General features: G+C 56.5%; 2 protein-coding genes across 6 annotated transcripts; both read left to right on the top strand.

Annotated features, from left to right (window-relative positions):
- Positions 1–8,352: 8,352 nt before the first annotated feature.
- LOC141975002 (uncharacterized) lies at positions 8,353–13,936 on the top strand. Of its 5 annotated transcripts, none has more exons than XM_074935123.1 (3): positions 8,353–8,514; positions 11,519–11,620; positions 12,064–13,936. In XM_074935123.1, exons 1-3 carry the CDS (start codon positions 8,370–8,372, stop codon positions 13,461–13,463), a joined length of 1,647 nt encoding a protein of 548 aa, XP_074791224.1. In that variant the 5' UTR covers positions 8,353–8,369; the 3' UTR covers positions 13,464–13,936. The 5 variants fall into 5 exon arrangements, with proteins under 5 accessions (XP_074791224.1, XP_074791226.1, XP_074791227.1 ...); XM_074935125.1 differs by having other exon boundaries at positions 8,486–8,578; positions 11,419–11,620; XM_074935126.1 differs by having other exon boundaries at positions 8,501–8,514; positions 11,419–11,620.
- Positions 13,937–20,720: 6,784 nt separating this feature from the next.
- On the top strand, positions 20,721–36,116 carry MCOLN1 (mucolipin TRP cation channel 1). Its single transcript, XM_074935562.1, has 9 exons — positions 20,721–20,916; positions 21,740–21,839; positions 22,450–22,544; positions 23,224–23,373; positions 24,991–25,092; positions 27,086–27,292; positions 33,697–33,792; positions 34,778–34,845; positions 36,041–36,116. The coding sequence occupies exons 1-9, from the start codon at positions 20,761–20,763 to the stop codon at positions 36,114–36,116; spliced, it is 1,050 nt and encodes a 349-aa protein (XP_074791663.1). The 5' UTR covers positions 20,721–20,760.
- Positions 36,117–69,398: the final 33,282 nt, after the last annotated feature.

The raw sequence follows: 69,398 nt of genomic DNA on the forward strand, positions 1-69,398 counted from the left end.
GCTGGGTTTGAGGGTACAGCCCTGGTTGGTTGTGCCTCAGTTTCCCCACCTTGGGACAGAGGCTCTGGCCCAGCACTGTCAAGCCCTACCCTCATGCTACGGTGTGTCCCCCGACCCCAGCATAGCCCTATCGACTGCGGCCCCCTGGACCCGCGGTGCCCCCTCTCTCTGGGCTTCCGCCCAGTTGACACACCGCGGGTTCTGCTTGACTGCCATTTCCTCCATCTTCAGGCACTGAGCCACCTTGTGTCCTTTTTGGCCACAGTAATTACATTTCAGGTCCCTCAAGTCCCATGGGGGGTCGGCCTGCGCCGGCCTTCAGGGGCACCTGTGAGTTGGGCTTCCTGGAGTCCCACCCTGGAGAGATCTCTGTGTGACTCGCCTTCTGAGTCCCTGATGTAGGTCTCCCTCCTGCCCCCTATCTGCTGTTCACAAACCATCCACTAGTGCCCCTGCACTGCCCAGAGCTTTAGGCTTCTGGTCCACTAACCACATCTTAAGGTCTGGAGGGCAGATGTCATACAGCTGCCCCAACCCCACCAGGTTACACACCTCCTCTGCGGTAGTGGCCCCTGTGCCCTTCCCACACCTACAGGGATATTCCCCCAGCAGATTGGTGACCTCCTTGTAAGTGACACCTGGGGTCTTGCGTACACCCCAGAATTGTTTCCTGTATGCCTTGGGGGTCAGTTCAAACTTCAGCAGCAAAGCCTGTTTGAACAGGTCATAGTCCCCCATCTCAATACCATCTGTTTGGCTGAATGGCTCTATGGCCTTGGGACCCAGCAGGGGGGTCAGACAGCAAAGCCTGTCTGCAGGGTCAATCTGGTTCAGATCACAAGCCTTCTCAAAGGCTGTGAGATAGGCATCAATATCCCCCCGCTCCTTAAACTGGGGCAGCAGTTTGGTGTCTAGATTCCCCACAACACTGGCGCCTCGGGGCCCTTCCCCACTTACCCCCCGGCAGGCCCTCTTGGCCCACTGCTCCTCCAACTCCAACTCGTGCTTCTGCTGTTCTGCACAGTCCACCAGCCTCCGCTCCTCCAGCTCCAGTCTCCACAGCTCCTCCAGGGAGAAACCTGACTGGGGTCCCCCTGTGCTGACTGCGGAGTTGGGTCTGATGGACTCTCGGCTGCTACACGGACTGCTCCCACGACTACTCCCTGGCTCTCCGGGCACCCCGGGAGCTGCCCTGGGGTCTGGAGCCGGTTCCTCAGACTGGTTATTCTCTACAAGCTGAGCCATCAGCTGCTCCTTAGAGAGCCTCCCCACGCTCAGCCCTCTCTCCCTGCACAGACGTGCCAGGTCTTTCTTACGGAGCTGGGTATAGGCCATTCCTGCGCTGGTTCATTCAATTCCCTCGTTTTATCGCTGGCAGCCACTCCCTGCAAAGTGTCTGCGCTCGCAGCCAGCCGTCTACAGTGTACATCCGCCAACCATCCTCTGCTACCACGTTGTCATGGACTCACAGGTCGTGCCCACTCTTGGCCCTGTGCGGTCCCTGGGGGTTAAGCCCCTCTGCCTCCTGGAACCGCACCTCTCTGAGCCTTAGCAGGCCTGTCTCTTGCCCTGGGCCCGCTCAGGTAGTCCACTCGCTCTGGACCCCTGGGGCCTCCACTCCCAGAGGAAATAATGCAACCCTGTTCTCTAGACTGGAGTGACTCTCAGCCAGCATAAAACAGGAGGGTTTATTGAGCATCTGAACACAACATAGGAAACTCTCAGGGCCCTCAGGCCTGGCCTCCCTCAGCACAGCAAATCTAAGTCTCCCCCGCATCCAGGTGTGCTCTGCCTGCTCTCTCTCTCTCCAGTCCCGAGCCCCCCTGCTTCCCAGCTGGGCATCTGATATCACCTCCCCCAAGCCCCGCCTCTGTCCATTGTCTTCTGTCCAGGTAAACAGGGTCGCCTGGGCCTCCTCTCCTCTCTTTGTTCCCCTCTGGTTGGAACCAGCTGGTCACGTCACCAGGGTCCTCTCTCCACAGCCCATTGTCCTCCCACTGGAAGAACCGGCTGTGACTCCCGAGCTGGGCCTCCCAGTCACCAGGTCACCAGTTGCTGGGGTATGCATTCTCCAGGCCATAGGCTGGGGTCTCAGGTTCTGTCACTGGTCCTTTGTAACAACGAACTCCCTCTCCCATCACCTCATTAAACCAGTAACACCCAAGGAAACAGTCCCACCCTCTCTGCATGCAAACCATTGAAAAAACCAAGAAAAACCCCATTTCATCACACTCCCTCTCTATGAAGTTACTAAAATGTGTTTGAACCAGACAAGGCTGGGATGTGGGTAAACAGAGTAATTTGCATTGAGGAACGCACCAGCAGGAAGGAAACAGCATGAATCTTCATCATCAGACTCCCTGGAACCTCTCCTCACCACAGTGCACTGAACTTTGAGAATGCATTTCAAAAGTTCACTGGGCTATAAAAGAGGGGGGCAACGTTTCCCCCTCCATGTGGAAGTTGAATGCAGTGTTTGGTTGTCTGAGGATTACAGACCAGAAAAGCTCTTTATGCAGAGGCAGAGAATACCAAATGATGCTGAAATTCACGAAGAACCTTTCCTTTTGTGCAAAACGGGGGCTTATCGTACAAATCCTCTCTAACGCTTAAATATAGGGGTTACCGCTGGTCAGCACTAACAGCAACAGCAAGAATTGCTCATTTATTTCAAATATTTTGAAAATAGCAATTTCTTGAGTCAAAGTGAACAAGTTTACTAGATTATGTCAAGAATGTGCACATCATTACATTACTGGTGAGCCATGCAAGTCACTTGTTACACTTGCAGTTAAGTCTGATCGCAGAAAGATTGAAGTCTTTGGCCCCTAACTATTTCCATTGGAGAATTCTGTGTATGATGGCAAGTAAATTGAAAGAAAACAAGATGTGTCTTGGTTAATACATCTCAAAGTAGTGACCTGCCTCTTTTCAAATACCATTCACTGGCCATGCAGACAAAAATGAAATGCCCCTACCCCACAAAAATGCTTCATGTGACCTCTCTGGAGCATTTTTCATGTAACCTGAATATGGCATTCATATTTACAAATAACGGTTTCAAATAACGATTAGTGCCACGTTCTGGAGTGCGTTTCAGCTCAGTGAGATGTTGTGTCACTGCTGGTATTATAACCCTACGTGCCCCAAAATGCTTCTGCTACTGTGTCTGCCTGCCTGGGGGTACACAGTCTTCAACCAGCCTGCACTGTGTTCTGTGTACTGTACATGAGAACATACAAACATATGAACAGCCATATTGGGTCAGACCAAAAGTCCATCTGGCCCAGTATCCTGTCTTCTGAGAGTGGCCAATGCCAGGTGCCCCAGACAGCTTCTGGCAAACAGAGGCTAGGGACACCATCCCTGCCCATCCTGGCTAATAGCAATTGATGGACCTATCCTCCATGAACTTATCTAGTTCTTTTTAAAATGCTGTTATAGTCTTGGCCTTCACAACATCCTCTGGCAAGGAGTTCCACAGGTCGACTGTGCATTGTGTGAAAAAATACTTCTTTTTGTTTGTTTTAAATCTGCTGCCTATTAATTTCATTTGGTGACCCCTAGTTCTTGTGTTATGAGAAGGAGTAAATAACACTTCCTTGTTTACTTTCTCCACACTAGTTATGATTTTATAGACCTCTGTCATATCCCCCCCCTTAGTCCTCTCTTTTCCAAGCTGAAAATTCCCAATCTTATTAATCACTCCTCATATGGCAGCCATTCTATACCCCTAATCATTTCTGTTGCCCTTTTCTGAACCTTTTCCAATTCCAATATATCTTTTTTGAGATGGGGCAACCACATCTGCATGCAGTATTCAAGATGTGGGCATACCATGGATTTATATAGAAGCAATATGATATTTTCTGTCTTATTATCTGTCCCTTTCTTAACAATTCCCAACATTCTGTTCACTTTTTTGATTGCCACTGCACATTGAGTGGATGTTTTCAGAGAACTATCCACAATGACTCCAAGATCTGAGTGGTAACAGCTAATTTAGACCCCATCATTTTATATGTATAGTTGGGATTATGTTTTCCAGTGTGTATTACTTTGCATTTATAAACATTAAATTTGATCTGCCATTTTGTTGCCCAGTCACCCAGTTTTGAGAGATCCTTTTGTAGCTCTTTGCAGTCTGCCTGGGACTAAACTGTCTTGAGTAGTTTTGTATCATCTGCAAATTTTGCCACTTCACTGTGTACCCCTTTTTCCAGATCATTTATGAATATGTCAAATAGGACTGGGCCCAGTAGAGAACCTTGGGGGGGGGGGCACCACTATTTACCTCTCTCATTCATGTACAGCTCTGATTCAGCCATTTTGTATCCAACAGCCTGCCACCACTTTTCACAGACATACTCTTGGCTACCTGACTTGGCTGATGTTAGCAGGTGACCCCAGCACACCTCCCATCTCAAACCTATGTGCTCTGCGATGTCCAGCCCTCTCCTGCAGCATTCAGAGGAATAATAAGGTCTGTTTCCTCCTCTAAAGAGACAAAATGCACAGCTTGCCACATTCAGTGGAGTTAGCTACACTTTTATTCAAACACAGCACTGTTGGTTTAGCTCAAAGGTAAAACAGGTTTAGTAACAAAAGAAGATAGGATTTGATGTGAGTTCAGGTATAAGAGATAAAGGCAGAAGTGGTTTCAAACAGATAAAAGTAAAACGCTTTCCAGTGACTAAAACTGAACCTAGCAAGATACAGTCTTTGTTCAAGATGGCTTTTCTCACCCAAAGTCTTCCAGCAGGATGGCAGCTGTCCCTTCCACCCTCGGTCAGAATCTCTAGAAGCCAAAGTGCTGGCTCCTTTGTCTTCTTAGGTGAAAGAGATCATTTGGGGGTCTTTGCCCCTCTCCTTTATAGTCCAGGGAACCTTTGCAATGGTTCCTTCTGAAGGTTACATCTCAACATTTAGTCAAGCTGTGAGAAAGGTGATGCTGAGTCTGGTGGCGAAGGAAGGGCCATGGATCATTGGTGTGCGGCTGCTTCTGCTTCCACAGCCCATCAGTGTGCTTCTTCTTGCTGCTGCTTTTCTGCCTCCCGCTCCTGGGCTCCTGCTTCCCAATTTTGGTGTTCACACTCTTTGGCTTCCTGCTCAGCTAAACAGTTCTGGCGTTCGTGCTTCTGTCTTGATTTGTCACTCTCCAATTTGGCCAGCTCTAGCTTTGCAGTTGCTCTGCTGATGCTCCTGCTTTTGCTTTACTTTTGTTCTGTTTCCTTTACCCAAAATAAACAAACAGAAAATAAGAAAATTGTAACCTTTCCTTTGGCTGTTCTCAGTTCCTACACTTGAGAATCACATAAGTGGTTCTCACCCAGGGGTACATGTACACGGGAGGTACGCAGAGGTGTTCCCAGGGTATATCAACTCATCTAGATATTTGCCTAGTTTTACAACAGGCTACATAAAAAGCACTAGTGAAGTCAGTACAAACTAAAATTTCATACAATGGCTTGTTTAGACTGCTCTATATGTCGTACACTGACAAGTAAGTACAATATTTCTATTCCAGTTGATTTATTTTATAATTATATGGCAAAAATTAGACAGTCAGCAATTTTTCAGTAATAGTGTGGCTATGACACTTTTGTATTTTTATGTCTGATTTTGTAAGCAAGTAGTTTTTAAGTGAGGTGAAACTTGGGGTGCACAAGACAAATCAGACTCCTGTAAGGAGTCCATTAGTCTGGAAAGGTTGAGAGCCACTGACTTAAACTGTTACCCCAGTGCTTGAGCTGTAAATCTCAATTAAAATAGCAAGCAGTATGTAAGTCCTGCATGACTACACCACTGTCCCACAAAATTCTTCGTCTGCCCTCTCTGTAGCACTTTTCCATGTAACTTGAATGTAGCATTAATATTTAAAATAATGTTTCAACTATTGATCAGTTCAATAGAAATCATCAAAATTATTTGCATAAACAGTAGCATGTATTAAAGCAAAGGTGTCATGATAGCTTCAAAGCTGTCGGGATAACATACGACAGTGAGAACCACTTTGTACATATATTTGTATATTTCCACAAACATGGTCAAAGGGAGAGCTGGAGTATTTGTGGCACCTTAGAAACTAACAAATTTATTTGAGCATAAGCTTTCGTGAGCTCACTTCATCGGATGAAGCTGTAGCTCATGAAAGCTTATGCTCAAATTTGTTAGTCTCTAAGGTGCCACAAGTCCTCCTTTTCTTTTTGCGAATACGGACTAACACGGCTGCTACTCTGAAAACTGAGAGCTGGCATTTCTATGATGGAGTTTGGGGAATGTAAAAGGAAAGGAGGTGTAGGTATTCTAGCCATATGGTAGAGTTTTCCAAACTCTATTAACCCATACCAAGCCACATTGCTGCTGTACGAGTCTCCCGAAAACACTAAGGATGCTAGCGGGTTTAACTTAGTGTAGTATCTAGGACTGGGATAGTATTTCTTTAAGTAGTTTGCGCGCACTCTACTGCTTCGAGACAGATTCGAAGTTGAAGAAGGACTCAGAGATCTGACCCCATAGTGATGGGATTAGGGCTAGAAGACAAAGAGTTTGTGAGAACTGTAGTGTTATTCACTGTTGTCTATATTTTAGAAGCCATCAGAAATCACTCACAACTTCAGGATAGGTTAAGCTAGACCTTGGATGTTTGCACATAGTTAATAAACATGGCAGGTTTCAGAGTAACAGCCGTGTTAGTCTGTATTCGCAAAAAGAAAAGGAGGACTTGTGGCACCTTAGAGACTAACCAATTTATTTGAGCATGAGCTTTCGTGAGCTACAGCTCACTTCATCGGATGCATCCGGTGAAGTGAGCTGTAGCTCACAAAAGCTCATGCTCAAATAAATTGGTTAGTCTCTAAGGTGCCACAAGTCCTCCTTTTCTTTTTAATAAACATGGTTATTTGAGAGCCAGCTATGCCCGAGCAGTGTCTTCATATGAATTTTGCTGTGTAACATGCAAAACACACAACTTTAATAATGTGTTTTATTATTTTTATTAACACAATGAAGCAAATTTAGATAAATGTTGCCATTTTCCTGTTCTTAATTCACGAAACAACAAACTCCTTCTTTTGTAACGAGTGTATAATGTCCCCAGAAGGGGTGTACCAGACCCTCTGCTGGAGGTCTTGTGCCTTGCCACTCCCTGCCCTAGAAAAGGGCAGTGGAGAGGGTCCTCCAAATTGCCTAGAGTGGCTGCTTGGGACACAGCCAATCAGAAAGGGGCTGAAGGGAGCAGCCAATCAGGCCCCAGCAGCTTAGTATAAGAAGAGATGCGGGGCCATTATGAAATCAGTTCCTTACTAGAGTTTGAGGATGTGGTGTGGTGAGGGAGCAATTGGACCTCAGACAGAGCAGTGCTGGTAGAAAGAAGGAGCTCTGGGCTGATTGCTGCTGACGAAGGTGTGGGGATACTGGGAAGTGGCCCTGGGAATTAGAGCGGTGGTGTAGATAAAGAGGCATGATGGACAACTGCTATCTGCAGGGGTAGCGAGTGGACCAGGGTCTGCCTCACCTGCCATTAGCCACTGAGGGAAGTGGCCTGGATTTTGAGGTACCCCAGAAGGGGAACTTGAATTCTTTAGTGACCCAGTAGGAGAGATGGGGCCTGAAACACCCTCTGAGGACATGGCCTTAGGGGGAAGCCCTGGAGTAAGGCCTGCTGTCAGAGCTGAAACCACTACTAGACTATTTTCAGAGTAACAGCCATGTTAGTCTGTATTCGCAAAAAGAAAAGGAGGACTTGTGGCACCTTAGAGACTAACCAATTTATTTGAGCATGAGCTTTTGTGAGCTACAGCTCACTTTGTCGGAGTGAGCTGTAGCTCACGAAAGCTTATGCTCAAATAAATTGGTTCATCTCTAAGGTGCCACAAGTCCTCCTTTTCTGTTTTCACTACTAGACTATGGGACTGATTAGGGATAAGGACCTAAGCCCAAGAAGGGCTTTAGGGAGAGGCACTCAACCACGAGGGGCTGGTGAGAGATGAGCGCACTCCTCTACAGCAAGTGAAAAAATTATTGCTGGATTTGAAACCCACGGACTATTGCTTGTTGTTGATTTGTATGTGGGTATTGGGTGTGAAGGGACAAAGTAAACCCAAAATAAAAATGGGGTAAGGCATCTGTCAGGCCAGAAACCCCTCTGTGGGCTCTGGGAGGGGCGCAGCCGCCTCTCTCCATAGCACAAGAAGGGTCAGGTGTGTGTGTGTGTGTGGGGGGGCAGCGTGTCACATCCCGGCCGGCTGCTCCGTGGGCCAGTGTGGCATTCACGGGCAGTTGGTGAGTCACAGGCCGGCCCGGGACGCTGGTGGCCTTGCGGGACACGGGCTCTTGCCCTGAGCTAGTTGTAACGAGCGGTGATTTCCATGGGAGCTGGGCCTGGACGTCGGGGGGGTTTGTCAGGAGCGGGGCAGCCCCGCGGTGGCAGGCAGGGAGCCCTTCCCCGGCATTGCTTCGTGCGGCCGCTCGGCGTCCCCGCGCTGCACGGAGCCCCGGCGGGCCAGGCCCCTGGTAAACAGCCGAGGCCAGGCTGGAGTCGAGCGGGGTGGAGGGCGCGGGCTGCGGCCGGAGCTCGGTAAAGCCGGGTCCTTCGGCGGCGGGGCGGGCATTGGAAGTGCTTGCGCTGGGGCGGGAGGGGGCGGAAGCGGGGCGGGGCTGCTCCCGGGCAGCTCCGGGCACGCTGCGGGCAGCCCGGTCCGCTCCCCCGCCCGCAGCTGGCTCAGCGCGTGGGGCGGGCAGCAGCCCTGCGCCAGCCAGGCCGCTCCGCGGTGGGGTGCACAGCTGCAGCCCGCGGATCTGCCCCGCCGCCCAGCCGGCTCCGGGACAGCTGGTAGGGTGTGCGGTGGGGGAGGGGTGACCCCTGTCTGTGCAGGGCTGGGGCGGGGGCGGGGGTTGGCTGCTCTTTGTGCAGGACTCTGTGTGTGTGGGTGTGATCTGTGTCTGTGCAGGGGTGTGTATGGGGGTGGGGGTTGGCTGCTCTTTGTGCAGGACTCTGTGTGTGTGTGTGTGTGTGTGTGGGGGGGGGGTGATCTGTGTCTGTGCAGGAGTGTGTATGGGGGGGTTGGCTGCTCTCTGTGCAGGGCTCTGTGTGTGCAGGGGGTGTGTGTGTGATTGATGTCTGTGCAGGGTGTGTGTGTGTGTGTGGGGGGGTGATCTGTGTCTGTGCAGGAGTGTGTATGGGGGGTTGGCTGCTCTCTGTGCAGGGCTCTGTGTGTGCAGGGGGTGTGTGTGTGATTGATGTCTGTGCAGGGTGTGTGTGTGTGTGGGGGGTGATCTGTGTCTGTGCAGGAGTGTGTATGGGGGGGTTGGCTGCTCTCTGTGCAGGGCTCTGTGTGTGCAGGGTGTGTGTGTGTGATTGATGTCTGTGCAGGGTGTGTGTGTGTGTGTTGGGGGGGGTGATCTGTGTCTGTGCAGGACTGTGTATGGGGGGGTTGGCTGCTCTCTGTGCAGGGCTCTGTGTGTGTAGGGGGGGTGTGTGTGATTGATGTCTGTGCAGGGTGTGTGTGTGTGGGGGGGTGACCGATGTCTGTGTGGGGGCGGGGGTTGGCTGCTCTCTGTGCAGAGCTCTGTGTGTACGTGTGAGGGGTGTGTGTGACTGCTGTCTGTGCAGGGGTATGGGGGTGGTGTGACCAGTGTCTGTGCGTTTGGGGGGTGGGGAGGATCAGTTCTGGGTTAGGGTTAGAGTTCTGTCTGGTTCTGTTCAATATCTTCAGTGACTTAGATGATGGCGCAGAGAGTGCACTAATAATGTTTGTGGACGATACCAAGCAGAGAGGGGTTGCAAGTGCTTTGGAAAGTAGGATTAACATTCAAAATGATCTGGAGAAATGGTCTAAAGTAAATACGATGAAATTCAATACGAACAAATGCAAAGTACTCCCCTTAGGAAGGAACAATCAGTTGCGCACATACAAACTGGGAAATGACTGCCTAGGAAAGAATACTGCGGAAAGGGATTTGGGGGTCAGAGTGGATCACAAGCTAAATATGAATCAACAATGTAACACTGTTGCAAAAAAAAGCGAACATCGTTCCGGGATGTATTCGCAGGAGTGTTGTAAGCAAGACTCAAGAAGTAATTCTTACGCTCTACTCCACATTGATATGCCCTCAGCTGAGTATTGTGTCCAGTTCTGAGCACCACGTTTCGGGAAAGATGTGGACAAATTGGAGAAAAGCAACAAAAATGATTAAAGGTCTAAAAACCATGATCTATGAGGGAAGATTGAAAAAACTGGGTTCGTTTAGTCTGGAGAAGAAAAGACTGAGGGGGGACATGCTCCCCATTTTCGAGTACATAAAAGGCTGTTACCAGGAGGAGGGAGGTAAATTGTTTTCCTTAAGACTGAGGATAAAGCAGCAATGGGCTTAAATCGCAGCAAGGGCGGTTTAGGTTGGACATTAGGAAAACCTTCCTACCTGTCAGGGTAATTAAGCACTGGAATAAATTGCCTAGGGAGGCTGTGGAATCTCCATCACTGGAGATTTTTAGGAGCAGGTTAGACAAACCCCTGTCAGGGATAATGCTCACTCCTGCCATGAGTGCAGGGGACTGGACTAGATGACCTCCCGAGGTCCCTTCCAGTTCTATGATTGGGGGAATCGGGAGAGGTGCTGCTTTGCAATGGCAGCACCAGTTGGTGATTGCTCTTTGGCCCATGGTAGTACTCGGAGCCATTTGGAGATCAGGCCTTATGGTGCCGGGCCCTGCACAAGCCCAGAACGAAGATGCTCCTTGTGCCAAGGAGCGGGGGTGCTGTCCCAGCGGCAGGGGTCCCTGGGTGTGCTGTGGAGCGAGGGGGGTTTCCTCATTAGTGTGAGGCGCTTCCTCCCTAGGTCGAATCCAGTGGTGTGATGCTGTCAGATGTCTCCAACAGGAGCGCGCTCAGGGCTTTGTGGCTCAGAAGACCACAGAGCTGTTCCCTGTAGAGCTCTGATGGCCAGGCTGTGTGCTCTGAGGCTGGTTTGGGGCTCTTTCGGGAGGTCCGTGGTCTGTTTCCCCTGCAGGGCCTGAGTACGCGGTCTGCTCTGGAAAGTGCAGGAGTCTCTGACACCCTCTTGTGACCGAGGGGATTGCTGGCTCTCTGCCCCATGCAGTGGGGTCCCCGGTGGGGCTGTTGGCTCACGGGATGTGGGTGCTTCCCTGGCTTACTCCTTTGCACGGAGTTGGTGTTCACCACACAGGGTGGCATTAGCCAGGCCAACTGTTTCCCACCAGTTCCGTTCAGAGGCTCAGTCCTGGTGCTGCATGGAGCCAGTTTGGTTCAAGTCTGAAGCTGGCAGGGGGCTTTTATACCCCTGTATTAGTGAACGGCTGTGGGACCTCGCTGGAACCATGGCTCGGGGAGTCCGTGGGGTCGTCTCCCCTCCACTCTGATTGTTTGTGTCTGAATTGACCCTCCTGTGTTTCCACAGGTGTTTCCTGGCTGTCCTGTCCATGCCAGCCTAGAGTGGCAGATGAACGCCGAGCTGGGCGGGTATTTAGCTGGATCCCACCTGCTCTGTTCTCTCCCAGCAGGGCCCCAATCCCAATACTGGATGGAGCGAGGGGAAGAGCTGCAAGTCCCAGATCTCAGCAAAGGCGAGGACGATGAGAGCTGGCCCAGCTCCCAAACAGGTGAGGGATAAATAAGCTCAGCTGAGAGGGGTGGGGGCAGATGGGACCCCCCCAAAGCCACCCCTGCAAGCCCTCCTGGCCCAGCTCCTCTCAGAGGTTGTCACCACCCTCTCCCTGATCGGTGTGCACCACTGCACCCATCCCACCACCTGCGCCAGGGCCCCCAGAACCAGATGAGAGCCATGTCTTGGCTGTCACTGAAAATGCAAATAATATTTCCAGCCTACGCAGAGGCAAAGAAAGGCTTGTGAACCTGAGCTGGGTGGTGCTGACGCCTGCCTGAGTCTGCAGCAGCCTGAAAAAGCTGCAAGAGGTGTGACCACCCCCTTCAATCCCAGCTCGGAAACCGGCTCCAGGGAGGGGCAGGGCCACGTGGGTGGTGCCTGTCCTAGCTGGCCTCCTGTGGGGACGGCTCATGCCTGATTGCCCATTTGTTCCTGCAGGTGAGAGGCTGGCGAGTGTGGCTGGGGCAGAGGATGCTGCACCGGGAAGGGGCAGCACCAGCACTGATGTGGAGCTGGTGGGGGGAGCGTGGCACAAAGACCCTGCTGCGGGGGCAGAGGAAGCTGTGCGAGGAGGCAGTGCCAGGGAGGAGGAGGCTGTGCCGGGAGGTAGCGCTGATGCAGAGCCGGCGCGGCACAGAGACCCCACAGTCAGGTGGCCCTTTAAATGCAGCGAGTGTGGGAAGAGCTTCCGGCAGAGCGCCACGCTGACAAGGCACCAGCTCCTCCATGCGAGTGAGAGGCCCTACGTCTGCACCACCTGCAGCAAAGGCTTTTGCGACCGCACGGCGCTGGCCACGCACCAACGGGCGCACACAGGCGAGCGCCCCTTCCCCTGCCTGGTGTGCGGCAAGGCCTTCGCGGGCAGCTCGGCACTGCTGGTGCATCAGCGCGTGCACACCGGCGAGCGTCCCTACCGCTGCGGGGAGTGCGGGCAGAGCTTCCGGCAGAGCGCCCACCTGACGCAGCACCAGCAGGGCGCCCACGCCAGCCAGCGCCCTCACACCTGTGGTCACTGCGGCAAGAGCTTCGGGCTGCGCTCCACGCTGGCACGGCACTTGCAGACACACAGCGTCGAACGCCCCCACGCCTGCCCTGACTGCCCTCGCCGCTTCCGCCAGCGAGCCCACCTGCTCCGGCACCGGCTAGCGCACACGGGTGAACGCCCCTTCCCCTGCCCGGTCTGCGGCAAGGCCTTTGCCCTGAGTGCCACGTTGCTGCGGCACCAGCTGGTGCACACGGGCGAGCGCCCCTACCGCTGCGGGGAGTGCGGGCGCAGCTACACCCAGAGCTCCTACCTGCGCCAGCACCAGCGCAGTGCCCACGCCGGCCAGCGCCCCCACGCCTGCCCGGACTGCGGCCGCGCCTTTGCTGACCGTGCCAACCTCCTGCGGCACCAGCGGGGCCACGCAGGCGCCCGACCCCACGCCTGTGCTGAGTGCGGGCGGCGCTTTGCCCAGCTGGCACACCTCCGGGAGCACGGGCGCACGCACAGCGGGGAGCAGCCATTCCGCTGCAGCCAGTGCGGCCAAGCCTTTGGGCACCGTTCAGCCCTGGCTGCGCACCAGCGCGCGCACAGCGGAGAGCGCCCCTACCCCTGTGCCCAGTGCGGGTGCCACTTTGCCCAGCTGGCCAGCCTGGTGGAGCACCGCCGGCGGCACACGGGCGAGAAACCTCACGCCTGCCCCCGCTGCGGGCGCCGCTTCCGCCACCGCTCGGCCCTGCTTCGCCACCAGCGCTCCCACGCCGGAGCCTGCCCCTTCCGCTGCGGGCAGTGCGGGCGTGGCTACACCCGCAGCTCCAACCTCCTGCTGCACCAGCGGGTGCACGCTGCTGAGTGACATCCCAGCCCCCAGGACGTCCCTGGCAGCCGGTGACTCCCACCCCCCTCATGCTGGGATGGGCCTGGCCTGGCCCTGACCAGAGTCCACACTTGTGCATGGCCACTCCCCCGCCCTCTGTCCAGGTATGGGGGTGGCTGGGCCAGGCCTGCGTTGCCTGTCCAGGTACTGAGTGAGTGAAGCTGCTGCCACCAGTCATGGTTTCTCCAGCCCCAGGTAGCAAACATGGGGGCAGAGCTTCCTGTAGGGTGGGGCCCTGCTCAGGGGTGGGGCTCAGGGAATGGGGGCTGTGCCCAGGCAGTGCCTGACCCCATTTTTCTCCCCTTTTGCTGGCTGGTGCTGCCCGGGCTGCTGCTCCAACACCCTGGGCCCTGCGGTGTGGCCCAGCCAAGCCAAAGCCCGCCCTGCAGCTGCCCAGATGTGTGCGGGGCTGGGGAACAGAAGCAGGGGGATGCCAGCACTCAATGCAGGCTTGTGGGAAACGGGAGGGGCTGGGTGGAGGGATGGGGGGGCTGGCAGCGGGAGCAGCTTCTAATGAATTTTCTAAAATGTTTTGTTACAAAGTGAAAATAAACCTGTGAAATTCCCAGGGGCCCTGTGTCATGTCTGCAGTGGGCAGGCACTGGGCCCCATGGCCTGACTGCACCAAGCGCTCCCGAGGGGAATGCCAGCTGGGCACAGGCACCCGGTGTTGCTAGGGCTTCATTGGTGCTGCGACATCCTGGCTCCATTTTGGAGAAATGTCTCTCTGGGGGCTTTTGTTGCCACCACATTGTGTGAGAACATGGGCAGTGCCACCTCCCTGGTCCGCGCCAGTCACTCTGAGAGGAGCTAGCTGCCTCCCTCGTCTCAGCAGGGCATGATCCTTTGCAATGTCAGTGACTGTTTCGCTTCCCAGCTCTTAGCACCGCAGCGGGAGGGTTCTGTTCAGCTTGCAGCCCCAAAGCGTGCCCTCTCTTCCATCCCAGTTTCTCCGGCTGCCAGGTGGGACGGGGCTCGGTTGGCTCTGCTCACAATCCTGCTGCGCTGCGAGACCAGCCTCCATGAGGACACCGTCGTCAGCTGCCTGTGGAAATCACCAGCACGCTGTGGCCCTGCGCAGGCTCTGCGTTTCCTCTGCCTGGAAGTGTCTAAAGCTGCTGCAGAACGGCCTGCAGCAGGCCTGGGTCCTCGGGGCCTTGCTTATGGGCCCAGAGCCCCAGATCAGCTTTACGCCTCATCTGCCACCTGTGGGGTGGGACATGGCTGCAGCAGCATGGCCAGGCAGCCACTGCCTGGTGTCAGCAAGACGGGCTGACAATGGGGAGATGGCTTCAGGCCAGGGGGTCTGTGCCCAGGTCTGGTGGAGAGGGGCAGCGACTGGGTCTTGGCTTTCCGAGGAGCCTCAGCTCCTCATAGTTCCAGCTCCCTAGACCTGAACACTCCCTGCTAGGCAGCAGGCTGAGGGGCACCAGCTCTGCTGCATGCTTCTGTGGGCCTGGTCACTGGCAGCAGGCACCCTGGCCGTTAACCCCTGGAGCATCGATTCCCGGTGATGGGGCCCGCATGCTGCATGGGTGCCTTGGCCCTGGATTTAGTGTGAGCATCACGGGTGCCCAGCTGAGGGGTGTCTCTGTGCTAGGGGGCTGGTGCCTGGGGGAGGGGGCTCTTGGGGGTTGCAGTAAGGGGGGGACCCTGCAGTTTGGGTCTCTGGGCAGGCCTAAGCTTTTCCATATAGTGGAGGCTTCCTAGAGCAAAGCCGGGGGACAGCTCCTGGACTCCCACTGGGCCCTGCTGGGAGCCAGACTGGGCCGCACCTCCTGGGCCAGAGGGAGGCCCTTAGGGCAGGTGGGAGGCCACCCGTGCAGTGATCCAAGGGCAGTAACTGGGGAGTAGCTGACAGGAGAGCCGGGCCAAGCAGCCGACGGGGGTGTGGGGCCTGCTCAGCCATGGCCAACTGCCCACCAGGTGGCTGCAATTTCTCCTTGCTGCTGCTAGACCAAGGTTAATTGCAGAAGCTGGGGCTACACAGGTCCTGGTCCTTGGGTTGGGAAGTGACAGTGACCGCTTGGCCAGCAGATCTCATCGAAGAGCCTGTGCCGATATGCACCCCCTAAGCTGCAGCTGGTCCCAGGCCAGGGTGTCCTGAAGCTTGAGCTGGCACCAGGGCCAAAGCCACCTACAGGAGCAGCCTCCAGGGCTTTGCTGGGAATTCAGGCCTGGGGCTCCCCAGTTGGGAGCAGTTGCAGTGCTGGGGAGGGGGGCAGATTCACCTTCCCAGCTGCTGGATGCAGGGCCCACGGGAGCTGCAGCCAGGTGGGCACAGCGGCAGGGAAAGAGTCCCACACAGCATGGATCTGCTGGGAGCTGATCCTGCACCACATGGGGGGGAGGGCAAAGGGCAGGAGCAGGCACAGAGCCTGCCGATCACAGGAGCTCGGCCCCAGTGCAGCACAGAGGATGGAGTTGGAGCCTCCTCTGACCTACCAGGGACCTGCCCCTCCAGTGAGTTGGGGGGCCAGGCCCCAGTTTCCTACATGCTGGAGCCCATGAGGGGAAGGGAACCATGCATGGCTCAGCGGGCCCACAGCTTGGCAGGGGCTGCACCCACCTGTGGTGGGACAGGACTCACGGTGTGAGGGAAAACAAGCCAACCCCTGCCCCAGCAGCAGGGGCACCACAGGCTTCCCAGAGCAGGGGCAGCAGCTCCTGAGCACCTGGCTTTCTTCTGAAGGAGCCAGCCTGGGCTGAGTGGGGGCCCGTGGAGCCAGGGGCCCACTCCTGTTATTCCCAAGCCCTCCCCTGGAGGAGGCTGAGCCGGCGGCCGCCCCAGGGGTCCCGGTGGCTGATCAGAGTTGGCCGAGAGTGACTGTCAGCCCCGGCCAGTGGAAGCTTTTATTCTGGCAGGATGGGCAGACCCCGCCTCAGCTGGGCAGCCACGAGCAGGTTTCTTTTAAATAAAAAATAACAGAATCCCAGTGCCCAGGCCTCTCCGTGCCAGCCCCTGAGCCCCCTGCAGCTCCCACCCTCAGCAATAACTTAACACAAATAAGTAGCATCTAGGGTTATATTGCTCCCACCCTGGCCGCAGCTGGGATGTGGGGGCTCCATGACAGTGATGGGGTGCCTGGAGGGAGGTGCAAACAGCATCCCAGCAGCTCAGCCAGGAATGTGGGGGTGCCCAGGAGCTGGGGGGGGCATGCCTGCTGAGCCCAGGATTTGCTTCCCTGGGGAAAGGGGCTGCCCCAGGAATAGCAGCCTGACTTGGCAGAGTTACACACAGCCAGGGAGCAAGGCTCTGGCCTAAATCACCCACCACCCCCTGGCCATGGGTCCCCTGGCTTCCCCTACAGGCCAGGCAAGCTGGGGCTATAGCAGGTCCTGCTGATCCCTGATACTGGGTGCAGGGCCTAGCCCTGCCCCCCAGGAAGCCCAGGCCCTCTCTAGGGGTGGCAGGAGGGGCTGGGAAGGAGAAGCAGCTGTAGGAGAGATGCTGAGGGGCATGTCCCACAGCAGCAATGCAGAGGAGGGCAAGAGGGAAATGACACTGCCCCTATACCCAGTGCATGTAGGGGAGGAGGGAGAGGCAGTGTTTTCACCAAAGCACTCAGCCTGGGTGGGGGGACATAGGACTCCCAGGTTCTGGACTCAGTGTGGTGTTCAGGACCCCAGGTGGCAATCCAGGGGAAGAGAAGCTGGCAGAAGCTGGGGTTGGATCTAGAAGGGCTTGGGGGCATCTGCCTCACCCCATCTTGCAACCCCCCCCACCTGAGTGGGTCATGCAGCAGCATGCAGCCAGGAGCTGAGCCCTGGCACCCAGCAAGGAGCGTGCAGGCATAGGGCCATGGGGGAAGGGTGCATGGCCCTGGCTGCCAGCTGCACCCCATGGCCCTCCATGAGGCAGGCAGAGGGCAGGTGACGGGAGCAGCAAGGAAGGACCATGGGCCCTCGTGTGTGTGGCGGGGAGGGGGCTGGGGTAGGCCTGCCCCAGCATCCTGCCCTCATCCCCACCCCCTACCAGCAGAGGCTGCTGGACTGGGCCCTGCTGTCCCTGGAGCGATGCAGGGCCTTGGACCGAGCAGCATAGTGTTATACCAATAAAATAAAAGCCAGCAGGATCCTATTAAAGGGGAAAAGGCAAAATGCCACATTTATTGTGAATACAGAAAGAATCATAGTAAGCAGTTAGTTATAGCTATAACATTCCATTCAATTTCATATTTATTCACACATTCATTCATACACACACACACACACACACACACAGAGGTTCTGCAAGGTTGTTATCATAGTTACCAGCCTTAGAGTTGCTCATGCCAAGCCACTGGCCAGGTGGCCTGGACATGAGGAGCGAGCAGGGCCTTGTCAGATGCACATCTGACGCTCCTGGAAGGTGGTTTGCAGAAGCAGACCCCAAAGTTCTCACTTTCTAGAGTCCATTTTTACAGGAATTTCTTCTTAGGCCAGTCTGTGGGAATTGCTTCATCATAGAATCATAGAATATCAGGGTTGGAAGGGACCCCAGAAGGTCATCTAGTCCAACCCCCTGCTCGAAGCAGGACCAATTCCCAGTTAAATCATCTTGTTCATGCTGAACCAAAGAACAAGATAACATCTGGCAGCACAGAGCCGTCAGGAATGTGCCATCTGCTGATTGATTCAGCAACAGCGGCCCGGCAGGGAGTGGCACTGCCGGCTCCCAGTGCTCCTGCCTGTTGCCATTAGGGCAGCTCCCCGCCCCATGCCCCAACCCACAACCACAGCTGGGGAGCAGGGCAGAACCCCAGCCACAAGCAGGAGGTGGGGAGCAAAGCCAGGTTTGCAGCAACCACTTTTCTCCCCTCACCCGCATTTGTGTGGGAGGCATAGCAGGCCCTCGCTCCACCCAGGAGTTGGAATGGGGGCAGGGCAGGGGTGGGGCCTCATGGAAGGGGTGGAGCATCCAAGGGAAAGACGTACCCCTGGTTGAGAACCACTGTTTTAGACAGCCTCCCATCTTGAATTTAAAATGGCGAGTGATGGAGAATCCACTTGCACCGCTGATCAGTTGTTCCAATGGTTAATCACTCTGTCTGTCTCCTCTCTGACTTTGTCTAGCTTTAAGAAGAGCCCTGCAAAACCGCGGATATCCGCTTTATATCTGGGGATGTGGCTATCCGGGGACCATTTTCCGGCTTGCGGCTCAGATGCAGATGCAGATGTTGTTTCCGCGCAGGGCTCTGCAGAACATGCTAAGCCAAAGGGAGGGGCTGTCATCAGCCCTCAGGCTCCAGCTCAGCTCTCTCAATCATATAGGCCTAGCCTGCTGAGCATCCTGGGAGTTGTAATCCCCAGCTTGCTTGGACAGAGGAGATAAACTGCAGCTCCCAGAAGGGAGTGAGCCAAGCGCCATTTGCAAGAGGTGTGGTTGTACTTTAAATTAGCAAGTGGCAACTGCGGTGCTGTGAGGAGAGCAGCCTGTCTGTCCCGGCCGGGTCTGCGTGCGCTGGACCCGCCGCGGTTGCATAGGGCTGTCCGAGCCACTGGGAGGGTGGCGCTGCACATGAGGGCTCAGGATTGTAGTCTCCCTCCCTGGAGTGGGGCAGGATGTAGGGTTGCCAACCCTCCAGGATTGGCCCGGAGTCTCCAGGAATTAAAGATTAATCTTTAATTAAAGGTTATGTCATGTGATGAAATCTCCAGGAATACATCCAACCAAAATTGGCAACCCTAGGCAGGAGGGGCAGCAGGGACAGAGCCATCGGCGGGGCAGTTGGTGTCACGGAGTCCCTGGGCGATGCTCTGGAACTGCTCCCCATGAAGCCAGGCAGGACTCTGGGGCAGTCGCCTTCCGATGAGAAGCCTGTCTTCAGGACACACAGCTTCCACCTTCCTGGGTCTGACCTCGGAGCATTCAGCATCCTCTGCCCCTCCGTGCGCTTCCCACAGCGAGTCCGCTCAGGCAGGGCTCCTGGGGAAGCCAGAGGGTCCTGCACCCCAACTCCGCAGTCAGACGTGACTCTCAGCCAGCCAGTAAAACAGAAGATTTATTAGACGACAGGAACATGGTCTAACACAGAGCTTGTAGGTGCAGAGAACCGGACCCCTCAGCTGGGTCCATTTTGGGGGGCAGTGAGCCAGACAACCACGTCTGCCCTTCACTCCATGTCTCCAGCCAGCCCCAAACTGAAACTCCCTCCAGCCCCTCCTCCTCTGGGCTTTGTCCCTTTCCCGGGCCAGGAGGTCACCTGATTTTTTTGTTCTCCAACCCTTTAGCTCTCACCTTGCAGGAGGGAAGGGCCCAGGCCATCAGTGGCCAGGAAAGAGGGTGTCGGCCATCCTCTGAGTCCAGACTCCTGCACACACATGCCCTCTAGGGCTCTGCAGTGATTATACACCCTTACCCCACCACCTAGATACTTAAGAACTGCATAGGGGAAACTGAGGCACCCCCACACTATTCAGAGGAAACATTAAGAACAGCCCTACTTCCTCACAGTTGGGGGCCGGGGACTTGGCACAGCCCTGTGTCACTGCTGCATGGTGACCTGTGAAGCTGTTAGTAGAGCCCTGGATATCCGTGGGTATCTGCAGATATCCCCATTCAGGGATGCAGAGATTCACAGACAATTTTTGTGGATCACGGATCGGATGTGGATATATATTTTTGTATCTGTGCAGGGCTGTAGCTTTAACTATCAGCGACTGGATCACGTTAGACCTTCCTCAGCTAGACTGATGATCCCAGTATCAAATATCTGTTCCCCAAGTAGGAACTGAGATCTAGTCACCCCCTAACCCTCTCTTTGTTATGCTAACTAGATAGAGCCCCGTGAGTCTGACTCTAAGATAGGTTTCTAATCTTTTAATCTCATGGCTCTTCTCTGACCCCTTTCCAATTTATCCACATTCTTCCTGAATTGCAGGCTGCAGAGCTGGACACGGGATTCCAGTAGCAGCTGAACCAGTGCCAGATACGAGGTTAAACCTCCCTCCTCCTACTTGAGATTCTCCTGCTTATGCATCTCAGGATTGCATTAGCCCTTCTGGCTACAGCATTGTGCTAGGCGCTCATGTTCAGCTGCAGTGTAAAGACATTACCTTGGTTTCCCTTTAGGCTGTGTTATCAAGTGGTTGGGATGGAACAGTGAGTCAGAATTCTGGGTTCTGCTCCTGGCTCTGCCACTGCTCCCGTGATTTCAGCTAAGTTGCTATTTCCCCATCTGTAAAATGGGCCAACACCTGCTTCTTAAAGGGGGATGGCCTGTGTAGCTTTGGGCCAAAAGGGGCAGCATGGTGCTGAGTGTCTAGCTGTGAAGAGCAGCTCCCTCTTGGAGTGATGGAATGGAATGTACCGCTCAGAAGACGTCCTGTTAGTCTGATCACTGTCTCCTGCAGGCTCATTAACGTCACCATCCAGTTTAAACTGAAGGCCATCAACATCCAGACGATCATTAACAATGAGATCCCGGACTGCTACACCTTCACCATCACTGTGAGTAACCCTGGCCCAGCTCTGAGCTGCACCTGCCTGTGCCAGAGAAACACATAGGCAGCACTCCCCCAGGGCTGCAGCTGCCTGAGGGAAGCATGGGAGTTTGGGATGAGTTAGAGATGGACAAGCCGTTAGCCTGTACTACCTTCTTCCTGGGAGACCACCCCACAGCCTGGTCGCTCTTGCTGTCAGGGAGCGTTCGCTCTTGAGCAAAGGAGCGGTCAGGCTGAATTCCTCCAAGCGATGTGCCCCCGGGCCAGCGAGCGAGGGCAGGTAGCTCTTTGGGCTGAGTCCCTGGGGTGGTGAGCAGCCGTGACATAGGAGGAGGGAGCCAGGGAGGAGGCCAAGGTTTCTGGCTGTGGTGCAGTTCTAGTGGGGGTCTCAGCTGGAAAGACACTGTGAAATTGCCCTTGCTCCACAGTGCCACCTGCTGACTCAAGCGATGAAGAAGTCTTCTGCTGCTGCTCATTCCTCTTGGCCCTGCAGAACCAGCTCAGGAGCTGGATTCCAACTGGCTCATGTGTCTGAGCCAAGAACTCTTCCCAGAGAGCCAGGAGGAGCCCAGCTGGGCTCCCTGAGCCTGCGGGGCTGCCAGGTGCACCCTCTCTGCATGGCCGCTCGCTGAGCAGGTTCTCCATCAGAGGGTCAGTGTGAGACCCAGCTGTGCTGCTGGCACATGCTGCCCGGCAGAACAGGACTACAATAAGGGAGTGAGAGTCCTGCGGCGGGAGCAGGGCTGGTGAGGACTATCCAGCCAGAGAGGTTCCTGGGCATCCCATTCCCTCCTCGCTGTGCAGTAGCAGTCTTCCTCTTCCTTCACCAGATCACGTTTGACAACAAGGCTCACAGTGGCCGGGTGAAGATCAGCCTGGACAACAAAGCTGACATCAAAGAGTGCAAGGACCCCAGCGTGTATGGCCGAGGTAGGGGGTGGGAAGGGCAGACAGAATGGGGGGCAGTCTTCCTCCCCCCCCCCCCCGCCACTGCTAACTGGAAGGGCTAACGCTGCTGTGAACCATTAAGGCCTGTCCATTCTAGACACCCCCTTTCACAGCAAATGTGACCTTGCCTCTGGGCTGAGCCTTCCTCAGCTAGATCTGTGCCGGGGGATGATTTGGGCAGGTGGAGGGATCTGTTCAGCAGCGTTGGAGTGATCTCTGGGTGATGTGACTCAGGGCAGGTGTCCATGGAAGACCATGCACCGCTCCTGTGATCGGAGCAGACACGCCTACTCCTTACTTCTTCACTCCCACGTAACTAAAATCCTGGCTTCAGGATGGGCACTGGGTGTCACCCCTGTTGTCTAGCAGGCTGATGGTGGTGGCTGCTCTCTGCTGGGCGTTCTAGGCTGGTGTGGCATGTGGGCTCCGGGCACTGCTGGCTCCATTCTCAGACCCTTGAGCGCTCCGTTCTTGTGGAGGAGCCTGTCTCCTTCGCTGCTTCTCCTCCACCGGGGCTCTCCTACACTGTACTCTGGGCTCCGCTTGGCCACCCTGGTGTTCCCTTGCTGAGGAGATCCACTGCCTCTTCCAGGAGACAACACCTTCCGCATGTTCTTTGACGTGGCTGTGATCCTTGTTTGTGTGCTGTCCTTCATCCTGTGTGCCCGGGGCTTGATGCTACAGCATGTGAGTACTGGCCTGGCCTGCTGGGCTGACCAGCATGAACCCTTTGAGTGCCACTGGGCAAACATCAGGCTCTGACAGCACAGCCCCTTGCACTCCTGCAGCCTCTCAGGAATGATGGGCCTCCACTTGGGTGTAAGGCTGTGCCTGCTGCAGCGATCCCCTCTGAGGCTGGGTCTCTCTGGCAGGAGGGAGGGTTCCCAGGGCATCTCCTATGAATCCCTTGAGGCACACATCTACTGAATAAGGCTGAGGGCTGTGGGCATCTCTGGGGGTGGAATGGCTCAGTCAGTCTGAGATGGAGCTGTCAGAGGCTGGAACCTGCTGCTCCCAGCTGAGTTGCCCTGGAGGTGAGCAGAGCATCAGACCAGTGAAGTGAGAGAAAGTGATGCTCTGACCTGGTGAAAAGGGCAAATATGAATTTTATTTTGAGCTACGTGAAAACCAGCTCTGCCCAGTGCTCCAGGAGAGAGAGAGAGTTTTGCTTTGTCTATTTCTCCCTCTGCAAGGGTGAGGATTCTGGGAGATGGGGCCCTGCTACTCCCACTGGGGCCTTCTCCGCCCAGCAGCCAGGTTCCAAACCAAACATCCCCAAGGGACTCTTGGGAGTCCACGTCAGCCCCCTGCTTGGGGAGCGTTGTCCCTGCTGTGGGTCCATCACCGCTCTCCATCCTGCTTGCAGGAGCTGGGCCATTTCTTTCAGAGACGCTACAACCAGGATGTCTCCCTGTCAGACCGCATGGAGTTTGTGAATGGCTGGTACATCCTGCTGGTGGTGAGTGATGTCCTGACAGTGTCTGGGACCATCATGAAGATCAGAATTGAGTCAAAGGTGAGGGCATGGCCAGGCATCCATTCCTGTGTGTGCTCTTCCCCCTCTCCCCCATGGGGCTGTGCCGGGGAACCCTCCCAGAGAATCTCTCTGGTAAAACATCTCCTCTGCACCCTGGGATTGCTGCCAGGGCAGGGGCACTGGCAGGGTGTGCAGAGCCACTGGAAGGCCACACCTTCGCTCCCAGCGGGTGGCGGCTGCGCTCTTGTGGCTGGGGCGCTGGGATTCCTCCTTGCGCCTCCCTGATAGGGTTAGGGGCAAGGACCCTGCTCAGTCAGGCCAGAGGAGAAGAGGAAGATGCTGGTCCTCTGGGAATGCACCATTTGTCCCCTGCCAGAGCTGTTAATAGCTGCAGCCTGAGGGGATTTTCACGGAGGAACTAGAGGAACCAGCTCCCTAGCGACCCCAGGCCAGGGCACTCAATGGGAGTGAGTCACAAAACAGAGAGGCAGCCAGTAGTCTCACTGACAAGTGACTTTGGCTGTAGGGCTGGCAGCTTGCTGGGCATGGAGATCCCAGCCTAGGTGCAGATGTGGGCACTGCCAAACCTCCTGCCTTGGGGTCATGTTCCCTCCTAACTCAGGGCTGTTTGTAAGATCAGTGCAGTAATCCTGTGGCTCTGTAGGCTCCTGCAGAGCTTGAGGCACCATTTGCCTGTTCTGTTCCCAGCAGGGAGAGAGGGACAGGGAAGGACCCACTCTGAGACTGCATGGCCCAATAGCTGCATATGGGTGCCGGATTGCTGCTGTCCCCATGCTCTGGAGTGAGGGAACGATCATGGCTACTGAGCACGTCTGAGTGTTTAGTGATGTCCTGGTCTGCGCAGGTCCATACGGGGCCCTGAGTGATGATCCCCCTCCAGTGTACAGCCCCTCCCCACCACAGACCGTAACGTAGGGGACCCAAGGCACTAGGTACTCGTGCCAGGTCTTTGCCTAGTTTAAAAGGGCCCGAGTGGCTTCCTCCCTTCCCTTGGGAAACCATGCCAGGTACCAAGCCAACCCTGTCCTGAGCCCAACCTGTTCTGGCCTTTGGTCCATCCCAAACGGGACCCCTGGCCGGGTTAGGACGGACAGACTGTGCTGTTGTCCTGGAGCCAGGCTTGGGCGTGATCAGTCTCCTCCTCTCCCCTCTGATTGGTCCTGTTGCTTTTCGCTGACCTGCCCTCCCCTCGCTCGCCTCCCCACTCCAGAGGCTGCAAGGCCTTTCCTGATGCAGATCTTTTCCAATCCATCATGTTCCAAATGCATAACGGGCTGTGGAGGAGGAGGAGCTCTCCTGTCCACCCGAGGAGCTCTCCTGTCCACCTGCCGGTAGCTGTCAGCTGGGTTCTGCTCCCCTGGCTGTAATGGATTCATAGATTCCAAGGGCAGAAGGGACCATTGGGATCATGTGGTCTGGCACAGGCCAGAGAACTTCCCCAGAGCAGAGCTCTTAGAAAAACCTCCAATCTTGAATTAAAAATTGCCAGTGATGGAGAACCCACCACAGCCCTTGGCGGAATGGTAGCGAGTGCTGGGTAGTCCGGGACACTAAGCACCTCAGCTCATGTTAATGATGGGAGGCACGTTTGCTGTGAAGGGCGGGGCCGCCTGATGTGTCTGTGTCTGTCTGCAGAACTTGGCCAGCTACGACGTGTGCAGCATCCTTCTGGGCACCTCCACACTCCTGGTCTGGGTCGGGGTCATCCGCTACCTCAGCTTCTTCCAGAAATACAATGTGAGTGATGCCTGCGTGCAGACGCACACAGCATGTAGCGAGAGAGCTCTGTCCCAGTGAGTGGCAACGCTGCTCGAGGTGCTGTATTCTGCTCAAAGCGAAGGCCTGGGCAGACTTTGCCCCCTCAATCCTGACCTGCAGCATGCCGCTGCATCTCCGTACCCCTGGCTCTTCTCTCACAGCTCTGCCGATGCCCCTCAGTCCTGACTTGCAGCCACGCCCCTGTGATTGCAGATGGGGTTCACCCCCCCCAGCTCTGCCAGTGCCCCTCAGAGCTGACTTGCAACCCCCCAGCTATTCCAGCCCTGCTCTCTCAGCAAACAAAACTGGAACAATTCAGTGTAAACCTGTTGTGTTAGCTAATGCTCTGTCCACTCCACATCAGTGCTCTGAAAGAATGGGGCTTCCAGCGCTCCCTTTAAGAATCATTTTGAAGCCTGCTGAAAGAACAGGAGGACTTGTGGCACTTTAGAGACTAACACATTTATTTGAGCATAAGCTTTCGTGAGCTACGGCTCACTTCATCGGATGCATGCAGTGGAAAATACAGTGGGGAGATTTTATATACACAGAGAACATGAAACAATGGGTGTTACCATACACACTGTAAGGAGAGTGATCAGGTAAGGTGAGCTATTATCAGGAGAGAAAAAAAAAAAACAAAAAACCTTTTGTAGTGATAATCAAGGTGGGCCATTTCCAGCAGTTGACAAGAACATGTGAGAAACAGTTGTGGGGAAAAATAAACATGGAGAAATAGTTTTACTTTGTGTAATGACCCATCCACTCCCAGTCTCTATTCAAGCCTACTTTACTGGTGTCCAGTTTGCAAATTAATTCCAATTCAGCAGTCTCTCACTGGAGTCTGTTTTTGAAGTTTTTTTGTTTTGAAGTTTGTTTTGTTTTGTAATATTGCAACTCTTAGGTCTGTAATCGAGTGACCAGGGAGGTGGAAGTGTTCTCCAACTGGTTTTTGAATCATATAATTCTTGACGTCTGATTTGTGTCCATTTATTCTTTTACGTAGAGACTGTCCGGTTTGGCCAATGTACATGGCAGAGGGTCATTGCTGGCACATGATGGCATACATCACATTGGTAGATGGGCAGGTGAAGGAGCCTGTGATAGTGTGGCTGATGTGATTAGGCCCGATGATGGTGTCCCCTGGATAGATATGTGGACACAGTTGGCAACGGGCTTTGTTGCAAGGATAGGTTCCTGGGTTAGTGGTTCTGCTGTGTGGTGTGTGGTTGCTGGTGAGTATTTGCTTCAGGTTGGGGGGCTGTCTGTAAGCAAGGACTGGCCTGTCTCCCAAGATCTGTGCCAGTGGTGGGTCGTCCTTCAGGATAGGTTGTAGATCCTTGATGATGCGTTGGAGAGGTTTGAGTTTTAGTACCCAGAAGTCACCTACTACAGGACAGGCCCAACAAAGAAAGCAACAGAACGCCACTAGCCATCACCTTCAGCCCCCAACTGAAACCTTTTGAAATGAATTTACCTTTTCTCACTGCTTTTAAAACCAGTGGGTAGCAGCAGCGAGGAATCACCTCTCTGTCCTATTGCACTGTTTAGTGCAGCATAGGGTCTGGAGCAGGTGAGGCTGCTACAGCAGAACCTCTGGCCCATGGCTTGGCTCGGCCTGGCTTGGCTCTGCCAGAGCCTCTGCTCCTGGTCAGGCAGCGATAAGCAGCGGGTGGCGAGAGAGGCAGGAGGAAGTGAGGGAGCCCTCAGCGGCCTGTTCGTGTTGCTACCCTGCTGGGGGATGTTGGCTAGTCCCTTCCCCTCTCTGCACCCATTTGGGGAAGGGGGCTAATGGCCGGATAGAGCTTAGGGCCCTTTGCTATGAAGGGGGAAGATCTGTGTTGCTGGTAGTTCTGCTGCCATTGAGCCTAGATGGTCACGCAGCGCTGCTCCAGCTCCCCATGTGGCTTAGCTCCCGGGTCTGCCTGGCCATACCTGTACTCAGGGGCTTGGCTCTCTGTCCCATGGGCAGTTCCGCTCCCTCTCCATGGTGTCCGAATGCCTCTTCTCCCTCATCAATGGGGATGATATGTTCGTGACCTTCGCTGAGATGCAACAGAACAGCTACCTGGTGTGGCTCTTCAGCCAGCTCTACCTCTACACCTTCAACAGTCTCTTCATCTACATGGTGCTCAGCCTCTTCATTGCACTCATCACCGGCTCCTATGAGACCATCAAGGTCAGTCTGGGGAGTGCTGCCTTCCCTGGGCTGCAGGCTTGTCCGAGCCCGGGAGCCATGTCCAACCTGCATGAAATGGACCTTGTCTCAGGTTCCCTCAGCCACCTCAATCTTGGGGTGGAGCACAGCATGTTGGGACATGAAGCCCTTCCAGCAGGGAGTATTGTGAACTCCATGGGCTGCCCTCTTAGAGTGGTGCCAACGGTGGGCTTAGTTACCCAATGACAGGTGTGTGGGCTAGGACACGTCCCCTCCCCCCGCCCTAGCTGCAGCTGGCAGTGATCGCCTGGGGACGTGGTTTGGAGACAGCTTTGCTTGAGACCATAAGCACTTGTGTGCCTGAGCCAGCCCGTTCCCAGTACGACCCATGGGCTCCACCAATTCAAATCCAAAGTGGTGCCACCTATGGTCCCTCCGGCCCTAGTATGACTGGCAGTGTTGCCATTGCCCTGTTGCTGCCAGCCCTCCAAGGGCTGTGGGGAAGGGGAGTGAGGGCCCTGGAATCTGCCCTCATGTGTATTGAGTTGGGAAGTCCTCTCTGGGGAGGCTTTGGCTTTCTCTTCAGTTCTGTGGAACTTTTCCTTCCACCACCACCCTAGGTAACCCATTCCAGTGCTTCACCACCCTCCTAATGAAATAGCGTTTCCTAATATCCAACCTAGACCTCCCCCACTGCAACTTGAGACCATTGCTTCTTGTTCTGTCATCTGCCACCACTGAGAACAGCCGAGCTCCATCCTCTTTGGAACCCCCCTTCAGGTAGTTGAAGGCTACTACCAAATCCCCCCTCATTCTTCTCTTCTGCAGACTAAATAAACTGAGTTCCCTCAGCCTCTCCGCGTAAGTCATGTGCCACAGCCCCCTAATCATTTTCGTTGCCCTCCGCTGGACTCTCTCCAATTTGTCCACATCCTTCTTGTAGTGGGGGGCCCAAAACTGGACGCAATACTCCAGATGAGGCCTCACCAGTGCTGAATAGAGGGGAATAATCACTTCCCTCGCTCTGTGGGCAATGCTCCTACTAATGCAGCCCAATATGCTGTTAGCCTTTTTGGCAACACGGGCACACTGCTGACTCATATCCAGCTTCTCATCCGCTGTAACCCCAGGTCCTTTTCTGCAGGTCCTTTTCACCAGTTCCTTATCTGCCTTTCAATTCCCATATTAAACCCCATCTTCTCCAATTGAGCTAATAATTTCCCAATTGTATCAAATGCCTCACTGACATCCAGGTAGATTAGATCATTGGTTCTCAAACTGGGAGTCACAACCCGGTTATGTGGGGGGGTCGCGAGCCCTGACCCCTGCGCCAGGCTGTGAGCCCCGACCACGACGCATGGCTGTGAGCCCCGACCCCTGTGTGGAGCTGCAGGGCTACGAGCCCCAACCCGGGCGTGCAGCTGTGAGTCCCAACCCCGACCCCTGCACCGGGCTGTGAGCCCCGACCCTGACAGGGACGCGTGGCTGCAAGCCCTGATCCCGGTGCGCATATGCAAGCCCCGACCCCGGCGCGTGGCTGTGAGCCCCGACCCCGGTGCGCGACTGTGAGCCCCGACCCCTGCGTGCGGCTGTGAGCCCCTGCTCTGACAGGGAATCGTGGCTGTGACCCCCGAGTCCGACTGCCACGTGGGGTTGCGAGTCCTGACCCCAACCAGGAGCAGGGCTGTGAGCCCTGAGCTGAGGCATCCAGGATGCTGTGAGCCCTGACCCCTGTAATGGGGTTTCAGGCGGAGCCCGGCCATGCTGAGGGTTATCAGCCGGGAGCACACACAGGGTTGTCAGCCCAGAGCCCCGCCACCCGCTGTGTTTTAGTCTTAATTTAAAAGCAGTGAGTAAAGGTCAATTCATTTTAAGCAATAGGGTTTAAATTTAGTATTTAACATAGTGTTAAATATCAAAAATGTGTTTTTAATTTTTAAGGGGGGGTCGCACTCAGAGGCTGGGTGTTCGAAAGGGGTCACCAATACAAAAAGTTTGAGAACCACTGGATTAGATCTACTGCGTTTCCTTTGTCTGAAACCTCAGTTATCTTGGCAGAGACACCGCTCAGGTTGGCCTGGCAGGACCTACCGATTATTAAACCAGGTTGTATTTTATCCCAGTTACCGTTCACCCCTTTGTCCTTCGTTACTTTCTCTCTCAGAATTTGTCCCCAGACCTGGCAGAGAGCTGAGGTCAAATTAAAAGGCCTGTAGATACCTGGACCACGTTTTTTTCCATTTCTTAAAAATAGAAACTATATTAGCAATTCTCCACTCCCCCGCCCCGAGTTTACAGTCATCAGAAATCCTTGCTATTGGGCTTGCAGTTCCGTGTGCCAGTCCCCTTACTATGCCTGGATGGAGCTTATGGGGGCCAGGCCAGCTCAGGATTCGGATGGGGGATGTTCAGAGGAAGCCCAGTTCCACAGGCTGTGCTGGGGGCTCAGCAGGAGGTGCTCTCCCCGCACAGCCATTGCTGGCCCCAGTGTGGTGCTCGGGGCTGCAGTGAGTGGGGTGGGAGGACCCAGTAGGGGGCGCTCACCCCTTCTAGTCTGTGCCGGCCCCAGCACAGTGCTCAATTTGTGCTATTTTGGGGGTTGTAAATCTAAGCTCCTGAGCGCTTGTCACGAAGGAGCCCATGTGCAGGCCCAGCTCCCCACGCTCTGTGCAGTGCAGTGCAACTCGATGTGGGATTCTTCACTTGTCCTAATCCACTGTGCTGTGTGGCTGTTAAACAGCTGCTCCGTCCCACCCCAGAGGTGGCTGCATCTCAGTGCTGGGCAAAGGATCCCTGTATAAATAGCCCCAGCACCCCACCCCAGAGATGGCTACATCGCAACCCCAGGGATGAACTGAGTGACTGGAATACAAGTGACTCTAGTCCTGGGAGTGACCAGGACTGCTGGGCCTCTTGCCGGGGAGGTGGGCAAGGCCTCAGCAGAGATTGGGGCCCTGGGGTGGTGCAAGGCCGGGGCCGAGATTCCTCTGGCTGTGGGAGCCCAGTGACTCAGTCAGTGCCCCACCCCCAGCCAGCCCTCCCCATTCACCAAGCCCTTTGTGCCAGCCATGTCGCTCTGAGTCGCACTAGGTGCCACTCGATAGGCCACCTACAATCACATGGTTTCTTTTCGGTGCCTCGACTGGGCAGCCGGTAACAAGGGGTGGATAACGGATTCTCTAGGCCAGGACTACGGACCTGCTCCCCCGCTGTGCCAGGGATGCCCCGCTGGTCCCATCTCTGCCCCAAGAGCCTCCCCCCGCAGTCCCTGGCAGGGAAGGGATTGCCCCACTGCCAGCACCCAGCAGGCCTATGTGTGACTTGAGGTTGGGGGTCTCAACCGCATCCCTAGGGGGATGGGTCCATGCTCTGACGGGCATTAGCTAGCAGCCAAGGACTGGCCAAGAGTGCCCCCCACTTCTCAGGCAGGGCAAGGGATGGGGTGCAGAGTGATCTGCTGTGGGGCCCAGGCCCTCAGTTTCTGGGGCTGGCAGCACTGCCCCAGTGATGAACCTCCCTGAGAAGCAGGGGACAGCTGCCGGGTCCAAAGCCTCCCAGCAAACACTGGCCATTCGGCACCAGCCAGGGGAAGGTCTTGCGCCCAGACCATTCTGGATCAGAACCGTGTGTGGGGAGACGGGAGCTGAACACAGACCCCTCCCCAAGCTCCCAGCAGCCCCCAGGGCCTCGTCCCTGCGATCCCTCTAACGCCATGAGGCCCAACAGTGGGGAACCCAGCCCCTTACCTGGCTGGTATCTCCCACGGCCTTGACGCTGGCCCCAGTTCAGCCCAGTTCCTCCACTCTGCAGGGCACTGGAGAAGCCTCCACTGGCAGCTTTGCCACTGGCACTCTGTGGCAGCTCCTGCTGAGGCCCCAGGGCCCACGCAGGGCAGCGCTGCCCTCCCAGGGGGCTCGTTAGCCAGGGCCATGCAGAAGCCTGGGTCCCAAAAGCCAACCATGGCTCCCCAGCCGGGAGCGGGTTTCCTTGACACCTGGGTACCCCAGGGGCCTAGATCCTAAAGAGCAGGAGGGAAAGATGCAGAAAGAGGAGAGCTGTGCACGGGGCCATGGAGTGGGGGGATGGGACAGAGAGACGTTTAAACCAGAGGGGCAGAGGGCGCGCCCCATCTTCCTCAGAGCCCTGGGCTGGCCTGTGCCCCCTGGCACCAGGGGTGGAGGCTGGAAAGTGACTTGCCTTGCCCCAGAGTGCCAAGGCCACTGGCTGTACCGGAGAGGCAGTACGGCTGCAGGAACCCCCCCCCACCCCCCCCCCCCCGCCCCAAGCCGGGCTCTGTGGGGCCAGGATTCAGGCCTGGGGAGCTTTGGGCCATGTGGAGGGGACTCCAGCACTGTGGAAAGGGCCAGCTCAACTGCCCCAGAGCCCACGGCTTGCGTCACACCCCCATCCCCCACGCCAACGGCCCTGCCCTGAAGGGACCCATCTAGGGGCAGAGCGGGGCTCAGGCTCTGTAGCCCCAGCGTGCCAGTCCCACAGCCGGCAGGCAACGCGGGTGCTGTCCCAACAGGAACTGGACTGAGCCCCTCTCCACAGCCACCACCCACTGTCAGACACTACTCCCCTGGGACAGATTCGAACCCGTGCCCCAGAGAGGAGAGATGCCCCCTACCCCCGCCAGCCCAGAATATTATTATTCATCTTACATAGCACTGTCCAGCAAAACACTTCCCAAAGGAGGTCAGTGTCATCATCCCCACTGTACACATGGGGAAACTGAGGCAGAGGGCAGAGAAGGGATTTGCCCAAGGTCACCCAGTGGCAGAGCCAGACATAGACCCCCAGTCTGCTGCATCCCAGTTCAGTGCTTTACCCACTAGGCCACACTGCCTCCCTTGACTCTGTGGCCATAGCTCGGGAGCGGCTTTCCCTCCACGCACTGCCAGGGGGAGCCATGAGATGTTTAGTATTGTCTGTCCCAAGTGTGGGGAGGCACGAGCCACCCCGGGTCCCACACAGGTGCCTCTGTCCACATGGCACGAAGGCCGAGCGGGCTCCTCAGCTTTGGTTCCCCTCTTGCCCCCCAACATTCAAAAGTCACTAGTCAGGCCTCAAAATCATGAGATTTGCTTAAAAAATCACAAGATTTTAATATTCATTTGCATTCTGGCGTGGCTGTGTTTGGGAGGCGCGAGGTCTGGGGCTTCTCCTCCTCGCCGAGGGTGGGCACTTTATATAATGAAAAACCGGTGACTCACTTTCTCGTAACTGTTGTTCTTCGAGATGTGTTGTTCATGTCCATTCCAAGCAGGTGTGTGTGTGCCGCGTGCACGCCGCCGGGAGATTTTTCCCCCAGCAGCATCCGTCGGGTCGGCCTGGGCGCCCCTGGGGTGGTGCCTTCATGGCGCCCAATATCGAGCCCCACCGACCCCCCACCCCCTCAGTTCCTTCTTGCTGACCCTTCCGACAGAGGGGCAGGAGGGTGGGTATTGGAATGGACGTGAACAACGCATCTCGAAGAACAACAGTTACGAGAAAGTGAGTCACCGGTTTTTCTCCTTCGAGTGATTGTTCATGTCCATTCCAAGCCGGTGATTCACAAGCTAGAGCTCAGGAGGAGGGGTCGGAGTTATCCACAGAAAAGGACATGGTTCTCCCAAAAGCCGCATCGTCCCTGGGCTGTTGTGTAATTGCACAGTGCGACGTAAATGTATGTATCGAGGACCAGGTGGCTGCCCTGCAGATTTCCTGAATAGGGACTTGTGCCAGGAATGCCTCAGAGGAGGCCTGGGCCCTGGTATCTGCGGAGCGGGCTCCTTTGCCAGGGTATAGCACTCCCTAATGCAGGACGTTATCCATGACGTTATGCATTGAGATGATATCGGAAGGCCCTTCATTCTGTCCGCCACGGCTACGAAGAGCTGGACGGATTTCTGGAACGACTTAGTTCTCTCTATGTAGAAGGCTAAGGCCCTACGCACGTCCAGTGAGTGCAGCCTGTGCTCCCTATCGGAGGATCGTGGCTTGGGATAAAACACTGGGAGGAAGATGTCCTGGTTCATGTGAAAATGGGAGACAACCTTTGGGAGAAAAGCTGGATAAGGCCTAAGCTGGACCTTATCCTTATGAAAAACTGTGTAAGGGGGCTCAGACGTGAGGGCCCTGAGCTCCGAGACCCATTGGGCCGAGGTAGTTGCCACGAGGAACACAACCTTTAATGAGAGATATAGCAGGGAGCAGGTGGCCAGAGGTTCAAATGGTGGGCCTGTAAGCCTGGAGAGGACTAAATTGACGTCCCAGGCAAGGACTGGCTGATGTGTGTGTGGGAAGAGCCTGTCCAAACCCTTGAGAAAACGACTGACCATAGGGTTTGCAAAGACCGAGAGACTGTCTGAACCTGGGTGGAAGGCGGAGATAGGGGCCAAGTGGACCCTTATTGATGACCGGGACAAGTTCTGGTGCTTTAGGTGAAGGAGGTAGTCCAGTATAAATGGCATGGGGGCGAGGAGCGGTGGCTGACTACGTTGCTCCGCCCAGATGGAGAACCTTTTCCACTTAGCCAGGTAAGTAGCCCTGGTGGAGGGCTTTCTACTACCCAGGAGGACTTGTCTGACCTGGTCCGAACAAGAGAGCTCTGTGGCACTTAGCCAGGGAGCATCCAGGCTGTAAGGTGGAGCGACTCCAGATTCGGGTGCCAGAGACGGCCCTGGTCCTGTGTGATCAGGTCGGGAACCAGCGGTAAGGTGAGAGGGGCCGCTATGGACATTTTCAGGAGTGAGGTGAACCAGTGCTGACACGGCCATGCCAGCGCTATTAGTGACTCGAGCCTGGTCCCTGCGGATCTTGAGAAGCACCCTGTGGACTAGGGGGATGGGTGGAAAAGCATATAGCAGGCAGCCCTCCCACGAGAGGAGGAAGGCGTCCCCGATGGACCCCGCACCGTTGTTCCCGAGAGAACAGACTGTCTGGCATTTCCTGTTGCCTGGAGTGGCGAACAGGTCTATCTGGGGAGAGCCCCAGAACCGGAAGATTGAGCTCACCACGTCTGGCTGAAGGGACCACTCGTGGCCGTTGAAGGTCCGGCTGAGGCTGTCCGTCAGTGTGTTTCCCACCCCTGGGAGGTATGAGGCCTGCAGGTGGATCAAGTGCTCTATGCAGAAATCCCACAGTGCAAGGGCTTCTCGGCACAGGGGAGAGGAGCGTGCACCCCCGTTTGTTGATATAAAACATCGCCGAGGTGTTGTCCGTGAGGATTGAAACACATCTGCCCGTTATGTGCGTTTTGAAAGCATAGCAGGCCAGACACACTGCCCTCCGCTCTTTGACATTGATGTGAACAGCGAGGTCCACCGGAGACCAGAGGCCTTGGGTCTTGAGGTCCCCTAGGTGAGCCCCCCAACCCAGATCCGAGGCATCTGACACCAAGGTGAGCAAGGGCTGAGGGCCGGCAAAAGGCACCCCTGGCAAACCATTCAAGGGTCGAGCCACCATAGGAGGGAGTCCAGTACCAGGTGGGGCAGGGTTATGACCCTGTCCAACGCATCTCAGGCTGGTCAGTACATCGACGCCAGCCAAGACTGGAGTGGGCACAGCCTGAGCCTGGCATGCTGCACCACGTAAGTGCATGAGGCCATGTGTCCCAGCAGCTTTAGACAGTATCGTGCCGACCACATGGGGAACTGTCTGAGGCTCTGTATGATGTCCTGAAGTGAGCGAAACCTGGCCTTCGGGAGGTACGCTCTGGCTTGAATAGAGTCCAGGACCGCGCCTATGAACTCTATCCTCTGCACCGGGGACAGAGTGGATTTCTCTTTGTTCAGGAGGAGACCTAAGTCAAGGAAGGTCCTCCTTATAAACTTGACCTGAGCTTCCACCTGGGCCCTCGAGCAACCCTTGATCAGCCAGTCGTCGAGGTGTGGGGAAAACCTGTATTTGGCGTTTGCGCAGGAACGCCACAACGGCTGCCATGCATTTTGTGAATAATTGTGGGGCAGTCAACAGTCTGAACGGGAGGACTGCAAACTGGTAGTGGCCTGTGTTCACCACGTATCTGAGGTAGCGTCTGTGATGTGGAACTATTGCGATATGAAAATACGCATCCTTCAAGTCGAGGGCAGCGTACCAGTCTCCTGGATCCAGTGAGGGGATAATGGAGGTTAGCGAGATCATGAGAAACTTGAGTTTCTTTACGTATTTGTTGAGTTGTCGCAGGTCCAGTATGGGTCTGAGGCCCCCCTTGGCCTTCGGTATTAGGAAGTACCGGGAGTAAAAACCCTTGCCCCTTAGCTCCTGAGGAACCTCCTCCACTGCCCCTACCGAGAGGAGGGACTGCACCTCTTGACACAGAAGTTGCTCATGAGAGGGGTCCCTGAAGAGGGATGGGGAAGGGGGTTGGGGGGGGGTCGGGAGGGTACAGAATTGGGTGCTCTCTACCGTGCGGAGCACCCAGCAGTCCGAAGTAATTTGAGACCAGGCACAGTAGAAAGGGGATAGACGGGACAAGAAAGTAAGATGGGAAGGATCCAAAGGTCGAACTGGCAATCCATCCTCGACCGTACCCTCAAAAGGGTGGTCTAGAGCCCTGTGGGGCCCTAGGCTGGCCGGAGTTTTGCCCAGAGGGAGGACGTTGCCTCCTCCGAATGCTCCTGTTCCACCTATGTGGAGCGTCCTGGCGGTTCTGGGGTTGATAACGATGAGGAGCAGGTTGAGGCCTAAACTGTCTGTGCTGGGTAGCAGGTGTGTGAAGCCCCAGCGAACGAAGGGTAGCCCTTGAGTCTTTCAAGCTGTGAAGTCTCTTATCCGTCTTTTCAGAGAAGAGAGTTACACCTTCGAAGGGGAGGTCTTGAATGGTCTGTTGGACCTTGTGGGGAAGACCAGAGACCTGTAGCCAGGAGCCTCTCCTCATAACCACCCCTGTGGCCAAAGAGCGAGAGGCCGCATCCGCCGCATTCAGAGCCGCTTGTAAAGACTCTCGGGAGACCAGCTTCTCCTCCTCCATGAGCACAAAGAACTCTCCCTGAGCTTCCTGGGGCAGAAGCTCCGTAAATTTTGCCATGGACGAACAGGTGTTATGTCTGTAGCGGCTTACTATGGCCTGTTGGTTGGCTATATGAAGCTGTAGACCTGCTGTGGAGTAGACCTTCTGGCCAAACAGGTCCAGTTTCTTGGCATTGCTGTTTTTAGGGGTGGAGCCTTGAAACCCCTGACGTTCTCTCTGATTGGCCATGTCAACCACCAAAGAGTCTGGAGGAGGGTGGGTATAAAGGTGTTCATACCCTTTAGAGGGAACAAAGTAGGGGCGCTCAGATTTCTTGGCCGTAGGTGCCAGAGAAGCAGGGGTTTGCCACAAGTTCTTAGACATTTCAGTTATTGACGTGATAAATGGCAATGCAACCCTGGATGGGCCGGAGGGAGCCAGGATGTCTATGACTGGGTCTAAATCTTCTTCTACCTCCTCTGCCTGAATCCCCAGGCTTTGGGCGGCCCACTTCAAAAGCTGTTGAAGAGCCAGGTTGTCCTCCAAAGCTGGGGCCGGTGAAGTCCCCGCGACCGCTTCGTCGGGTGAAGACAAGGAATAGAGAACCGGAGTTGGACCCAGTTCACTGCCTTCAGCCCCCGCCCCGGGGTACCTCGGCACACAGTACTTGGACTGAGGAACCGGTGCCGATGAAGAACTCTGTATTGCAGCTGGTGCTGGGGCAGGTAAAACCGGTGGGACCGAGACCATCGAGGTTGGTTGGGACGGAGCTGAGGCTTCCACCGGTGCCGTCAGTTGGGGAATTGGTGCCGGGGCTGGCTGAGGCACGAACGACGCTGAGGAGACCGACACCGTTCTGGAGCACGGACCATGGACTTGACCCTGGCTCTGATGGTATGCCCAGGGTGTCCAGAAAGGCCATGGAGCAGGTGGTTGCCACTGTTGTTGCCATGGTGCCGGGTATGGTTGTTGACTGCGCCGGGACCAGGATCTTCTGCTGCGCGATCTGCTTGATGAAGCCGAGTCTACCTCCGACTCTGAGGTCTCCGAATAAGAAGACCACGGAGGAGCAGTCCCCTGGGTCGCCAATGAACGACGACTTGACTCCGGGGAGCGGCGCGCTTCCTGCGTCTGTGCGGGCAGTGCCGGAGATGGAGACCGACGAGCCATCATGGTTGACTTGCCCCTGGAGTGAAACAGGGGTCGTGCGGTCGCCGGAGACTTGTCCCTCCTTCGGGGGCACCGGGAGGCGCATCAGGTCCATTGCCACCTCGAACGCTGTATGTCCACCAGGTGGTCCAGGGACCGAGGAGGGTTCGGAGTCAACTGGACCCCGGCCGGGGCAGGAGTCGACGAGACCCTGGGTGGAAGTGAGGTGGACGCGGTCTGTGCCGAGCCACTCGCGGATGGCACCAGCCCCTTAGGCTTTGGGGTCAGGGGGTGGTGATCGGTCCCTCACTGGCCTCTTCTTTACCCGCACCAGAGATGGAGAATGGTGCCGAACTGATGCTGACGCCCTGTGTCCCGAAGAGTGGCGGTGCCGATGGGCTTTAGAGTCCTTAGTCTGGCCCAATTCACGCGCCGTTGGCGCCGGAGCACTGCACACCGAAGAGGATGTGCTCGGTGCCGGGTCGTTGGGTCCCGGGTCAGATTGCGGTCTCAGAGCTGCCTCCATGAGCAGGAGTTTCAGTCTCTGCTCTCTGTCCTTAAGGGTTCTTGGGCGGAAACCCTTGCACTTGTCCTTTATGGTGAGTCTCACCAAGGCACCGCAGACAGGACGCGTGAGGATCACTCTTGGGCATAAACTTGCCACAGGACTCACAGAGTTTAAACCCCGGAGACCCGGGCATACCCCCGGAGGGGAAACTAGCTATCTACCAAACACTACTAACTATGTGATAAGTACAACTATAGAGAAAAAAACTATTTACACTAAGAACAAAGACACTGCTAAGGCACTTGCTGCAAGAGCGAGCAAAGTTCCAGCTAGCCGTCACGGGCGGTAAGAAGGAACTGAGGGGGTGGGGGGGTCGGCGGGGCTCGATATTGGGTGCCATGAAGGCGCCACCCTAGGGGACACCCAGGCTGACCCTACGGACCCTGCTAGGGGAAAGATCTTCCGGCTGGCGTGCACGCGGCGTGCACACACCTGCTTGGAATAGACATGAACAATCACTCAAAGAAGAAAGCGAAGATTCTTCGTTACTGATCCCATTCCAACTGAACCCACCAACTGAACCCAAATGAACCCAAATGAAGTGAGCTGTAGCTAACGAAAGCTTATGCTCAAATAAATTTGTTAGTCTCTAAGGTGCTACAAGTCCTCCTTTTCCTTTTGCGGATACAGACTAACACGGCTGCTACTCTGAAACCATTCCAACTCACCCACCCAACCACTGCTGGGCTCACCATGCAATGATGGGCGTTGGCAACGCTGGCCATTTAAGGGTTAAAGTGTGCCAAAGGTGTTGGTCTACCCTCGCACTAGAAGGGCAGCAGGAAGAGCAGCAGCCCCACAATTAAGCTGCCTTGGAAATTTGGGTATCTGTGCGTGGGTGGGTGGGTGGAACCCTTATATTTTCATCCCTTGCAAAAAATTTTCAAAAGCCAAAAATGTGTGTGTGTGTGTTTTCATCCCCTCCCGTCCACTTTCCAGTGGCAAATGAGAAAAGGACAAAGGGCAGACAAATGGGGGAGGGAGGAATAATTTTTCGAAGGCTTTCTTTAAATTGCTCATCAAAAACCTGAAATGTTTAGAAAGAAGCAAATTTTTTCTACAACACTGCCAAGAAAAAGGCCAATTTACCAACAAAAAAGCTCAGGCTTTAGTTTAAAGAGGAGCGAAAGAAGCAGGGCTGAAATAGGTACAGAATATAATGAAAGGAGGGGGGTGCTCCTATTTGCCCCCCGCCTTCACCTGCCCCAGTGTTGCAAGAACAATGGGATGCTCTGTGAAAGCAAATGTCAAGGGAAGTTACATGATTAGCCTGGGGAACTCACTGCCACTAGATGTCACTGACATTGCGAACCTGGCAGGATTCAGACAAGGATGGTGGGGGGTTATGGGGGAGGGCAAGGGTGTTAGGACAGAATTTAGAAAATAGGGCACAAGGCCACTGCTGACTGTCAGGATGAGGGGGATATGCCTCCCCCGACTGATTATGTCATCATTAGCCACTAGGAGGGGGTTCTTGCACCTTCCTCTGAACTAGCTGGTGCTGGAGTGGCTGGCCCCATTGATCTGATTTGGGGAAGGAGGCAGCAGGGAGAGGGCGGGGTACTGGGCTAGATGGGTCCTGTGACGCTAGCAGACCAGGTGCCAGCTCATGCCCAGGCCCTTAGGCCTCACTGAACACTGACAAATGCAGAGCTTGACCCAGCCTGTGTGTTAGCCGTGTGAAAACAGCTGCTGATCAGCGTGTGTGGAGTGTTTCGACTTGTGGAATTGATTGCAGGATTGATCTCTCCCATAACCTCTGTAGCCCGTGGTATAAAGTTAGAATGAATGTTTGCATCGTAAACCTCTGTAACTGCTCTACACCACTGAGTTTGCAAGGCAGCTTATGTCCACCTAACACTGCGTCTACACTAAAATTTGGCTCCCGCTGATGTAACTCACCTGCTTTGCCGACTTAATCATGCCACTTCCCCCAGTCAGCGTAGTTAGGTCAATGCAGTGTCAGTGTACGTACTGCGTTGCTTACATCGACTGTCCCGCAATGCCCCACACTGACAGTACAATCGATACCACACACCACAGACACAAGGAGCCAGGTGTACACACACACAAGCGCTGTAACTACTGTGGCGGCTGCACGCAGGGCGATTTGATTTTGTAGTGTAGCCATGGCCTGTGTAACTCCCCCAACAGGAGAGAAGCATGAATTAGTGTAAAGTGCTGGGCCTGCCCACTGAAACCAAATGAGCCATTGCGAAACATCAAAGACCTTACTGATTGCCTCTGTTGTTAGATATTTCACTGCGTGTGTGTGTTCTCCCTGTGTGCTGCCCCAGCTCTGTGCAGACAGCCAGCACAGCAGACCTTGAGTGAACCGCCCAATGACCACAAGATCCGTTAAGGGACGAAGGCACCCGGCCAGGTTTATTGTTGACAAGGCCTGGTAATAGCACCTGGCAGACTCTACGAGGATACTAAGACATGTATGCCTGTGACAATGGACGCAGCTCAGTGAATGGCAGGACTTTCCATTGCCCCCTTGGCTGGATCAACACATTCTCTCAGAGATACCCTGATACAAACAAGCTGCCCCTCTGATTTAGATACTGTCTTCTGACCTTGCTAGTTATTGTCCACTTTTTTGTACATGTTGGTTTGATTAAAACATTTTTATTTATTACGTTGCTATGTGACCTTATCTCTTAGGAGGGCTCAGTGTGTTCCAGTTATCCTTGGGGAATGTTTTTGCACCATTCTTGATATTGTGGTTTTCATACCACGCTTCTGGAATGGGTTTGTGTGAGTCCTTTGTGCCGAGCACGGTCCAGGACTGCACATTTCTGCACGATCAGCGCTGGGCTCGCCAGACCCTGGGAATGTGCCAGCGGGCAGGGCCTGACATTCGCTCACAGCCTGACTTTTGCTTTCTATTAGCAAAGTTTGTCCCTACTTTAGCTTAGGCCTTGTACCAGGCCTTTAATACAAGGGCTCCTATTTTAGGCTTTCTTCCTACTGCAGCCCCCATGCCCTTGAAGGGGAGCCAGGCACCGACACTCGTTCCATCAGTTTGAGCTCTGGGAACAAGGAATAAAATGCCTGGCCAGAAGGAGCTGTAGCACTTGGGGAGGGCAAGATTTCGAAGCGTAAGCAAGGGATCCCCAAGCAGCTCAGCTGGGGTTAGCCCGGAAAGAGAAACAGAGCTTGGAAGTGACAGCAGCTTCTATTGCCTTTTGGAACCTAACCCTGGGCCTGTCTATCACTGAGGCCGGCTTGCTAGACCGGGGTGTCTCAGGGGACTGTCTGCGGCTGTTGCAGGGCTGGAGGAATTCACAGCCAGTACCTGGTTGCTGTAAGCTCTTTTGAGAACACCCAGCCAGTTTCGGGGCTGCCCTGAGGTTGGCACCCACGTTGTGAGCTGCTCCACACCACATGACACTTAGGGTGACCAGATGTCCCCATTTTATAGGGACAGTCCCGATATTTGGATCTTTTTCTTATATAGGCTCCTATTACCCCCCACCCCGTTCCAATTTTTCACACTTGCTGTCTGGTCACCCTAATTCCACTGGTCAGAACCAGCGTAGCAGGGAGAGGGGATACTGGGCTGGATGGGCCCTGTAGGAACCAGCCAGGCTGAGTTTCCTGCAGGGCAGAGGGAGGTGAGTGGGCCTCGTTAGATGCAGCCTGGGGGGCTGGCTGTGGTGAGGGGGGGTCTCGGGCTTGGGGGGGTTCTCTCCAACAGGCTGTCTCTGTAACTGATGCTGATCACACTACGCTGCCCCCTTCTTAAAGCCCAGCCCAGCCCAGCCCAGCAGCTGGAGCCCACCCAGTAATTAGGAAATGAGATTTAATTTCAGGCAATGAAATGCCACGAAAGTGGCGGGTGAGCCGGCTTTGGGCTGCGCAGTAAGATGATAAGCAGCATCACACGGGCTGGTTGCATAATTGTGAACTTGGCTCAGGCTGGTCGCCTTCCCTGCCCCCTGCCCAGCCCTGGAGGTTGGGGGCCGATTCTGGGGAGGGCTGGGGGACAAGATGCTGAGTCCCTGCCCGGGAGAAGGGGTGTGCGCTGGGCATCATTCTGGGATCGCTCAGCCCCCAGCATGGCCAGGCCCAGGGCAGGGGGCACCGGGCTGCAGTCCACACCCACAAGGGATGGGCAGGTTGGGGGCAGGGCTGGCTCAGCCTGGGTTTGGTGAACTCCGATCTTTAGACAATATTTGCTCTAGGGCCCATTGGATGCACCCGTGCTGCCTACAGGGGGCACTGCCACTGCATGGGGGTATCACCCATCCCCACCTCCTGCCTCCCACTGCCCCACCCCAAATCACCGCCTGACCCCCTCACCCATGCAGGGTATACAGCTTGCAGTTACTGTAAACCTCTCCCCCTCCCTGCTACCCCCACTGCCTCCCCCCAGCCCTGCTGTAAGCCCCCCAAGTCACCCCGCTCTGCCCCAAACACTCTCCCTCCAGCAGGGTCTGCATGCAGGTCTCTGCAGGCTGAGCCCTTCTGCAAGCCTGGTGCAGCCTCACCTGGCCCTGGGTCCCAGCTCCGCCCTAGTCATGATCCCCCCAATCCAGGCCCAAAGGTCTTGGGGGCCCTGGCACAGCTGGCACTGGGAGACAGGGGCATCTTGGCACCCCAATCCCACCAGCCCCCAGGGCTGGGACCAGCACAGTGATCAACTCCCCCAGGCCCACTGCATGGGCTGATGCGTGCAGCCCTCTCCAGCTGCCCTCACCAGGGCCTGGGGCAGAGCATGGCAGAGCCAGGGCAGAGGGGCTGGGCCTGTCTGCTGGACCCACCCTCCCTCCTGGCACCGACCAGGCCCATGGCCAGCTGTCTCAGGCCTGCACCCCCCTCATGCTTCTGGGGGCAGGCTGAGGGGTACAGCGTGTGTGGCTGGGGTCCCCCTTGCTCAAGGTGCAGGCCTAGGGTGCACACGGAGCCCCGGTGGCAGCCCAGCTGTAAGAGCAGCCATGGTGGGAGCTGGCGAGCCCACAGTTGGGCAGGTGTCTCCGCCGGAGCTTTTTAATTCCGCGCCCCCAATTCTCCGCCCACCTGCCTGGCAGCCGTGCAGCAATTATCCAAATGGCTGTTAATTGTGGCTGATAATTCCCCACGGGGATCAGGGATGGAAAGCTCCGCAGCTGAGCAGATTGGGGCTGGGCCCGAGCAGCAGATCCGAGGTGCCAGGGTCTCTCACCCCGTCCACAGCAGGCACACAACGCTGGCAATGCTCGTTTGCCCAGCAGGGAGAGAGGAGCTGGCCCAGGGGGCAGGGGAAACAGGGCCTGCTGGGCTCTCAGGGACTGACCTGTTCCAGGGCACCTTCCCCAGCAGGCTGCGTGTGCAATTATTAGCAGGAGTATGAGGGGAGAGAAGGATGGGCAGAGCAAGGGGGGCTGGGAGGCAGGACTCCTGGGTTCTGTGCTGAGCTCTGGGAGGGAAGTAGGGTCTAGATCAGGGGCTGGGAGGCAGGACTCCTGGGTTCTATGCCCAGCTCTGACCCCAAATCCATGTGAGTCACTCCTGCTCTGGGTGTCTGTTATTGAGGTTTTGTGTCACACGGGTGCTGCTGGGCATTTTCCGAGCCCCCTGGGGGGCTGGGATCGTCTTTTGCCAAGCCTGGGGCACTCTGAGGCTGGCAGGTGCTGGGGAGCCATGGCAGGTTGAGATGGGTAGGGGCACAGGGGGGGTGCAATGCAGAATCTGGGCTGCAGGGGGGCGCATAGGCTGAGAGTGCCTGACCTGGCTGGTCCCCTCGTGCTGCATTTTCTCCCTCTGCCTGTCTCCCACCCAGGGCAGCCCGCAGCTGGGCTGGGAAGCAGCTGCCTGCCCTCCCGTGAACCAGCCAGGGGCACCAGGCTTGAAGAGATGCTAGCCTAACGTGGCCTAGGCCAGGCCCAGATGATCACAAACAGGGCGAGCCCAGCCAGGCCATCCCTGTGCCAAACCTGGCTCAGCCCAGGCCCCAACCCATGGCTGCATGGCCAAGTCAGTGCCCTCCAGCCCCCCGCCCTCCCCAACTGCCTGCAATAGCAGTGCTGCTCTCCCCACCCCCCCCGCATATGCTGGCAGAGGGGTGACGGGAGTGGGGGGGGGGCCTGTGCTTTGGGTCCCAGGCAGGGGAGGTAGGAATGGCTGAAGCTGGTAGATAATGGAACCTGACTCTCCCCCTACCCCATCGGGGGCATGGTGGCCACAGGGCACAAAGGGTGACAGCCCTAGAGGCTGTGCCAGAGGGAGGGAGCCTGGCCTGCCCGCTGCCCTAACAGCCAAGCAGCCTGGGGGTCATTCCCCCCCCCCCCAAGAACTGACACTGCAGCCAGGAGTAGGGGGGAAGGTGCCTTGTTGAGAAGAGGAGGTGGAGCTGGGGACGGCGAGCTGGAGCTGTGGGGGGCAGAGTCTCTGGGGGAAGGGGGTTGCTTCTAGGCCTCCTCGGGGTCCAGCTGGTTGAGGGTTTGGACGTCATCCAGGAAGCGGTTGGGGGTCAGGATGTGACTGGAATCTGGGGGAGAGAGAGGTGGTTGGCAGCGGTGGGCACAGTGGGGCGGGTATGAGGCTGGTATCACCATCACCCCCATCCTTGCAGCTGGACCCTGCTCTAGTGCAGGAGGGGAGGGACTTTCTCCTACCCCCCGTGGCCTGGCACCGCACCCCTCGTGCCGCTGTACCCTGCACAGCCAGGCAAGAATCCACGCGCTGACGGTGTTCCTCACCCTTGGGTCTTCGAGGGGTGTGTGCAGGGGGTGAGCCATATCTCTATGGGTGTTACGGGGGGTGTCTGACTGGGCCCCCACACATGCTCCCTGGGCAATGAGAGGCCTGGGGAACCAGGGGCCAGGAGATCAGGCGGCTAGATACAGGCCATGTGGGGCAAGCACATCTGTTCCCAGGCCCCCGGGTGCGGGAGGACAGAGGGTAGCATGGGCCCCCTGTGGGTGCTGGGCAGGCAGTTCTAGGGTCTTCCCCTCTCAGAGGGTCCCAACTCTCCCTGACCTGGGCATTCCAGCCGCCCTTCGCCCCAGGACTCGCCCCACTCACCGATCACCACCTCCCACTTGCCCTTGGTGGCCGGGGTCACTTCGTAGGCGCAGCGCATCTCAGACATGGACAGCCCACCCAGCACGTAAATGATGAGGCACGGGCCCGTCCGGTACTCGGCCGCTGGCTTGTTCTTGTGCCAATGCCCGAAGCGGGTGCTGGGGGGAGAGAGGGGCAGTGTGGATACCAGGGGCTCGCTGAGGGAATGCCAGGTAGAGGGGTGGGCACTGCCTGAAGCAGGGGCTGGGGGGAGAGAGGGGCAGTGTGGATACCAGGGGCTCACTGAGGGAATGCCAGATGGAAGGGCAGGGCCTGGAGGAGGCTCGGTTGTCCACACCTGCACGGGGACAGACAGGTCAGCGCTAGCACCCCTGGGATGCACCCACAGCCCAGGCACATGAGTCCGTGGCCCCAGGAGTCCTAGTTCCCCGATCAGATCCTGAGATCCTGCTCTTCCCACCCCGCTCAGAGCTGGGGGTAAACCCAGGAGTCCTGGCTCCCAGCCCCCCTCTAACTCACTAGACCTCACTGCCCTCCCAGAGCTGGGGGTAAACCCAGGAGTCCTGGCTCCCAGCCCCCTTCTAACCCACTAGACCTCACTGCCCTCCCAGAGCTGGGGGTAAACCCAGGAATCCTGGCTCCCAGCCCCCCTCTAACCCACTAGACCTCACTGCCCTCCCAGAGCTGAGGATAGAACCCAGGAGTCCTGGCTCCCACCACCCGCTCTAGCCCACTGGACCCCACTGCCCTCCCAGAGCTGGGGGTAGAACCCAGGAGTCCTGGCTCCCAGCACCATCTGCTCTAACCCACTGGACCCCACACAGTTAATGATCAAATTTCGGTTCTTGCTGCTCCTCCCTCCACAGGTTCTCTCGGGCACTGGGGTCAGGGGTCTCTCTAGTTCCCCCTGGCAGTGCAATGGGAGCCCCCGTCCCCCTGATCTGGGCTTCCCCTTCTGCGGCCAGTCAGGTGCAATGTCAGAGCTGAGGCCTGGCTCTTTAAGGCTGTGAGGCCTTGAGCTGGAAGGAGGGCAACATGCCCCACCCCTGCCCCCCCAAACCATTTACTGCTGCTTAGTGCAGACGGGGAGGCCTGGCAACTCCACAGCACCCCCTGGCCAGGAAACTGGGCAGCCAGGCAGCCAGAGGAGCCACATGAGGGCACCCTGGCCTGGGCAATTGGCGCGGGGCAGTGCCTGAGCAGGGTTACAGGAAGGGCCCCGGAGCAGGGCCCTGCCCCACCAAGCCATCATGGGGCAGGAACTGATGGGGGAAGAGGGACTGTGCCAAGTGTCAGGGTCAGGGAGGTTCCCTAGGCCCTGGTGAGTTTGGGGAAGGGGCTGGATGTAGCAAGAAGCAGGGAGCTGGTACAGGGATGACACAAGGGGTGGGCAGGGGACTGGTCGCAGGAGGCTCAGAGACAGAACATGGTATCTGAGCAGCCTGCAGGAAGAGAGGGATGTCCCTCCTCCCTGCAGAGAACGGGCTGGGGGGAGTGTGGAGGGCGGACACTACTCGGAAGGCAGCAGCGGGGAGCAAAGGCCGCCAATTCCGACTCCAGGGGACAGTGCGGAGCGTGGGCACAGCGCACTGGCAGGCTCGCAGACACTGAGAGGTGGGCAGAGGGGAGACAGGGCTGTAGAGCCAGGCTGGACACAGGCCCCGGGAAGCGGCTGGCTGGGAGGCGCCCTGCATGGCTGGCGGGCTTGCCAGTCTGAGCAGTGCTATTCCCCCCCAGCCCCACAGGCCTGGGCCCTGCCTCCAGGAATGCCCCCAGCAGCAGCAGGCCCCCCAGTGCTCCCCCTGCAGGCCTGTGGCGTTACCATTCTTCAGGAAGATGTAGATCAAGATGATGCGGATCTTGTCGTAGGCCTGCACGCTGGGGTCCAGCAGGACGGGCACAATGATCTTCATGGGGTCCTTGATCTTCTCCCCATCCACGTCCGTTCCCATGGCCAGGTCCTGTGGGGGGAGGGGGCACACACACAAGGCCCAGGTCAGGCCGCTCTGATTCCTGCCGCCCCTGCAGCAGGATGGGAGATGTGAGGGCCCCATGACCCAGAGCTCGCCTACTCCGTGCCAGGGCCCCCTCCTCCCTGGGGTCAGCTCCCTCTGGGGTGAGCAACAGGCCCCCAGGGAGTAACCCGAGCCCCATGTCCCCCTTCTGCATCCCCGGTGCTGCATGGGGGGGCTGGCCCTGGCTCCAGCGAACCTGCGGGTCTGAGACCCCTCTCTCCGGGCTGAGTCCATGAGCCAGACTCTGCCCCCAAGCCAGGCTCTGCCCACAGACCCACCTGCTCCACGCTGCACAGCTTCTCCACCGTCCCTTTGAAGTGCCGCATGCAGTGCTCGGCTAGGTTCAGGTGCGTGGAGTACTGCGGGGAGAGACCGGGGCACGGGGGGAGTTTACTGCATCACCGGCTGGTCCAGAGCACCTGAACCTCCCAACCCACAAGGAGGGCCCCTCAGCCAGAGCGGCAGTCCCAATCGGCTGTAGAAGCTGAGTATATAGGGATTGTTTTGCCCAGCACTGATATGCAGCCACCTCTGGGGTGGAGTGGGTCAGCGGGAGGGGAGGATCAGGAGGAGGGAGCAGCCTCCAAAACAGCCCACGGCTTCTCTATTAGTCACCACGAAGTTGGGGGCTTGGAGACCAGCAGGTGTCGGGGTACCTGTGCCAGTGGCCAGGAGCTTTCTGTTGGCACATGGCCCAGTGGCACCAGGAGTGGCTCCAACGGGCTGGTTTGCAAGCCCACCAAGGCCCTCTCCCGAGAGCTGCAGCAGCAGGGCACGGGCGTTACCCAAGGGCTGCCATTGGTGGGGCAAACGTGGCAGCTCTGGGCACTGACAGGCAGGCTGCTGCCCATGGTGCCACACAGCACCGGGGGGGAAAATGGTTCTGCCCGACCGGACAGGTCAGCAGCTCTCATCAGGCAGTAAAGCGGAGTACCCCAGAGTGCCCTGCCCCCCAGGAGAGTCCCTACTGTCCGTCACTAGCCCCACAGAGCACCCTGCCCCTCCCATCAGCCCCAATGAATGCCCTGCCCCCCGCCCACTAACAGCCCCAGCCCCGTTACCTTGTTCAGCTCTTTGTGGTACTGGGGCATCTTCTTCAGGATCTGGGACAGGTCCTCAATGTTGGCCTGGAGGGAGGCGGTGGTGAGATCCCAGCCCCTCCCAGCGCACGGAGCCCCCTGCAGGGCAGAGGCCTCGCCTGGGGACAGCCGCAGCAGCCCAGCCACACGTGCCAGGCCGGGTCACTCAGGCCACGCGTGGCTGCGGCTTAGGTTAGACCTGCCCTTCCCAGGCCAGCTGGAATGAGACGGGAGCCCCGCAACCCGAGCGCCCCTCGAGGTGTAAAGCGGCAGCGTGCCGGGGAGATGCCAGCGTTGGCTCCCTGCAGCTCTCCCTGCGCGGCCCCGATCCTGCTGTCTGACCCCGCCCCATGGGCCTCTGCCCTCCCCCACTGTGGGGAGCTCCAGAGCTGTGGCTGGGGAGCAGGGGACTCCACATACACCTCTTAGCCCTTTACAGGCAAACCCTGGGAGCAATGGGACAGCCCCCGCCCCGCCAACCCCCTCCTGGGGCAGCAGGGCAGCCTCCCCTTCTCATCAGTGGCAGTGGGATGGGTCCCCCCGTCCCGGACTCCCCAATCACTCCCCCCAGCCGCCGCCGCACCTTGTCCGTGGTCAGCCTCTTGCTCTCACAGAAGGTGCGCAGCAGCTCCGTCACCTTCCTGCAGCAGGGAAAGGGGTCAGGACGGAGCCAGGCACTGCCTTGGAGGTAGGGGGTGCCATGTCCTATGCTACAGGGGATGGAGCCCCCACCCCATGGGCACCAGGGTTCTCTGCCTCAAGAGCCTCAGACGGGCGGGGGGACCCCCTCTTCCTAAGTTACCCCAAGGCAGAGTTCAGTGCACCTCAGGGGGCTCCTGGCGCCCTGCTCGGGGGGCCTGGGGGCAGTGGCAGGCCCAGTAGGAGGTTAGTGAGGGACTCACTCAAGGGGCTGTGAGGTGCATGGGGAGACCCTGGGATCGGGGGAAGACAGTGTCCAGGGGGATCCCCGAGACGAGATGTGGACAGCGGCTCTGGAAGGGAGCGCTCAGGGGTCCTTTGGGGAGAGGGGCTGGGTCCAGGGGGTCTCAGCATTCAGAGAGGAGTATGTCTGAGGGACAAGCTCCAGCACTGGGTGGGAGGGGGAGGGGGCGTCCTGGCACTGAGCAGGAGAGGGGTGTGTTACGGGGGGTGTCCCTGCACTGGGTGGGAGAGGAGTGTATCCAAGGGGGAGTGGGGTTCCAGCACTGGGTGGGAAGGAAAGGGGAGTGGTGTGTCCGAGGGGGCCCCAGGGCAGGGAGGGGTGTGTCTGAAGGGGAGGATGGGGGAAGTCCTGGCACTGGAAAAGAAGGGAAGGGGTGTGTCAACGGGGTGGGCTGTCCTGGTATTGGGTGGGGAGGGGAGAGGTGTGCCAAAGCCGGGGGCAGGGGGTAGTGGGTCCTGACACGAGAAGGGGCACGGAGGGGTGTGTCTGGGGGTGTCCTGGCATTTGGTGGGGCACGGAGTGGTGTGTCCGGGGGTGGATGGGTCCCGGCCCTGGGTGGGGCACTGAGGGGCATGTCCGGTGGATCGGTGGGGCATGGAGGGGTGTGTCAGGGGGCAGGGCTGAGCGCGCTCACTTGGAGACGTCAGCGATGTGCATGTGGCGTAGCTGCACCCAGAGTTCGTCGTCTTCGCCCAGCAGCGCCTCTTTCTCCTGCGAGTCGCTGATGCCCGTCGTCTCGTACCTGCAGGGGGGAGACAAGGTCAGACTGTGGCACCCCTCCCCCCAGTGTGGGGGCTGCGGAGCAGTGCAGGTGCCTGGGTCACATCCCCCCCAGCCCGCCTGAGGAGGGGTGCGGGGCGCCCCCTGCTGGCAGCCAGGCCCTACTTGTAGGTGTCGTTCTCGATGCTGAGCAGGTCGTAGGCCATGGCCTGGTAGGTGAGCTCGTGCAGCAGTGGGGACACCAGGTCGAAGCTCCGGTCCACGATCAGCAGCTGAGAACGGGCTTTGTCGGGGCCTTGGGGCAAAGAAGAGAGAAACCCGTCACCCCCTGCTCTGGCGGAGGGTTCCTGGCCTGGCTTACATGGCACAATCCAATGGGCCCTGGTGGCCTGAAACTTCACCACCCGCCCTCTCTGTGGCCCAGCCCCAACCCCAGGGGGAAGCCAAGAGACACCCCCCAAGCTAGCTGGGACATGCCCTGGGGTCCCGCCCTGACTGGCAGGGAGAGCTCCCCACCCTGCAGGGACGGGCTACCTGCCCCTCGTGCAAATAGCAATGCCCCCCTCCCCCAAGCACGTTCTCTGCTCGTGCCTCTCCACCAACGGGAGCATGCCCCTTACAAGGCAGCCCCCTCACTGCCCCCTATGCGGCATGGGGACGGGGGGGAACTACACCAGAAGGGCCTGGCTAGTCTATCATTAACCAACACCAGGCCCAGAGACTCTTTGATACAAGGTCCCAGAGGGGGACGATGGGACGTTATCCTTATGCCCCATCCTGCATCTGAGCTGGGACCCCATATGAGGCTCTAGCTCCCCACTCCCAGCCTGGGTGGCCCCCCAGCATCCAGTGGGACAGAGACCACTCAAATGGTCAGCATCTCAGACCCACATCATGGGGGGGCTTGCCCAGCCCCCGCTTCCTGCCTGATCAGCATGCACCGCCCTCTTTGCACAGCAGGTGGCGATAGGAGACCAGCCCTGTGCTCTCATGGCAGACGGCTCTGAAACCGGCTCCAGCAGCCCCAGTGGAACCCAAGCCCACCCAGGAGCACCTCGGCAAGGGGCTGCGTCTGCTCTTCGCTGGGTAGCACAGACAGTCGGGGGTGAGTGGGGTGGGGACGTACAGCCCCTGATGCTTCCCCAACTGTCCCATTTCAGTACGTGGCCTGATTTTCAGCCACCCTCGGGAGCAGAACGTCGGACCAGCCACCACCCACCCGCCTGGCAGGTCTCCACAGCCTCTGGGTAAATGGGTTGAGGCTGACGGGGAACCGCCTCTCTTGGAGGAGTATCTGGCCCCCACCACTGTAGCACTATCATTGCTGCATCCTGCCCCCCCATGCACGTGGGGCTGGGCAGGCCTGTCACCCCATTGCAGAGGGGGATGGAGGCCCAGAGGGGCTGGGTGACTCACCCAAGGTCACACAGGGAGTCTGTGGCAGATCAGGGACATGAACCCAGAGCTGGTGCCATCATTCCTCTCCAGCCCTACCCAGCCTGGATGGGTTGCTATGCCCAGCCCCCGCCCCCACCCCCCACGGGACTCTGCTCACACCTTTGCCAGTTCGGCTCTGCTGGAGGGATCCCCGAGTGCAGATGGGGGCTGGCGTAACCACCGGGTCACCCCACCCTGCCCAGAGCAGAGGGGTGGTTAGTGCACTGGTGGGTGCCACAGCACTGCCTGTCCCAGCTACCCCTCAGGGCTGGCAGCTGGGAAACATCAAAGCAAGAGGGACTAGTGCAGACAAGGCCCCAGGGTGCCGGGACCACGGGCTGGGTGGCTTTGGAGACCTGACTGCTAGAGGCCATGCTACAAGAGACCCTGGGGTTCTTTCTGCGCCAGCTGGCAAGGCAGGGGCACATTGGACTGGCCAGCCGGGATTGTGCTGCATGGAGCCAGCATTGCACTGAGAGCAGGGGCTTGAGTCAGCACTCCCTGCCCTGCAGTGGGCGTGCTGTCTGGATTCTATTGAAGGGGGCTGGGCAGGCAGGACTCCTGGCTCCTATTCCTGCCTCTGCCACCTACTCCTGGCACGCTGCTCCATGCCTCAGTTTCCCCTGTGTAACATGGGGATAGTGCTTACACCCGCGACAGGGAGGCTTGGCAAGAGCCTCAGGAATATCCCTGGGGGGACTCACAGGAGTAACAGCAGCAGGGTGTGCCCGGAGCAGGACTTTGATCTTTGCTAATTGCAGGTGGGGAGGGCAGACGGGGGCTGTAGGCTGGAGCTCCAGTGGTTAACAAGCATGCTGTCAATCCCTTCCCTGTGGAGATGGTTTGGGCAGCCGGGTGTGTGCCAGGCTCCCCTCAAAACTACAGTAGCTGCACTGCTTCAGTGACGCCGCCTTTCCCATACCCCCGAGCGATGCAGTTGCACCGACCCAATTCCTCATGTAGACCAGGCCTCGGTCTGACCTTGGTCAGTTCTCAGGCGAGAGCTCCCAGCTTCCCCTACTTATCCCCCAGCTCAAACCTTCCCAACCCTGTGTTCTCCAGCTGGGGGCCCTGCTCCAATTCCCTGCTGGGAGCATCCAGCCACGAGCCATTGGAGCCGGCACGGTCTTTCTGGCCCCCAGGCTGATCTGGGTTGGATTCTCTTCATTTCACCAAGACAGGAGGTGACACCCCCCTGCCCCCGGCATGACTCTTACCTTCCCCAAGAGTCCTTCCCTTCCACCCCCTGCCAGAGAAGCCATGAAATATATAGGGAAACGGAGGCACGCATCAGATTCATAAAAGATATTACAAACATTCCCAGTTGGTCCCAGGTGCACAGTCTCCCAGCAGCTTGGCAAAGGCTGGAGGCAAGAGCAGAGGCAACAGGAGAGAGAGATCTGGGCAGGCCTTGGATTTTACATCACTTTGCTTCTCCTAGGGGGGCAGGAGCTACTGGGTTTCCCGTGTGAGAATCCAGGGAAGGGTGGGTTTGCAGCTCCCTTCTGCTGGGGGTGGGACAGGGATGGCAGGAGCTGGGGGAAGCCTACAGGCGAGGGCTGACTGTGGCTAAGGCTCAGGAGAGCTGGGTTCTATTCCTGGTCTGACAGACTCCCTGTGTGCCTCAGTTTCCCCATCTGTAACACAGGCCAACCTGCCTCCCCTGGGAGGCTGAATTCATTAGTGAGGTTCCGATACCATGGTGATGGGTGTAGGAACACACACAGACAGGAGTGTTCAGGTGTGGAAGAGGCTCTGTGTTCAAAGCTTAGTTCTGTGATTGAACTGCCCTGTTTATAAACAAAGAGAGACTGTGCTGGGCACACACTTCCCCGGTTGGTGCCTCAGTTTCCCCATCTGTACCGAGAGGATAATGACACTGGCCTTTGCAGAGCACTTTGAGATGTGCCCATGGCCAGCATTAGAGAAGGGCTGGGGCCATTAGTCCAGCCACACAGGGAATGCTATTGTTCTGCCAACCCCTCAGGATCTCCAACGGGGGCCTAGATCCCCACCCTTCCCCCTGCCAGGATCTCCAAGGAGGTTCTGATTCACTCCTCCTTCCTTCTACTTCTCATGCGCTCCCCCACCCCCAGAGGCGTGGCCGGCACAGCTTGCTCACCTCGCCCATGCTGGGGTTGTCTGCCTTGAATGCGTTGAGCTTGGCCAGCACAGCGTGTGCCAGGTGGAAGTTATCTTCATGGCCCCTGCAGCAAAGACCAACCCTAAGGGTGAGAAACAGCCCCTCCCGCAGGGGCACCTGGACTTCCAGTAAGGGATGACCAGATACCCCCTCCCTCTGGGCACACACACTTCCCATAGGGTATAGCTGGGTACCTCCCCATGGCACACTCACTTCCTATAGGGGATAGCTGGGTACCCCTTCTCACTTTCTGTAGGGGATGGCCGGGTAACCCCTCCCCCTGGGCACACTCACTTCCTGTAGCGGATGGCTGGATACTCCTTCAGGGTTTCACACAATGTGGCAATCTGCTCTGCCAGCATCTCCATCTGCTTGTTCTTGTCCAAGGAGCGGAAGGGGCTGAAGCAGTTGTGGAAGGTCTGGGGCCCGTCCAGGGAGTACACCTGCAGGTGTGGGGGTGAGGCAGAGATCAGACCCTGGCACCTTGCGGTCCCCCCACACTCCAGCTAACTTACCCCATAACCTCCAGCGCCTGGGGTGCCAGGGAGGGACCATGGATAGCGGAAAGCAGCCTTCACCCCAGATATGCTCTTCCTGGCCTGACTGCCCCCGAATGATGGCACGGCTCTCACCCTCTTCCCCATGGCACTAGCCCTGCCAGGCATGCCATCCCCCATAGTAGTGCCCTTCACTTGCTCAGTGGCCAAGACTGGGCTGGTGCCACCTGCTGGCAGCCAAGCCAGCTGTGCCCCACACCACGCCCTTAAGACGGGCTATTGACCAGGCCAGCCTGGCGGAGCCGTAGCAAGCCCCTAGTGAGGGAAAGATCCCTTTGCCAGTGCCACTCCTGTTGTGGTAGAGGGATAGTGGCCCAGAGATTCATGCACCAGCCTGGGATGAAGATGCCCCAGGTTCAGGTGCTTACTTGGCTGCAGACTCCCGGCTGCCCTCAGGGGAGTGTCTCTGCCCTGGAGAAGTCAATATTGGGGGAGGGGGCTTGGCCACAGTTCTAGTCTGGCGAAAGCCCCAGCATAGCCACGGGCAAACCCGGCATCAAGGAGCATCTGCCACTGTCACTTATTTCACTAACCGAACAGAACGAGCCACTGGGACAAACATGCTTGGACACCAATAAAACAGTATCGGCCCACGAAGGGTTTGCTGGCACAACGGGACGGGTGAGCCAGCAAAGCCTCCTGATGGACACTCAGCTTATACCAGCCAAAGCTTCTCTTGGCACAGCTGGCACCGGTACCCCAGATGAAATCAGCTAGAGTGGCGAAAGGACTGCCTTGCCAGCATAACGGCATCTACCCAGGGGCTCTGCCAGCACAGCTGCATCAGTTACAGGGGGGATTTTTTCTCTCATGTCCCCGTAACAAACCCATACCAACAAAGCTTTTGTGTGTAGACCAGGCTCATGTCTCTCGGTGCCTCAGTTTCCCCAACAATGCAATGGGGCTGACAACACAGCCCTGCCCCTCAGGGGCGTGAGGGGGGAAATCCACTGATGACACAGGGAGGGGATGGGATGGTTGGGCAAATGGCACGTGTCTTGCAGGCTGTCTTGCAGGCCTGGTATAAACCATCAGTAAGAGCTGGTAAAGCCAGGGAGGCAGGGCCCTCCTCCCCCATACATCTACCATCCCCACCAGGTGCAAGCCAGTGATTCCACGTCTCACAGGGTGTGAGCAGCCAGCTAGTCCTTGCTGCCCTGTGCTGGCGTCAAACCCGGGGCCCTAGAAGGGAAAGGTTCCCCCCGCCGAGCCACATGAAACACTAAGGGTGGAGTGTCGTACGTCACCGTCCACCCCGCGGCCCTGCTCCTCCAAAGCCCGGCAGTCCTTAGCACGGTCAGCTCAGCCAAGTGCAGTCTTGGTACCGGCCCTGCTGCTCTGCTGTGGAAGGGCTGGGCCAGGAGCTGTCGGCTCTGCTGTTAGCAGTCGCTCTGCTCCCTTGGCTGTGCCGTGGATGATGATGGTGGGTGGCTGGGCTCAGGGCAGTGACTAGTTCATCCAAAGTGGCACACTCCCCTCTCCCTACCCCAGGTGCTGATCATGGACCACCCCAGCACGCGCATCCTCTCGTCGTGCTGCACGATGTCCGACATCGTGGACGAAGGCATCACACGTGAGTGGCCTCTCCCTCCTGTCTGCTCCCCCTGCCTGGGCTCCCCTCCCCCTTGGATACACCTCACAGTCGGGGAGTTGACTTGTCTACATTCATGTTTGCATCTAGTTTCCCCACTTTGCAGCCCCCTAGACGCCCTCCTTGCTGTTGGTACCTTCCCAGCCAGGTCGGGTTCCCTTAGCCCAGCGCTTTCAGCCCCTGGAGCCTCTTCACTGCTTTTCTCAGATTCCCATTAACTCCTTGCTGCTCCTCCCCCGTGCTGTGGGCAGGGTCCTGGCTGGGGAGGGGGAATGCTGGCTCCCTGCTCCAGGGTGGAGGAGCCCTGGGGTTGAGGGGCACAGAGCTGAGCCAGCACTCTAGCGGGGTGCCCCCAGCACAGTACAGAGGGACGTTCCCTCGCTGCTCCGTACTATGGCAGCATCGCAGATCCACAGCCCCACATCAAAGCGGCTACTGCATTGTCGCCTCTGGAACGCCCCAGCCTGCTGCCAGCGAACATCGCTGTGCCCCTTGGCTTCCCCTCCCCCCATCCCGGTGGAGAGAGGCTGGGGCGGGTGGCTAGGACACACTGACCCGCTCCCAGTGTCTGCTCTCTCCTAGTTGTGGAAGATATTAACAAGTGCCGGGAGCCAATCCCCAGCCTGGAGGCCATCTACCTGCTCAGCCCAGTGGAGGAGGTAGGAGCTCGGGCCTGGGGCAGCTGGATGGGGAGCAGGGGAGACCCCGGGGCAGCTCCTAGTGCTGCCTGGAGGTGGCGCTGTCCGGGGGGATGCGCAGCACAACGTCAGGATGGGAATGGGGCCAGTCAGGGCTCCCCAGGAGGCTGCTTCCCCGGAGCTGGGCTTCACGTTCTTTGCCACATGAGGCACAGACTGTCCCCCAGACCTCTCCGCAGTGCAGTCCTGTGGGGGTTGGATGGGCAGGTGCAGCAGGCGGAGAGAGGCGACCTCAGCTGAGACTCAAAGCGAAGGAGAGTCGCTGAGGCAGAGGCTCAGGGAGCAGGGGCTGTTGGGGAGGAGGCTCCTGCATCTGCAGCAGGGAGGCGAGTGGAGGGAGACCAGGGGCAGGGGGCCCTGACAGAGCAGGGTGAAGCCCAGAACCCGCAGGGGCTGCCCGCGGAGGGAGCGCTGTAGGAGAGGACAGCGAGCTGGGGCCTGGGACTTGGGACAGGGCAGCCAGGTTCTCACCTGTCACAATGGCTGGTCGAGGAGTCCGAACAGCTTCCGAACACCCTGCCAGGCTAGCTGGCGTGGCGAAGCTGCAGGTGCCCCGCCTGGCGCCCAGGGAGGGAGAGGGCCCTGATGGCAGCTGCCTGGGATTGCTGCTCGGCCGGCTGTTCCCTGGGGACTGCTCAGAGCCCACTTAGTTCAGCATCAAGGCCAATGCCAGGCCCCATCTGTGGCCGGGCACGGACATATGTGTGCCAGAGAGAGACGTGGCTGGGCCCTGAGGATGTCCCGGGCACATGGACAAAAGCCCTGCTCCAGGCGGGGAGGGAGCCCAGAGTCAGGGGGGTGAAAACCAGCCCACCTCCTGATGGCATCATGCTGGGCCCTGAGTCCCCAGGGGCTGGGCCTGACAACCCCCCTCTCCTCCCTTTGCAGTCGGTGCAGGCTCTGATCAATGACTTCCAGGGCACCCCCACCTTCACCTACAAGGCAGCTCACGTCTTCTTCCTCAGCCATGAGTATTGGGGGATCCCCCAGCTGGGAGCCTGGCCAGCGGCACACTGGAGCCTGGGGGTGGGGGTCTCTCTCTGCCGGCAGGCCAGTGCGCAGCCCCCTGATTACGCTCTGCCCTCCTGCAGGGGGATGCAGCCCCAGCAGGCCAGACCGAACGACCCCACCTATCCCTTCCCCCCCTTCTCCCCCACGGGCCTGCCTCCAGCCAGCACGGCTCACAGACACCTGCAGCGTGCGCCCAGAAAGGCGGCCTCTGGCTACCATTCCCTGCATGCATTGCTCCATCAGTCCCAACTCGGGTGGGCGGATGGGACACCACCAGAATACCCAGTGTGTCAGGGTCACATCTGCTTCTCCCCATTACAGCGGCAGGGGGAGCCCAAGTCCCCGTTTCTCCTTGTGCATCATCCTGAGTTGTACACTCCGGTCGCTCAGCCCTGCAGGGGGGCTGAGGGCAGGGTGTGAGGCAGGGGCTGTGTAGGAGGGATTGTGGCTCCCCCTCGCTGCTGATGCTGCAGAAAGCGAGAACCCGGCATGACTCTGGTTCAGGGGGGCTGGACTCATCGTTGACTCCTGTGTGGCCCTGCTGGCTTGCCCAGGTTCCCCACAGGCGTGCAGCACTACTGCCCCTGCTGTGCCCATCCTGGCCCCGTCCGTGGGGGCTGGCGCTGTGCTGAGGGTCCTGAGCCCTGTGCCTGTCACTCCTACCCACTGCCTTTGCCTTGCAGCCTGTCCTGAGCCTCTGTTCAAGGAGCTGAGGAAGTCATGGATCACCAAGACCATCAAAACCTTCAAGGAGATCAACATGGCCTTCCTGTCCTACGAGAGCCAGGTGAGGGGTGGCCGGGCTTTGGAGGAGCAGGGCCGGGGGGTGGACGGTGACGTACGACACTTCACCCTTAGTGTTTCATGTGGCTCGGCGGGGGGAGCCTTTCCCTTCTAGGGCCCTGGGTTTGACGCCAGCACAGGGCAGCAGGGACTCCCATACATCTACCATCCCCACCAGGTGCAAGCCAGCGATTCCACATCTCACAGGGAGACCTGCCCCATAGTTTGAGAATTGCTGCACTAGAGAATGCTCCCCTCCCACAGTCTTGATTCCCAGCTCTAACCACTAGACCCCATTCCCCTCCCAGAGGCAAGGGTAGAACCCAGGAGTCCTGACTCCTAGACCACACTGCCCCCAAACTGCGACAAGCCATTAAACTTTCCCTGCAGCCAAACCAAAAGCTCTCCATGCGATGCAGCCACATGCCACTTAGAACAAGCCTCTTTAGCCAGCGCCATTGAATGAGTCCTTCCAAATCTGGATCTAAAACCGAATTAACTCAATTGCTGGGAATGAAACCAGATAATCTGGCTTCTTCCTTCCCCGCCTGCTGCTAATCTGGATTTGGGATGTTAAAAATGCAACAACTGGCAGCGAAAAGAAGAGACAGGTGGGAGTTAGTGTAAAGCCAGACGGAACCATCAAATCATCTAATCTGACGTCCTGTTCGACAGGCCAGAGAACTTCCTCCAGGTCTCCCTGCACTTAGCCAATTACCTGCATTTGGCTAAAGCCTCTTCCGCAAAGGCTGGCTCTGAAACCCCCCAGAGATGGCGAATCCACCCCTCGCCGGGGGGGCATCAATCACCCTCCCACTGCAAAATCGATGCCTTATTTCCAATCTGATCTGGTCTGGCTCTAACTTCCAGCCTGTGGTTCTTGCTCTGCCTTCCCCACTAGATTGAAAAGCTCGTTGGCACCCAGGATTCTTCTCCCCTGGAAAGGACTCACACACTGAAATCAAGTCCCTTCTCCTACCCGAGGCGCTAAAGAGACTGAGCTCTAGGCCTCTCCCCGTCTGGCCTTTGCTTCAGCTCTTGGATCAGTTCTGTGGCTCCTCCCCGCACCATCTCCAAGCTGCCCACATCTTTTTAAAATGTGCACACCAGAACTGGATGCAGCGTGCCAGTCTCGGTCTCTCTGATGTCATATACTGGGGTAAAATCCACCTCCTTGCTCCTCAGTAGGACCGCTCCACGGGAGGGGCTGGCTGTACAGATCACAGCCTTTCACTTGTGCAGGACAGGTTCATTAGGCCAGGTCTACACTACAGCCTTATCCTGGGATAACTGTGTCCCTCAGGAGTGTGAAAAATCCACACATCCTGCCCCCCGAGTGACACAGTTCGACCGACCTAGCCCCTGGTGTAGACAGTGCTATGTCGACAGGAGGGCTTCTCCCGTCAGGACAGCTACCGCCTCTCGCAGATGTGGCCTAACCACGCCGACAGAAGCGTCTTCACTGCAGCGCTGCCGCGGCACAGCTGCCCTGGGGTGGAATGTGCAGACAAGCCCATAGATGCTGGGGCTCTGCCAGTCAGCACGGCCTCCAACACACGTGACCGTGCTAGTGTGGATAGCGAGAAAGCCTTGCAAAAACCGGTCAGATCAGTTTGACAGGCTACGGCCACGGTGCTGGGGGTGTGGGGGCGGCCAGGCACTGGAGAAGGGAACGGAGCCACCTAGTGACATTGGAGCAGCAGGGAGGGGGAAGGGCAGCTCAGAAAGCAGGGGGCACCTCTGCCAACATTCAGGGGACAAAAGAAAGTGAGGGTAATTCCGCTGGGCTCTTGGCGTATCTAATGCCATGGCATGGAGGTTGCTGTGAGTGGGGCAGGACAAACGTGGCAGTAAGAGTTTGGTGCCCCCCGCACCTACACTATGCTTCTCCAATTGCTGCCACGCGGGGGAGATCTTCCAGCTGAAGTGCTTCAAATGGGGCTGCAGGAAGTGTCCGTCCACAACGTGGTGCATTGCCAAAGAAGCAGAAACATCTGGAGCTCTGGCCCCATGGCCCAGTGCCCACAGCTCAGATCATTACGGAGCAGCCAGAAGCCGTGGTCGGGGCCTATTGCACTGGTGGGAAACCTACAGGCCGGTTCTAGCCCTGGGTGGTCACACTGCAGACAGAGACGCTGCAGGACACTAGTGTGAACGGATCCTTAGCTCAGGGAACAGTTTAGAGGCTAAGGAGCCCCAGGCGAGGAGCCCAGCTCCCCCTGCAGCCCAGCTTCCCCAGCAGCTGGAGGCGGAGGGACAGGACACAGAGCCCCGGGGGAGGAACCCAGCTCCCCCTGCAGCCAGGGGGGATGGACACAGAGCCCTGAGGGATAAACCCAGCTCCCCCTGCGGCCGGGGGGGTGGGAGACGGGGGACAACACAGAGCCCTGGCCTTGGCTTGCTGCAGCTAAACCACCCTGCAAGCTCCCCAACTGGGGCCTTGCTACTCGAGCTGCGACATGGAGGTCAAGTCACCCCAGAAGCAGCCGCCCCAATGAAGGAAGGTGTCAGGACATAGGTACGGATGCAGTAACACTGCCAAGGGCTATGCAAGTGTTAACAGAGTGAGCCTCAGCCCCCCTGGCAGTGGGCATTATCCCCATTTTAGAGTGAGGAAACTGAGGCCTGGGGAGCAGAAGTCCTTTCACCAAGCTTAGACAGTGAGTTCTTGACAAAGCTGGGAATAGGACCCAATAGCCCCGAGACCCTGACCTGTGCTCTCACTCTCACTCCCACTCCCAGTAGCGGGTGTGCATGAGTGCACTGCCCAACACACTATGTTTCCCCCATAACTCAAGCAATGCCTCTCCCTACCCGGATCACTGCGGACTACGTGGCTCTGGGAAGAAGGATAAAGGAGTTTGAGGCGCAAGTGGTGTTCTCGTCCATCCTCCCCGTGGAAGGAAAAGGCCAGGGCAGGGACCGTCGAATCGTGGAAGTCAACGAATGGCTACGCAGGTGGTGTCGGAGAGAAGTCTTTGGATTCTTTGACCATGGGATGGTGTTCCATGAAGGAGGAGTGCTGGGCAGAGACGGGCTCCATCTTACGAAGAGAGGGAAGAGCATCTTTGCGAGCAGGCTGGCTAACCTAGTAAGGAGGGCTTTAAACTAGGTTCACCGGGGGAAGGAGACCAAAGCCCTGAGGTAAGTGGGAAAACGGGATACCGGGAGGAAGGACAGGCAGGAACGTTTGTGAGGGGAGGGCTCCTGCCTCATACTGAGAATGAGGGGCGATCAGCAGGTTCTCTCAAGTGCTTATATACGAATGCACAAAGCCTTGGAAACAAGCAGGGAGAACTGGAGGTCCTGGTGATGTCAGGGAATTATGACGTGATTGGAATAACAGAGACTTGGTGGGATAACTCACATGACTGGAGTACTGTCATGGATGGTTATAAACTGTTCAGGAAGGACAGGCAGGGCAGAAAAGGTGGGGGAGTAGCACTGTATGTAAGGGAGCAGTATGACTGCTCAGAGCTCCGGTACGAAACTGCAGAAAAACCTGAGTGTCTCTGGATTAAGTTTAGAAGTGTGAGCAACAAGAGTGATGTAGTGGTGGGAGTCTGCTATAGACCACCGGATCAGGGGGATGAGGTGGACGAGGCTTTCTTCCGGCAACTCGCAGAAGCTACTAGATCGCACGCCCTGGTTCTCATGGGTGACTTTAATTTTCCTGATATCTGCTGGGAGAGCAATACAGCGGTGCATAGACAATCCAGGAAGTTTTTGGAAAGCATAGAGGACAATTTCCTGGTGCAAGTGCTAGACGAGCCAACTGGGGGGGAGCTTTTCTTGACCTCCTGCTCACAAACAGGGAAGAATTAGTGGGGGAAGCAAAAGTGGATGGGAATCTGGGAGGCAGTGACCATGAGATGGTCGAGTTCAGGATCCTGACACAGGGAAGAAAGGTAAGCAGCAGGATACGGACCCTGGACTTCAGGAAAGCAGACTTTGACTCCCTCAGGGAGTGGATGGGTAAGATCCCCTGGGGGACTAACATGAAGGGGAAAGGAGTCCAGGAGAGCTGGCTGTATTTCAAGGAATCCCTGTTGAGGTTACAGGGACAAACCATCCCGATGAGTCGAAAGAATAGTAAATATGGCAGGCGACCAGCTTGGCTTAATGGTGAAATCCTAGCGGATCTTAAACATAAAAAAGAAGCTTACAAGAAGTGGAAGGTTGGACATATGACCAGGGAAGAGTATAAAAATATTGCTCGGGCATGTAGGAATGAAATCAGGAGGGCCAAATCGCACCTGGAGCTGCAGCTAGCAAGAGATGTCAAGAGTAACAAGAAGGGTTTCTTCAGGTATGTTGGCAACAAGAAGAAAGCCAAGGAAAGTGTGGGCCCCTTACTGAATGAGGGAGGCAACCTAGTGACAGAGGATGTGGAAAAAGCTAATGTGCTCAATGCTTTTTTTGCCTCTGTCTTCACTAACAAGGACAGCTCCCAGACTGCTGCGCTGGGCAGCACAGCATGGGGAGGAGGTGACCAGCCCTCTGTGGAGAAAGAGGTGGTTAGGGACTATTTAGAAAAGCTGGACGTGCACAAGTCCATGGGGCCGGACGAGTTGCATTCGAGAGTGCTAAAGGAATTGGCGGATGTGATTGCAGAGCCATTGGCCATTATCTTTGAAAACTCGTGGCGAACGGGGGAAGTCCCAGATGACTGGAAAAAGGCTAATGTAGTGCCAATCTTTAAAAAAGGGAAGAAGGAGGATCCTGGGAACTACAGGCCAGTCAGCCTCACCTCAGTCCCCAGAAAAATCATGGAGCAGGTCCTCGAGGAATCAATCCTGAAGCACTTAGACGAGAGTAAAGTGATCAGGAACAGTCAGCATGGATTCACCAAGGGAAGGTCATGCCTGACTAATCTAATCGCCTTCTATGATGAGATTACTGATTCTGTGGATGAAGGGAAAGCAGTGGATGTATTGTTTCTTGACTTTAGCAAAGCTTTTGACACGGTCTCCCACAGTATTCTTGCCAGCAAGTTAAAGAAGTATGGGCTGGATGAATGGACTATAAAGTGGACAGAAAGCTGGCTAGATTGTCGGGCTCAACAGGTAGTGATCAATGGCTCCATGTCTAGTTGGCAGCCGGTATCAAGTGGAGTGCCCCAAGGGTCGGTCCTGGGGCCAGTTTTGTTCAATATCTTCATAAATGATCTGGATGGTGTGGATTGCACCCTCAGCAAGTTTGCAGATGACACTAAACTGGGAGGAGAGGTAAATATGCTGGAGGGTAGGGATAGGATACAGAGGGACTAGACAAATTGGAGGATTGGGCCAAAAGAAATCTGATGAGGTTCAACAAGGACAAGTGCAGAGTCCTGCACTTAGGACGGAAGAATCCAATGCACCGCTACAGACTAGGGACTGAATGGCTAGGCAGCAGTTCTGCAGAAAAGGACCTAGGGGTTACAGTGGACGAGAAGCTGGATATGAGTCAACAGTGTGCCGTTGTTGCCAAGAAGGCCAATGGCATTTTGGGATGTATAAGTAGGGGCATTGCCAGCAGATCGAGGGACGTGATCATTCCCCTCTATTCGACACTGGTGAGGCCTCACCTGGAGTACTGTGTCCAGTTTTGGGCCCCACACTACAAGAAGGATGTGGAAAAATTGGAAAGAGTCCAGCGGAGGGCAACAAAAATGATTAGGGGACTGGAACACATGACTTATGAGGAGAGGCTGAGGGAACTGGGGATATTTAGTCTACGGAAGAGAAGAATGAGGGGGGATTTGATAGCTGCTTTCAACTACCTGAAAGGGGGTTCCAAAGAGGATGGCTCTAGACTGTTCTCAGTGGTAGCAGATGACAGAACGAGGAGTAATGGTCTCAAGTTGCAGTGTGGGAGGTTTAGGTTGGATATTAGGAAAAACTTTTTCACTAGGAGGGTGGTGAAACACTGGAATGCGTTACCTAGCTAGGTGGTGGAATCTCCTTCCTTCGAAGTTTTTAAGGTCAGGCTTGACAAAGCCCTGGCTGGGATGATTTAATTGGGGATCGGTCCTGCTTTGAGCAGGGGGTTGGACTAGATGACCTCCTGAGGTCCCTTCCAACCCTGATATTCTCTGATTCTATGATTCATATCCCCTCTTACTCGTCTCTATTCTAAGCTGAAAATTCCTAGTCATTTTAATCTCTCCTCCTGTTTCATACCTCTAATCATTTTAGTTGCCTATCTCTGTACCTTTTCCAATTCCAATGTATCTTTTTTGGGATGGGGTGACCAGATCTGCACACAGTATTCAAAGTGTGCACGTACCATGGATTTATATAGAGGCAACATGATATTTTCTGTCTTATTCTCTATCCCTTTCTTAATGATTCCCAACATTCTGTTTGCTTTGTTGGCTGCTGCTGCACATTGAGTGGATGTTTTCAGAGAACTATCCACCGTGATTCCAAGATCTCTTTCTTGAGTGTTAACAGCTAATTCAGACCCATCATTTTGTATGTATAGTTGAGATTGTTTTCCAATGTGCATTACTTTGCATTTATCAACATTGTGAATAACAAGTTAGGAGCCTCTGGGGCACCTGTGCCAGTCAGTCCCTCCCCTATCTCCATGCAGAGAACGCTGCTTCTCAGAGGCGCTAAGGGAGGGTTTCTTTGTGTTTAGGAAAGTCCCCCCCCCCCCCAGCTCCTGTTCCTCCTGAGAAGTCTCCTCTTGCTACAGGAAGCACGTTACACTGGACAACCCACCCATACAGTCCCAGTGAGAAGAGACCATGGTAGCTCTGCCATTAGACTGCATAAGCCCCAGGAGCACCAGACTGTCCAGGGCAGAATGAGGCACCCCTCCTGCCCCAGCCAGACTCTAACACAGATCTCACCAATGCTACCCCCTCCCTCCCCATGTCCTGCTTTGAGGAGGACCACTCCGACTCACAGTCCTCGTCTTTCAGCCCTACTGGGATGCCCGCCCTCAGGAGCAATCACTCCAGCCTCAGCCAGAGCGAGACAACAGACCAAGGCTCCCTGAGCAAGGACAGCATGAGTCAGGAGGCAGCAGAAAGCCCCCGGCCAGTGGGCTTGAGTCAGAGCCCCCCATCACAGCAGGCAGCCAGAGAGCCATGGCATCCTCTGCCACAAGCCTCCAAGGGCAGAGATGGGAGCCGTGTTCTATCTCACTTCTCTGAAGCGGCTTCTCTCACCCCAGGGCTTGGGTGCATCTGGTCCACTCCCAGCTTCCCTCTGACACTGGAGGCTGGGTGTCTCTGGTCCGCCTCACGCCTCCAAGACGGGGCGCTGGGATGTGCCTCCCGGCATGTCCAGGCCTCTGGCTCTACCTGCCTGGAGCAGGAGGAGCAGAAGAGAGAGGGCAGCAGCTGTCTCACATGGAGGACAGGCTGAGAGCCATGCAGCCGCAGCAGGGGCGTGTGCACTGGGACCTGGTGCAGGCTCGTGCATTTGGAACTGGCCACTGTCAGCTGGCACCTGAGCAGGTTGGTGTAGCTCTATGAACATCAGGCTGCAGCTACTCAGCCTGGGCAGGGGGCCACTGCGCCACCCTTGGAAAGCAGCCCAGCAGCCCCATAGCCCTCACTCTTCCCAGGGCCCTTTCCAAAGCGCCCAGCTGGGAGGGGTGGGGTGTGAGCATGCATCCGGGCCCTGGGAGTGCTCCGGGGGAAGTGCTGGTGCCTTTGGATCGGATTATTAAACAATAAAGGATTCAGTCACGGCAGCTGATTCCCACAGGTCACCGTCTGCTGCTCACATAAGGAGATACACAGGCCATAAATGTTGGTGCAAAGTGACAGTTCTTGGAATACCACTCACTCGGTCACACGGCCTGGGGAGAGTGGGGCTGTGACTCTTCGGGGAGCACCGTCAATACTGGGTTCTGTCACCGCCTGCTCTGTACCCTTGGGGGGCCTTAATGCTGTGCTGCTGTGGCTCAGAGCCCTGACACCCGTAGCCAGCCCACAAGCATAAAGGTCTCGCTCTGGCTTCCACCAGCCTGGTTGCTTCTTGCAGGATGACCCCAGTCACCCTTCCAGATGCACGTCTTCCCAAATCTGTTCACTCCGAGTTCTCACCTGTTCCTTCTGGCTCGTCACCCCCGACGGCGGGAAACCAGCCCCCGCACACACACTCCACACAGTTTGCCCAACAGAGACCGACCTGGGGTTAAAATAAACAAAAAATGTATTTGACGGAAAAATCACAGACACAAAGATGAACTAACAGGGGAAGCAATGTACAGAAAAAAAACGCAGAACCGTGCAACCGTAAGCTTTCCCTTTTCAGGTTCAATAAAACCCCTTTTCCATTACAAGTTCCTTGTTGCCTTTGGACTGTTTCCCAGCATACACCCTATCCCAGAATTGGGGGGGCAGAGGACAGGGGAGAGGGCAGGGGGAAGGTCTCTTGAGTTGTTGTCACTGTGCCTCTGTGGGTCACAACTGAGAATACCAGATTCAGAGCAAAGTGCTGAGAAATAGGGCAAACACACCCCAAAAATGGTGGTTATTCTTCCATACGATATACCAAACCAACAACAAAAGTAAACTTGTGTCTCACCACACTGGCTAACAAGAAGTCAGAACTGCAGCCTCCTTAGATATTCCAGTCCTGGATTCAACACCCAGACCCTAGACTCAATGATGAGTGATTATTTAAAACTAATTTCATCAGCCAAAGGGTTCTTCTGATCCCAAAGGAGCAGCCACATACCCAGGTCAATATATAACTCAAGTCTTACCCAGTAATCATGCAGTTGCCATCCTTTAATATGTAACATTTAAACATTTATTTATAAGAGAAAAGAAAGAGGTGAGAGTTAAAATTAGTTAAAGGAATCAAATACATATAATAATTGCAAAGTTCTTGAATCAGGCTTGAAGCAGGGATGGCATAAACTGCTGGCTTGTTAAGTCTCTGGTTGCTTCCAAATGATTTGGAAGGTCCTCAGTCCTTTTGTAAGAATGCTCCCATTAGTATAAGTCCATAGTCCAAAGATCAGAGCAGGAAAAAGGCAAAATGGAGATGTTTCCAGGGCCTTTTATAGCTTCTGCTGTGTGGAGGGAAATGCATTGTTCCAAGCAAAGCCCTCAGCACAATTTGTGGAAAAGTCCAGGCACAAGATGGAGTTCAGTACCACATGATCTAGTCACATGCCCTTGCATGCTTCGATGAGTCCTGTGTAGGAGTCATAACTTGGGCCAGAAAGCTGTGTATATTCCTCTCCACATTGAGGGAGGGGGTGAATTTCATGAGCTTATGCTGTACAGTTCTCTGTGCAGCGCAAGACTGTATAATTTTGGGTTTACGCTCCAGAGGGGGGTGCGTGCTTTAGGAACTGGGAGGTGCCTTAGCTGAGCCTTCCCATGCAGAGCTGATCTCAGCATCTGTGTGTAGCTGCAGCTGGGTGTGTCCCTACCTGTATGTGTGCTGGAGGGGGCTGGAGAGCCTGTCACAGCAGTATACTGTAAAGGAAGCCCAGGCTGTTGGGTCAGGTGGGCTCAGTGGTACCCCAGTTCCAGGTGGCATCCCAGGGGGAACCCGTCACAAACACCTCCACTGTTTTGTTGACTAAACCTGACTTTTGTTGACAAAACTGTGTAGTGTAGACAAGGCCTTAGACGGGCCAGAATGCTAATCCTGGAGCTACCACTAATTTGCTATATTGGAGTAAATCCTAGGAGCCCCAGTCATGGACCAGGCCCCCATGGTGTTAGGTGCTGTACATTATTAGTTAGGTGTATTATGGTAGCACCCAGGAACCCCAGCTATGGACCAGGCCCACATTGTGCTAGGTGTTGTACAGCCACAGACCAAAGATACAGTCCCTGCTCCAAAGAGCATCCAGTCTAACTATAAGAAAACAGCTGCATGAGGCAGCAGTGAGAACACGATGGCCAGTGGTGGGGACTCAGCACACAAGACCTCATGCCAAAGGTGTTTGAAGGAGGACAAGGCGTTGGCTGTGCTGAGATTTTACAGCACAAAGGTGTATGTTTGAAACTCTAGCAAGTGGCCAAGGAAAGTCGGCAGCATTAAGAAAATGCTCCCTCCCGGACAGGTTGCGGAGTGGGTAGGTGGAGTGTAAAGAGCTGTGTGAATATTATTTTCACCCAAGTGCCAACCTCAGCTTCCCTTGTGGTCGGTGCCCTTGCAGACCTTCAGTTGCCACTTTGGCCCAACTCCACAAAGAGACTCAGGCACTGTGCCACGGAGCAGTGTGGTGCTTACCAAATCACAGGAACTCCCCTGCAATCCACAAGGCCTGAGTTAGGCTCCTATGCAATGAGGGGCAGGGCAGGGCTTGGGGGCGGGGGGTGTTGCCTTAGCGTGCAATCCACAAAGTCAGCCCACAAGGCGGGGAGCCACCTACCCTAGCCAATAAGAGAGGGAGATGTTGACGACAGGATGGGTCCTAAGCCCGACCTCTCTCAGAGATAGGCACTTAAGTCCAGGCTGCAGGGCTCTGCTTCGTGAGTCACAGACAGGAACCCCCTGTCTGCAAGCAGCCGGCTTGGGTACCTAAATCAGTTCTTGTGGGACCGAGTTTGGTGCCTACCTCGCTCCACCCAAAACCGGCCAGAGGAGGTGGTGCTGCTGCTTATCATACAACTTTTATCCCAGTGGTTAGAGCACTCCCCTGGGATGAGGGAGCCCCCAGTTCAATTTACCCCCCCCCCTTCCTGGTGCAGGGGAGAAAGGATGTGGACACCCCACAGGTACATGATCTACCATGCTCCTCACAGGTACATGCTCCACACTTCTGAAGGACAACTAGGCCATCAATTCTCACTGGAAAGAACATTTTGAAGATCTCCTTAACTGTAATTCTATGGTTGCAGATAAAGTCCTTGAGCAAATCCCTCAACGACCATTTAGGGATGAGCTCAGAGACCCTCCCAATTTCTATGAGGTACACAATGCCACCAAGCAAATGAAGAACACAAGGCAGCACGTCTAGATGGGATCCCCACTGAAATCTTTGAAGATGGTGGACCAGAGCTAATTTGGCAGCTTTACCTGCTTATCCTTAAAATCTGGATAAAGGAGGAGATACCCAGTGAAATGAGGGATGCCCTGATTGTCACCCCTTCAAGAAAGGGGATAAAGTGGATTGTGGAAATTATCATAGTATCTACCTCCTAGCCATTGCAGGCAAAGTTCTGGCGCAGATCCTTGCAACCTACCTTCTACCTGTCAGAAGAAATTTTACCGGAGTCGCAGTCGTGAAACTGTGGACATGACCTTCACAGCATGGCAGCTACAAGAAAAGTGTCAGGAGCAAAATTGACCATTGTACATGGCTTTTATTGATCTAACGAAAGCCTTTGACTCAGTGAATCGCCGTGCCCTCTGGACTGTACTCTCCAGGACTGGATGTCCTGATAAATACATCCATGTCCTAAAATTGCTTCATGATAACATGAAAGCGACTGTTCTGAGCAGCACTGGCTCCCAGAGTGAACCTTTCAAAGTACAAACAGGAGTCAAACAGGGTTATATCATCGCTCCGACC

This window comes from Natator depressus, chromosome 20 (assembly GCF_965152275.1).
Source record: "Natator depressus isolate rNatDep1 chromosome 20, rNatDep2.hap1, whole genome shotgun sequence".
Taxonomy (NCBI): Eukaryota; Metazoa; Chordata; order Testudines; family Cheloniidae; genus Natator; species Natator depressus.

Bases quoted from the DNA above. Each gene is read 5' to 3' on its own strand.
- LOC141975002 (XM_074935123.1), top strand. From the start codon at position 8,370: ATGGGAGCTGGGCCTGGACGTCGGGGGGGTTTGTCAGGAGCGGGGCAG. The intron at 8,515-11,518 runs GTAAACAGCCGA...GTTCTCTCCCAG, and splicing joins CCCGGCGGGCCAGGCCCCTG to CAGGGCCCCAATCCCAATAC. The intron at 11,621-12,063 runs GTGAGGGATAAA...TTGTTCCTGCAG, and splicing joins CTGGCCCAGCTCCCAAACAG to GTGAGAGGCTGGCGAGTGTG.
- MCOLN1 (XM_074935562.1), top strand. From the start codon at position 20,761: ATGGAATGGAATGTACCGCTCAGAAGACGTCCTGTTAGTCTGATCACT. The intron at 27,293-33,696 runs GTCAGTCTGGGG...CTGGTGCTTTAG, and splicing joins GCTCCTATGAGACCATCAAG to GTGAAGGAGGTAGTCCAGTA. The intron at 33,793-34,777 runs GTAAGTAGCCCT...AACGCATCTCAG, and splicing joins AACCTTTTCCACTTAGCCAG to GCTGGTCAGTACATCGACGC.